The sequence below is a fragment of the Chiloscyllium plagiosum genome, unplaced genomic scaffold (genome assembly GCF_037043375.1).
Source record: "Chiloscyllium plagiosum isolate Xiang-an unplaced genomic scaffold, Cpla_swu_hap1 HiC_scaffold_12, whole genome shotgun sequence".
Taxonomy (NCBI): Eukaryota; Metazoa; Chordata; class Chondrichthyes; order Orectolobiformes; family Hemiscylliidae; genus Chiloscyllium; species Chiloscyllium plagiosum.
In genome coordinates, this window is record NW_028270150.1 from 108,292,669 (window position 1) to 108,364,757 (window position 72,089).

Below are 72,089 nucleotides of genomic sequence, written 5' to 3' on the forward strand. Positions count from 1 at the left end.
GATTCGAGCAAGGTGTTTAATAGGTTCCCCATGGGAGGCTCATTCAGAAAGTAAGGAGGAATTGAATACAGGGAATTTGACTGTCTTGATACAGAATTGGCTGGCCCATAGAAGACAGAGAGTGAAAGTAGATGGAAAGTATTCAGTGTGGAGCTTAGTGACCAGTGGCGTTCCACTGGAATCTGTCTAGGAACTCTGCTTTTTGTGATTTTTATAAATGTCTTGGTTGAGGAAGTGGAAAGGTGGGTTAGTAAGTTTGCTGATGACATGAAGATTGGTGGAGTTGTGGCTAGTGTGGAGGGCTGTTGCAAGTTGCAACGGGACATTAACAGGATGCAGAAATGGACTAAGAAATGGCAGGTGGAGTTCAACCTGGAAAAGTGCAAAGTGATTCATTTTGGAAGGTCAAATTTGAATGCAGAATACAGGGCTAAAGGCAGGATTCTTGGCAGTGTGGAGGAACAGAGGGATCTTGGGGTCCACAAGTCCCTCAAAGTTGCCACCCAAGTTGATAGGGTTGTTAAAATGGCATATAATGTATTGGTTTTCATTAGCAGGGGGATTGAGTTTAAGAGCCATGAGGTTATGCTGCAGCTCTATAAAACCCTACTTAGACCACTCTTGGAATATTGTGTTCAGTTCTGGTTGCCTGATTATAGGAAGGATGTAGATGTTTTAGAGAGGGTGGAGAGGAGGGTTACCAACATACTGCCTGGATTGGAGGGATTGTCTTATGAAGAGAGGTTGTGGGAGCTCAAGCTTTTCTCATTGGAGCGAAGAAGGATGAGAGGTGATTTGATAGAGATGTACAAGATGTTGAGAGGCTTACATAGAGTGGATAGCCAGAGACTTTTTCCCAGGGCAGAAATGGCTATCACAAGTGGGCATAATTTTAAGGTGATTGGAGGAAGGTTCTTTACACAGAGAGCGGTGGGTGTGTGGAATGCACTGCCAGTGATGGTAGTAGAGTCAGAGACATTAGGGACATTTAACCAACTCTTGGATAGGCACATGGAAGATAATACAACGAGGGGCATGTAGGTTAGTTTGATCTTAAGTAGGATAAAAGGTCAGCACAACATCGAAGGCCGAAGGGCCTGAACTGTGCTGTACTGTTCTATGTTCTATAATGCTTCAGAAATTCCGTTGTTCTATCAACATTTGTGGACATAAAAGATTCGATCTGCTCTTCATTTTGTGGACATCCTCTATCGTGCTCCCACATGTGTGGAGAGTTTGTGTCTTGTTTACTTTGCACTTAACAGAGAGCACAAAAGTCTCCCTTTCACATCCTAATTAACACCATGTTTTACATGTTATTTGTTGCTTTAACCTTCTTTAACAGGTGTGGGGAGTTGGAGATGGGGGAAACAAAGATATCTTTCCTCCAGCAGACAAGAGTTAGAAGCATTTGGCATGTACATGTGCTCCTCACTGGCAAGGAAACAGAGAGAGGGAGAGAGAGAAAATTAGACCGAAACAGAAACAGAGATCAGGACATAGACAGAAGCCATTTCATAGAGACAGAGAGAGGTGCAGACAGAGATAGAGTGACCACTTTAATAAATGAACCTGTGCAGACAAACCCTAAATGTTTCCAGCATTAATGCTGGAGATTTGGGAATAGGTACAATCTTGTTACAGGACAATGAGTGGGAGACAGTGGAACATTTCTCAAAGACACTGAACCAGTGTCATTCATTCAGATAGTGGCTGCTGATGCCTCTTCCTGGCCCCTTTTACTTTCCTCATGATTCTGGTCCTCCAAGCGTCACCTCTTTGTAAATCCAACCATGCACACGGTGGTCATCTTGGAGTGATGTCAACACATGTGTACCATTCGACCTCTGAACATTTCTTTGACTCAACAGCGGCATTTGCTGTTACCATGGAGCATGCTCACCATGTGACGCCTTAAAACATGTACGCACGGACTTCAGGGGAACACAGCAGGGTGGGGGTTGATCAGGTCAAGGTCCAAAGAGACTGGGAGGTGTGGAGAAGTAAGGAAGAGATCAGGACGAGGGATAGAGAGACTGGACCAGCAGGGAGAACAGAGAGATCAGGACAAGGGCAAAGAGACTTGGACTAGGTAGGGGTGAGCGAAGAGGTCAGTGGAGTGATCCTGAATGGGGAGGAAGAAATTGTGACAGGAGAAGAGGTCAGGACTGGGGAGCAATAGATCAGAATTTGGAAGCACGAGATAGGAACAGAAACAGAAATTGCTGGAAAAGCTCAATATGTGTGGCAGCAACTGTGATAATAAATCAGAGTTAACTTTTCGGGTCCAGTGGGCCCTTCTTCAGAACTGATGGTAGTTCGGATAAAGTTAGTTTTTATGCAGAAGATAGGCCGGGGTAGGAGGTAAGCAGTAAATGATAGGTGGAGACAAAGCCCAAAAAGAGGAGCAGTTAGATAGTTATTAACAATCACCTTGGGAGAAAGAATGGCTGCTGATTAGATTAGATTACCTACAGTCTGGAAACAGTCCTTCGGCCCAACAAGACACAGCAACCCCCTGAAGAGTAACCCACCCAGACCCATTTCCCTCTGACTAATGTACCTAACACTATGGACTATTTAGCATGGCCAATTCACCTGACCTGCACATCTATAGACGGAAACCAACACAGACATGGGGAGAATGTACAAACTCCACACAGACAGTCACCTGAGGCTGGAATCAAACCTGGGACCCTGGTGCTGTGAGGCAGCAGTGTTAACCACTGAGCCACCATACCAATCTATTAATGGCTACCAATGGGTTGTGTGTAATCACAGAACATATGACCATAAAGCCTGATGTCTGGGAGTTTGGGGAAGGCGCCTCAAGGCCTGAAATTGTTGAACTTGGTATTGAGTCTAGAAGGCTGTCGAGCTCGCAAGCAGAAAATAAGGTACTGTCCATCCAGCTGAGCTTCACTGGAACACAGCTGTAAGCCTGAGACAGAGATGTTGACCAGGAAACAAGGGGATATGTTGACGTGGAAGCCAAGAGGAAGCTCAGGGCCATTTTTATGGACAGAATAAGACCACAAAACCATAAGACATAGGAACAGAAATTAGGCCATTCACCCCATCGGGTCTGCTCCAATAAGTTTCTCAACCCCATTCTCCTGTTCTCTCCCTGTAACCCTTGATCCCCTTGATACTCAAAAACCTATCTCAGTCTTATACTCACTGACCTGGCCTCCACAGCCTTCTGTGGTAATGAATTCCACAGATGCACCACTCTCTGGCTGAAGACGTTTCACCTTATCTCCATTCTAAAATCTTTCCTTGATTCTAAGACTATGCCCTCAGGTCTTAATCTCTCTTACCAATGGAAACATTTTCCCAACACCCACTCTGTCCAGACCATTCAATATTCCGTATGTTTCAATTAGATTCCCCTCCCACCCCTCCCCACCCCCCCGGATCTTTCTAAACACCATCTATTATAAACCCAGAGACTTCAAACACTCCTCATATGTTAAGTTTTTCATTCCTGAGACCATTCTCATGAACCTCCTCTGAACACACTCCACGGCCAGTACATCCTTCCTGAAATATGGGGCCCAAAACTGCACACAATACTCCTAATATGGTCTGACCAGAGTTATAGAGCGTCAGAAGTATGTCCCTGCTTTTATATTCAAGTCCTCTCATAAGAAATGCCATAATTGCGTTTGCCTTCCTAACTACTGACTCAACCTGCAAGTTTACCTTGAGAGAATCCTGGACTAAAACTCCCAAGTCTCTTTGCACTTCAGGCTTCTGAATTTTCTCCTCCTTTAGAAAACAGTCCATGTCCCTATTCTTCCTACCAAAGTGCATGACCTCACACTTTCCCATGTTGTACTCCATCTGCCACTTCTATGCCCACTCTCCTAAATTGTCCAAATCCTTCTGCAGCCTCCATGTCTCCTCAATGCTACCTGTCCCTCTACCTATCTCTATGTTGCCTGTAAGCTTAGCCAGAATCCCCTCAGTTCCTTCATCTAGATCATTAATGTATAACGTAAAAGGTTGTGGTCTCAACACTGAGCCTTGAGGAACACCACTTGTCACCAGCTGCCATCCTGAGAAGGACCATTTTATCCCCACTCTCTGCTTCCTGCCAGACAGCCAGGCTTCTATCCATGCGGGCACCTTGCCTCTGACACCACGGGCCCTTTTATCTTATTCAGTAGCCTCCGATGTGGCACCTTGTTAAAGGACTTCTTGAAGTCCAGGCAGACAACATCCATTGGCTCTCCTTGGTCTAACCTGTTTGCTACCTCTGCAAAGAATTCTAGCAGATTTGTTGGACTGGACCTCCCCTTGACTAAACCATGCTGCACCTAGAAGGTGTGTTTGGACCATTGGATACTAAAGAGGGAGGAGGTAAACAGTCAGGTGTTATACCTTCTGCAACTGCAAAAGTGCCATGGGGCTGTGAGTGTTTGGGGGTTGGGGTGGTGCAGAGGGTTGGGGAGCTAAGAGGAAGTGTCTTAGAGGGAATGGTTCCTGAAGAAGTCTGATAGGAGACGGAAGGGAAATATGTGTCTGATGGTGGCATCCCATTGGATGTGACAGAAATGGCAGCTAATGATCATCTGGGTGTGGATGCTGGTGGGATGATAGGTGAGGACAAGGGGGACCCTATCGCCATTGTGGGAAGTAAGAGAGGTCTGAAGTGTAGGAGATGGGTCAGACCCTGTTGAGGGCTTTGACACAATGGTTTTGGGGAATCTTCAGTTAAGGATGAAGTGGACTTTTTGGAGGCCCCCTTGTTGAAGCTGGCATCATCAGAACAGATGTGACCAAGATGGAGGAACTGGAAGAATATGTTTCTTTCCAGGAAGCAGGGTGTGAAGATGTATTGTCAAGGTAATTGTGGGAGTCAGTGGGTTTATACTGGTGGCCAGCCTATCCTCAGAAATGGAAACAGAGATGTCGAGGAAGGGAAGGGCAGAGTCAGAGATGGACCACGTGAATGTGAGAAATTGGAAGTTAAATTGACAAGAGGGACAAGTAACACCGAAGGTATCATCGATATATATCGGAGAAAGAAGCAGGACAGAGGGAGAGAACTCAACAGAGTGACTCGGCAACAGCACTTCTGATCAAACTCATTGGGTCCTAAAGGACATACTTGGATTGAGATGGCTGTGGGTGGTAAGGGAAATGGGAAAAACATACTTGACCTCATGCTCACCAACCTGCCAACTGCAAATGCATCTGCCGATAGCAGTATCAGTAAGAGTGTCCACTACGCAGTTCTTAGAACAGTACCGCACAGGAACATGCTCACCATGTTATGCTGAACATGAAACCAAATTAAACTAATCCCTTCTGTGTGCCCTTGGCCCATATCCCTCCATTTCCTGCATATTCATGTGCTCATCTAAAAGCCCCTTAAATGATTCTCTCATAATTGGCTCCATCACTGCCAATTAATTGGACTTTTGCCTATCTCTTGAGGACCTTTTAAATTCTTTATTAACCTCATTGCAGGAAATACAAAAGAATATTGATTTTTTGCAAGTTGGTACAATGTTAGTTCCAACAAAGTTATGTGGTTACACTTAATGTTAGAATTCTTTAACTGACAAGTTGTGAGCAGTTTCTTTCTTGCCTTATTAATAAACAGCCCTATCTTTACCATTGGGTGTGTTATAATGTTTTCATTCAACCCACATTCCAATGTCTGCCAGTTTCTGTATCTGTGATTCAGTTCTCCCTGTAATAACATGGGGCCGCTTTTCCTGTCTGAGACTGATTTGCTTGCATAATTTTATTTGAATCCTTTCTCCTAATGCTTTTAGTGATTTTTGTTTTGTATGTAGGTAATTCTATAATTATTCCAGAATCTATATCTATGAATATTTGGAGGGTGTTAACTTTCATTAGTATTGTGACAGATTGATTAAATAACTGAAGTCAGATTCACTAATTAACTGTAGAGCGAAATGTTTTTATCTATGCCTTATGCATAAACAATTGCAGCTACATATTCTATCTCAGTTCTGTTACCTTGGGCCCACAGAGCTATTTCTGTTCTACTAGTGAATACAACATGAAGCATATATTTTTCCCAAATCTATAGCTATTGTCAGCCATGTTCTGCTGGTATTAGCCATGAGCGGCTGTCGGGAATTTTGAGCTAAGATTAGAGTGGTGCTGGAAAAGCACAGCAGGGTCAGGCAGCATCCGAGGAGCAGGAAAATCAATACTTCGGGCAGGAGCCCTTTATCAGGAATCTTGAGCATTTTGAGCTGCTCAGTAATGAGCATCCCTAACATACCTCATACCCTATAATACCTTATCCTGGTAAGTCTCGTCTGCACCCTCTTTACAGCCTCCGTCTCTTTCACCTGGAGGCCCACTGAAGATGTTACCTAGTAGGGTGATGAAACATCTGGAAATGAACCTTCCAGCTCAGCGAGCAAACCTACATCCAGAATCTCTTTCTTGTAATGTAGCAACCAGAACTGAATGCAATAACCTTAGTGCAGCTTAGCCAAATTCTTATGAAGCTGCAACATGACATCCTGATTCTTGTACTCAATGCCCTGACCATCAAAGGCAAGCATACCATACACCTTCTTCATCACACTATCTACATGTGTGGCCACTTTCAGGGAGAAATGGACTTGAACCCCAAAATCCCTCTGTATATCACTGTTGTTCAGGGTCCTGCCATTAACTGTATACTTTTCCTTAACTTTTCATCTCCCAAAGTGCAGCACCTCACATTTGCCGAGATTAAATACCATCTGCCATTTCTCCTCCCGTATCTGCAACTGGATCCTTTGACAACCTTCTACACTGTCCACAACTCCACTGATCTTTATGTCAACTGCAAACTTACTCACCCACTCATCTATGTTTTCATTTAAGTCATTTATAAACAGCAGAGGTCCCAGTACAGATCCCCGTGGAACACTTCTCATCACCAACCTCCAGCCAGAAAAACACCCTGACACCTCAACTCTCTGCCTTCTATGGGCGAGCCAATTCTGAATCCACTTGGCCAAGTCACGAGGATCTCACGATGAGCCTGCCATGAGGCACCTTGTTGACAGCCTGACTAATTTCCATGTAGACAACATCCACTGCTCTGTCCTCATTGATCACCTCCAAATATAATCAAGTTCGAAAGACAATGACCTGCCCTGTACAAAGTCACACTGACTGTCCCTAATTGGGCCTTGCTTTTCCAAAGGTACATAAATCCTAATCCAAACAATTCTCTCCAATAGCTTCCCAACTATCAATGTCAGACTTACCAGTCTATCGTTTCCTGGATAATCCCTAATTCACTTCTTGAACAGAGGAACACTGTTGGATATTTGCCAGTTCTCCCAGCCCTTTATCAGGAATCTTGAGCATTTTGAGCTTGGATACAATGATAGAACATAGAACACAGAACATTACGGCATAGTACAGGCCCTTAGGCCTTCAACATGCACCATCCTGTGAAACCCAATCTGAAGTCCATCTAACCTACACTATTCCAATCTCGTCCATATGCCTATCCAAAGACCAGTTAAATGCCCTTAGAGTTGGCGAGTCTACAAATGTTGCAGGCAGTGCGTTCCATGCCCCGACTACTCTCTGAGTAAAGAAACTACCTCTGACCCCTGTCCTTTATCTATCACCCCTCAATTTAAAGTTATGCCCCCTTGTACTAGCCAGCACCATCCGAGGAAAAAGGCTCTCGCTGTCCACCCGATCGAAACCTCGAATTACCTTATATGTCTCAATTAAGTCACCTCTCAACCTTCTTCTCTCTAACAAAAATAGTCACAAGCCCTCAACTTTTCCTCGTAAGACCTTCCCTCCATACCAGAAAACATCCTAGTAAATCTCCTCTGAACCCTTTCCAAAGCTTCCACATCCTTCCTATAATGCGGTGACCAGAATGGCACACAATACTCCAAGTGCGGCTGCACCAGAGCTTTGTCCAGTGTCCAGAACTGTACGCAATATTACGAGTGTGGCCACTCCAGAGTTTTGTACAGCTGCAGCATGACCTAATGGCTCCAAAACTCAATCCCTGTACTAATAAAAGCTAACACACCGGATGCCTTCTTAACAACCCTGTCAACGTGGGTGGCAACGTTCAGGGATCTATGTACCTGGACACCGAGATCTCTCTGCTAATCGACACTACCAAGAATCTTACCATTCGCCCAATACTTGGCATTCCTGTTACTCCTTCCAAAGTGAATCACCTCACACTTTTCCACATTAAACTCCATTTGCCACTTCTCAGCCAAGTTCTGCAGCTTATCTATGTCCCTCTGTAACCCACAACATCCTTCGGCACTATCCACAACTTGACCGACCTTAGTGTCATCTGCAAAGTTACTAACCCATCCTTCTACAACCATCCAGGTCATTTATAAAAATGACAAACAGCCGTGGACCCAAAATAGATCCTTGCAGTACACCACTAGTAACTGAACACCAGAATAAACATTTCCCATCAACCGCCACCCTCTGTCTTCTTTCAGTTAGCCAATTTCTGATCCAAACAGCTAACTCACCCTCAATTCCATGCCTCTGTATTTTGTGCAATAGCCTACCATGGGGAAAGTTATCAAACACCTTACTGAAATCCATATACACCACATCAACCTCTTTACCTTCATCTACCTGTTTGGTCACCTTCTCAAAGAACTCAATCAGGTTTGTGAGGCATGACCTCCCTTCACAAAACCGTGTTGACTATCCCTAACCAACTTATTCCTATTGAGATGATTATAAATTCTATCTCTTATAACCCTTTTCAACACTTTATCCACAACTGAAGTAAGGCTCCCTGGTTTATAATTTCCAAGGTTGTCTCTACTCCCCTTTTTGAACAAGGGAACAACCTCCAGTCTTCTGGCACTATTCCTGTCAACAATGATGACATAGAGATCAAAGTCAAAGGCTCTGCAATCTCCTCCCTGGCTTCCCAGAGAATCCTAGGATAAATCCCATACAGTCCAGTGGACTTATCTATTTTTACACTTTCCAGAATTGCTAACACCTCCTCCTGCACCTCAATCCCATCTAGTCTTGTAGCCTGCACTTTAGTATCCTCCACGATAACATTGTTTTTTTCCAGTGTGAATACTGATGAAAAATGGGCATTTAGCACTTCCCCTATCTCCTCTGACTCCACACACAACTTCCCACTACTGTCCTTGATTGTCCCTAATCTTACTCTAGTTATTCTTTTGTTCCTGATATACCTATAGAAAGCTTTAGGGTTTTCCCTGATCCTACCCACCAATGACTTCTCATGTCCCCTCCTGGCTCTTCTTAGCTCTCTCTTTAGGTCTTTCCTGGCTAATATGTAACTCTCACTCACCCTAACTGAGCCATCACATTTCATCCTGACGTAAACCTTCTTCTTCCTCTTGACCAGAGATTCAACTTCCTTCATAAACCAGGGCTCCAGCGCTCAACAACATCCTCCCTGCCTGACAGGTACATACTTATCTAGGACACACAGGAGCTGTTCCCTAAATAAGTTCACATTTCTAATCGCATCATAATTGCCTTTCCCCCAGCTATAACTCTTGCCCTGCAGTATATACCTATCCCTTTCCATCGCTAAGGTAAACATAACGGAATTGTGGTCACTATCACAAAAATGCTAACCTACCTCCAAATCTAACACCTGGCTGGGTTCGTTACCCAATATCGAATCCAATGTGGCCTCGCCCCTTGTTGACCTGTCTACATACTGTGTCCTGCACACATTGAACAAAAACTGACCCATCCAAGCTATAGTATTCCCAGTCAATATTTGGGAACTTAAAGTCCCCATAACAACTACCCTGTTACTCTCGCTCCTATCGAGAATCATCTTTGCTATCCTTTCCTCTACATCTCTGGATCTATTTGGAAGCCTACAGCAAACTCTCAACGGGGTAACCTCTCCTTTCCTGTTTCTAACCTCAGCCCATACTACCTCAGTAGATGAGTCCTCATCAAATGCCCTTTCTGCCACTGTAATACTGTCCTTGACTAACAATGCCACACCTTCCCCTCTTTTATCATCTTCTCTGTTCTTCCTGAAACATCTAAATCCCAGAACCTGCAATAATCATTCCTATCCCTGGTCTATCCATGTCTCTGAAATGGTCACTGCATTGAAATCCCAGGTACCAACCCATGCTGCAAATTCACCCACCTTATTCTGGATGCTCCAGGCATTGAAATAGACACACTTCAAACAAATTCTTTGCTTGCCAGTACCCTCTTGTGACCCTGAAACCTTATTTCGGACCTCACTACTCTCAATTTCCGTATACTTGAACTATAATTTCAGTTACCATCCTTTTGCTGAATTAGTTTAAATCCCCCCGAAGAGCATTAGCAAATGTCCCCCCCAGGATATTGGTACCCCTCTGGTTCAGGTGAAGACCATCCTGTTTGTACAGGTCCCACCCACCCAGAATGAGCCCCAATTATCCAGGAAACCAAACCCTTCCTCCTGTACCATCCCTGTAGCCATGTGTTCAACTCCTCTCTCTTTCTATTCCTCACCTTACTAGCACATGGCACAGGCAACAAACCAGAGCTAACAACTTTGTCTGTTCTAGCTCTAAGCTTCCATCCTAGCTCCCTGAATTTCTGCCTTAAATCCCCATCTCTCTTCCTACCTATGTCATTGGTGCCTATGTGGACCACGACTTGGGGCTGCTCCTCCTCCCCCTTAAGGATCCCAAAAACATGATCAGAGACATCATGAACCCTGGCACCTGGGAGGCAACACACCAACCGTGAGTCTCTCTCATTCCCACAGAACCTCCTATCTGTCCCCCTCACTATGGAGTTCCCAATGACTACTGCTCTGCTCCTCTTCCCCTTCCCTTCTGAGCAACAGGGACAGACTCTGAGCCAGAGCCCTGTGCCACATTGCTTACCCCTGGCAAGTCGCTCCCTCCCAAAAGTATCCAAAACGGTATGCTTGTTATTGAGGGGAACGGCCACAGGGGATCCCTGCACTGCCTGCCAGTTCCCTTTCCGTCCCCTGACTGTAAGCCATCTGCATTTTTCTTGTACCTGAAGTGTGACTACCTCCCTGTAAGTCCTCTCAATAACCCCCTCCGCCTCCTGAATGATCCAAAGTTCATCCAGCTCCAGCTCCAGTTCCCTAACACGGTTTTCGAGGAGCTGGAGTTGGGTGCACTTCTCGCAGATGTAGTCAGCAGGGACACTGGTGGTGACCCTTACTTCCCACGTTCTGCAGGAGGAACATTCAACTGCCCCAATCTCCATCCCCATTGTTCTAAACTCCCGAGACGACTGAAAACTGAATAAAAAGAAACCAGTCACCTTATCAATTGATGCACAGAACCTTTATTTTTGGTTAGAGGAGGAGGTTGGGTGGGAGACACTACCCAAGGAGTATTTTAGGTAAAGCAACTGCCCAATTAAAAAGCCTCACTTACTCAGCAGTCAAGTGTCTGCTCCGGCTCGTGTGTGCTCTGCCCATACATGAAGTAAGTTTCTAAACTTTACTCCCACCTTCCCATCGGCCCTCTGGTCCTCGCTGTCACTCTTTCTACTGCAACTGATCTTGGTAAAGGCCACAGCAATCTTTTCTCTTCCCTCTTTCAATAACCTGGGGTAGATACCATTGGGACCTGGGGACTCATTCACCTTAATATCCTTCTGAAAACTCAGACTCATCTTCACAGAGAGAATATTCTCTATTGCATTGTGTGGCACCACCACAGTGCGAGACGGGACAGAATTCGAAAAGATATAGACAAAAAAACAGCAGATGCTGGATTTCAACCTAGTCAAGCAGGAAGTTGGAACAACACAGCAAGGCAGGCAGCACCAGGAGGGTGGAACAACACAGTAAGGCGGGCAGCACCAGGAGGGTGGAACAACACAGCAAGGCAGGCAGCACCAGGAGGGTGGAACAACACAGTAAGGCAGGCAGCAACAGGAGGGTGGAACAACACAGTAAGGCAGGCAGCATCAAAAGGCTGGAACAACACAGCCAGGCAGGCAGCAACAGGAGGGTGGAGAAATCAACGTTTTGCGTCTAGCCCTTCTTTAATCCTTATGATTCTGAGCGTCCACCATCGGATAATCTGCCCCACTCCGGCTACATTCCCCTTTTGGCAGGAATCCTGACCTGTTGCTTTGATCTTTGGATCAAAAAGGAGGCATTGTGGAAGCTGTTTTTTCAAGCCTGCCTGTTTGCAACCATTTTAGTCAGACATGATATTGCTCTCACTGGGCTTGGCCCCTTGCCCTGGGTGACCCCTAGCATACTAGAGCATTCTGCATCAACCACATAACTTCCACTCTTCCCACATAACTTCTGCTTTTTATCTGCAGCCACCTGCTCAGCAAAAGCGCAGCCCTGCCAGAGTTTATCAATGGGCAAATCTAGCCTCTGGAATGTGCATTGACTCAATGTCTGAGAACAATAGCTTGTTATGTACAGTCTAACACAAGGCCGATCTCATAATCTGCCTGGTGTATTGTCATATAGGCCCTCTAGTGCCTGTCCTGTAGTTGGTGTCTGATTGAGCAACTGGCAGCTAGTTCTCTATTGTACTATATAAATCCACAGTGATCTGGAATGCTTTGAAGTAATACCGGAGTGTACTAAGAAAAGGTGAGCTCCCTAAGGTCTGAGTCCGGAGAATTTCTTCAACAACTCAAAACATTGATTTCTCCACCTCTTAATGCTGTCTGGCATGCTGTGTTCTTCCAGCCTCCTGCTTGTCTACCTTGGAATAGACATGGCCACTCAAGACTGGGCACCCATGAGGCACTGTGGACCATCAACAGCAGTTGATTTCTACTCCAAAACAATCTACAACCTCATGGCTTGACATATCCCACACTCAACTCCTTCCCATCACACAGGACTTTAAGCCTGTTTCAATGAAGATTGCAGCTGAAAAATGTGTTGCTGGAAAAGTGCAGCAGGTCAGGCAGCATCCAAGGAGCAGGAGAATCGATGTTTCGGGCATACGCCCTACTTCAGAAATGAGGAGGGTGTACCAAGCAGGCTAAGATAAAAGGTAGGGAGGAGGGGCTTGGGGGAGGGGTGTTGGGAATGCGATAGGTGGAAGGAGGTTAAGGTGAGGGTGATAGGCCAGAGAGGGGGTGGGGGGCAAAGAGGCCTCTTACCCACCCTCGATCTCTTCATAACTGCCTCTTACCTGCCCCCGATCTCTTCATAGCCAACTGCCGCTGCGACATTAATCACCTCAACCTGTCCACCCCTCTTACCCACTCCAACCTCTCACCCTCACAACATGCAGCCCTCCACTCCCTCCGCTCCAACCCCAACCTCTCTATCAAACCGGCAGACAAGGGAGGTGCGGTGGTAGTTTGGCGCACTGATCTTTGCATTGCTGATTCTAAATGCCAGCTCGCGGACACCTCCTCCTACTGCCCCCTTGACCATCTCCCACCTCCCACCACCAAACCATCATCTCCCAGACCATCCATAACCTCATCACCTCAGGGGATCTCCCATCTACCGCCTCCAACCTCATCATCCCACAATCCCGCACCGCCCGCTTCTACCTCCTGCCCAAAATCCACAAACCTGACTGCCCCGGCCGACCCATTGTCTCCGCCTGCTCCTGCCCCACCGAACTCATCTCTGCATACCTTGACACGGTCCTGTCCCCCTTAGTCCAAGAACTCCCCACCTACGTTCGGGTCACCACCCATGCCCTCCACTTCCTCCATGATTTTCGCTTCCCCGGCCCCCACCTTCACCATGGACATCCAATCCCTATACACCTCCATCCCCCATCACGAAGGCCTCAAAGCCCTCCGCTTCTTCCTTTCCTACTGACCCAACCAGTACCCTTTCCACTGACACCCTCCTTTGACTGACCGAATTGGTCCTCACTCTGAACAACTTCTCCTTCCAATCCTCCCACTTCCTCCAAACCAAAGGAGTAGCCATGGGCCCCAGCTATGCCTGCCTCTTCGTCGGATATGTGGAACAGTCCATCTTCCGCAGCTATACTGGCATCATCCCCGATACATCAATGACTGTATCGGCGCACCTCATGCTCCCATGAGGAGATAACACCTTCCACACCGACCTCAAATTTACCTGGACCGTCTCAGAGTCCTCCCTCCCCTTCCTAGACCTCTCCATTTCTATCCCGGGCGACCGACTCAACACGGACATGTACTATAAACCGACCGACTCCACAGCTACCTAGATTACACCTCCTCCCACCCTGCCCTCTGTAAAAACGCCATCCCATATTCCCAATTCCTTCGCCTCCGCCGCATCTGCTCCCAGGAGGACCGATTCCAATACCGAACAACCCAGATGGCCTCCTTCTTCAAAGACCGCAATTTCCCCTCAGACGTGGTTGACGATGCTCTCCACTGCATCTCCTCCACTTCCCGCTCCTCCGCCCTTGAACCCCGCCCCTCCAACCACCACCAGGACAGAACGCACTGGTCCTCACCTACCACCCCACCAACCTCCAGATACATCGTATCATCCTTCGTCATTTCCGCTACCTCCAAACAGACCCCACCACCAAAGATATATTTCCCTCCACTCCGCTATCAGCGTTCCGGAAAGACCACTCCCTCCGCGACCCCCTCGTCAGGTCCACACATCCCACCAACCCAACCTCCACTCCCGGCAACTTCCCCTGCAACCGCAAGAAATGCAAAACTTGTGCCCATACCTCCCCCTTCACTTCCCTCCAAGGCCCCAAGGGATCCTTCCATATCCGTCACAAATTCACCTGCACCTCCACACACATCACTTACTGCATCCGCTGCACCCAATGTGGCCTCCTATATATTGGGGATACAGGCCGCCTACTTGCGGAATGTTTCAGAGAACACCTCTGGTACACCTGCACCAATCAACCCAACTGCCCCGTGGCTGAATACTTTAACTCCCCCTCCCAATCCACCAAGGACATACAGGTCCTTGGCCTCCTCCATTGCCAGACCATGGCAACACGACGCCTGGAGAGCGTCTCATCTTTCACCTGGGAACCCTCCAACCACAAGGGATGAATGCAGATTTCTCCAGCTTTCTCATTTCCTCTCCCCCCACCTTTTCTCAGTCCCAACCCTTGGACTCAGCACCGCCTTCTTGACCTGCAATCTTCTTCCTGACCTCTCCGTCCCCACCCCCTCTCCAGCCTATCACCCTCACCTTAACCTCCTTCCACCTATCGCATTCCCAACGCCCCTCCCCCAAGTCCCTCCTCCCTACCTTTTATCTTGGCCTGCTTGGCACACCCTCCTCATTCCTGAAGAAGGGCTTATGCCCGAAACGTCAATTCTCCTGCTCCTTGGATGCTGCCTGACCTGCTGTGCTTTTCCAGCAACACATTTTTCAGCTCTGATCTCCAGCATCTGCAGTCCTCACTTTCTCCTCAATGAAGATTGCAGCAGACCATGTCAGAATCAGGCCAAACTTGATAACTCCCCTTCCACTCCACCAAGGACGTGTAGGTCCTGGGCATCCTCCACTACCAAACCCTAACCACCCGACGCCTGGAAGGAGAATGCCTCATCCTTGAGGGTAGGGACCTTCTAACCACATGGGAGCAATGTGGATTGCGCCAGTTTCCTCATTTCCCCTCCCCCCACCTTATCCCAGATCCAAACTTCCAACTCGGCATTTCCCTCTTGACCTGTCCTACCTGTCCATCTTCCTTCCCACCTATCCGCTCCACCCTCTTCTCCAACCTATCACCTTCACCCCCTGCTCAGTAACGTTCTGTCCACCCCATCCCAGCCACATACCCCCTCCTATTTAACTCTCAGCCCCCTTATGCCACAACCCTCACTCCTGATGAAGAGCCTATGCTCGAAATGTAGACTCTCCTGCTCCTCGGATGCTGCCTGACCGGCTGTGCTTTTCCAGCACCACACTCTTCGACTCTGAATTCCAGCATCTGCAGTCCTCACTTTCTCCTAAGTGATAGACAGAGTTAAGTGATCCCACAATCACTCAAATCTAGGCTTTGCAATCCTGCCAGGTCTTGTGAATGGCATTGGGCAATGAAACAACTCACTGGAGGAGGTGGAGGTTTCACAAATATCCTCATTTCAATGTTGGAAAGGTCAGTGCAAAAGGTAAGTCTGAAACATTCACAGCAATCTTCAGTGAGCAGTGCTGAGAGAATGATCTATCTTGGCCTCATCTAGTGATCTAGGAGAAAGTGAGGACTGCATTTACTGTCTCAAAGGTGTTCTCTGAAGCGTTCCGCAAGTAGGCGGTCTGTCTCCCCAATGTGGCCTCCTCTATATGATCCTTCCATATCCACCACAAATTCACCTGCACCTCCACACACATCATTTACTGCATCCGCTGCACCCGATGTGGCCTCCTCTATACGAGAACACCTCTGGGACACCCGGACCAACACTTCAACTCCCCCTCCCACTCCACCAAGGACATGCAGGTCCTTGGACTCCTCCAGACCATAGCAACACGACGGCTGGAGGAAGAGCACCTCATCTTCCGCCTAGGAACCCTCCAATTACAAGGGATGAACTCAGATTTCTCCAGTTTCCTCATTTCCCCTCCCCCCACCTTGTCTCAGTCCCAACCCTCGAACTCAGCACCACCTTCCTAACCTGCAATCTTCTTCCTGACCTCTCCGCACCCACCCCCACTCCGGTCTATCACTCTCACCTTAACCTCTTTCCACCTATCGCATTTCCAACGTCCCTCCCCCAAGTCCCTCCTCCCTACCTTTTATCTTAGCCTGCTGGGCACACTCTCCTCATTCCTGAAGAAGGGCTCATGCCCGAAACGTCGATTCTCCTGCTCCTTGGATGCTGCCTGACCTGCTGCGCTTTTCCAGCAACACATTTTCATCTCATATAGTGATCCCCAGAATAACATGCACAAGTGTTCTGGCAGTAGAGTTCACTCTATGTGACATCAAGAAATGGTTGAAGGCACTGGATAGTGCTTAGGCTATGAGCCCTGACAACATTACAGCAATGGGGGGTGGTGGCATGGTGGTTAGCACTGCTGCCTCACAGCACCAGGGACCTGGGTTCAATTCCTGCCTATCTGTGTGGAGTCTGCACATTCTCCCCGTGCCTGCGTGGGTTTCCTCCAGGTGCCCCGGTTTCCTCCCACAGTCCAAAGATGTGCAGATCAGGTGAATTGGCCATGCTAAATTGCCCACAGTGTTAGGTGCATTAGTCAGGGGTAAATATAGGGTAGGGGAATGGATTTGGGTGGGTTTGATCTTGAGAGGGGCAGTGTGGACTTGTTGGCCGAAGGACCTGTTTCCACACTGTAGAGAATCTAATCTAATCTAATAGTGAAGAGCTGTGCTCCAGAACTTGCAGCTCCATTGGCTAAACTCATCCAGTGCCATTGCAACACTGTATCAACCCAACTAAGTGGAAAACTGTGCATCTATGTCCCGAATGCAAAAAATCAAGACAAATCTAACCCAGGCAATTACTGCACCATTAGTCTACTCTTGATTATCAGTAAAATGATGGAAAACACCAGTCAATATTTCCATCAAGCAGCACCTGCTTTTATTGTGCAGTGACACCCAGTTAGAGTTCAGTCAGGGCCACTCAGCTTCCGATCTCATTGTTTCAAAAATGACAGTGTTCTGTGTGAGACATGGTTTGGAGATGCCAGTGTTGGACTGGGGTGTACAAAGTTAAAAATCAAACACCAGGTTATAGTCCAACAGGTTTAATTGGAAGCACACCAGCTTTCGCAGCGTGCTTCCAATTAAAGCTGTTGGACTATAACCTGGTGTTGTGTGATTTTTAACCGTGTGAGACAAGCTGTGTGCCAATTCTTGATTGCGCGTTTGTGCTTCTGTGCAAGGGAGTGAGTTTGTAAGCATGTGTGCTTTTTTGATTGTTCAACTCCGTGCATGTGTTTAGATTAGATTCCCTACAGTGTGGAAACAGGCTATTTGGCCCAACACGTCCACACCGACCCTCTGAAGAGTAACCCAACCTCCTCTGACAACCTCACCTAACACTATGGTCAATTTAGCATGGCCAATTAACCTGACCGACACATCTTTGGATTGTGGGAGGAAACCAGAACAAACCCACGCAGACACGGGGAGAATGTGCAAACTCCACACAGACAGTTGCCCGAGGCTGGAATCGAACCTGGTGCGCTGGTGCTGTGAGGCAGCAGTGTCAACCACATGTGAGCACATGAGTGCGTGTGTAAGTGTGAGCGCAAGCATGAATTTGTGTGTATACATGTGCGTTTGCTTGAGCATGAATGAGTACGTGTGAGTATTATTGTCTGTGAGTGTCTGAGTGTGTGTGACAGAGTCTGGGTGTGTGTGACTCTGTGAGTGTGGGGGAGTTTGCACGTTTGTGTCTGTTTAGTTGTTTGAGTGTGGAGAAACGGAGTTAATAGTCGGATTTGTTGAAGTATTTGTTGAAGATTTGTTGGGTTGGCATGGTGGCACAGTGGTTAGCACTGCTGCCTCACAGCGCCAGAGACTCAGGTTCAATCCCAGTGTCAGGTGACTCTGCGTGTGGCGTTTGCACATTATCCCTGTGTCTGTGTGGGTTTGCTCCGGTTTCCTCCCACAGCCTTAAAAACATGTGCAGGTCAGGTGAATTAACTGTGCTAAATTGCCTGTGGTGATGGGCTAAATGTAGGGGGGTGGGTCATGCTTCAGCGGGTCGGTGTGGACTTGTTGGGCCGAAGAGCCTGTTTCCACACTGTAAGTAATCTAGTTTTTCCACAAATCCGGACGACACAAGTTTCCATACAAAGAGAGATGCTTTATTATCAGACATGAGTTGAAACTTTATTGCTGGAACAGCACAGCAGGTCAGGCAGCATCCAGGGAACAGGAGATTCGACGTTTCGGGCACAGGCCCTTCTTCAGGAATGAGCAAAGAGTGTTCAGCAGGAGAAGATAAAAGGTAGGGAGGAGGGACTTGGAGGAGGGGCGTTGGAAATGTGATAGGTGGAAAGAGGTCAAGGTGAGGGTGATAGGTCGGAGTAGGATGGAGGCGGAGAGGTCAAGAAGAAGACTGCAGGTCAGGAAGGCGGTGCCGGGCTGGAGGGATTCGGCTGAGACAAGGTGGGGGGAGGGGGGATGAAGAAACTGGTGAAGTCCAAGTTCATCCCCTGTGGTTGGAGGGTTCCCAGTCGGAAGATAAGACGCTCCTCCTCCGACCGTCGCGTTGTTGTGGTTTGGCGGTGGAGGAGTCCAATGACCTGCACATCCTCGGTGGAGTGGGATATCCACCGAGGATATGCAGGTCATTGGACTCATCCACCGCCAAACCACAACAACGCGACGGTCGGAGGAGGAGCGTCTTATCTTCCGACTGGGAACCCTCCAACCACAGGGGATGAACTTGGACTTCACCAGTTTCTTCATCCCCCCTCCCCCCACCTTGTCTCAGCCGAATCCCTCCAGCCCGGCACCGCCTTCCTGACCTGCAGTCTTCTTCTTGACCTCTCCGCCTCCATCCTACTCCGACCTATCACCCTCACCTTGACCTCTTTCCACCTATCACATTTCCAACGCCCCTCCTCCAAGTCCCTCCTCCCTACCTTTTATCTTCTCCTGCTGAACACTCTCTGCTCATTCCGAAGAAGGGCCTGTGCCCGAAACGTCGAATCTCCTGTTCCCTGGATGCTGCCTGACCTGCTGTGCTGTTCCAGCAATAAAGTTTCAACTTTGATCTCCAGCATCTGCAGACCTCACTTTCTCCTTTATTATCAGACAGACAGTGAGAGATTCTCAGTGACACAAAAGAAGTCGTGTAGCTACTTGTGGTGGTACTTTGCAACGAATCTCTGCTCCACACACGGAGGCAGGATATTTTATAGGAATAATACAGGGGTCGACAAGTCACATGGTTGATTGCCGTTACATTGTTTAAGACAGGTAATTAGGTCATGATTGTCATTCTGATGCAAAGTATGTGTTTAGTATCTCCCCATCTCCTGCAGCTCCACACAAAGGCTGCCTTGCTGATCTTTAAGGGACCCTATTCTCTCCCTAGTTACCCTTTTGCCCTTAATGTATTTGTAGAATCCCTTTGGATTCTCCTTAACCCTATTTGCCAAAACTATCCCGTGTCCCTTTTTTTGCCCTCCTGACTTCCCTCTTAAGTACACTCCTACTGCCTTTATACCCTTCTAGGGATTCATTGGATTTCTCCTGTCATATGCTTCCTTCTTTTTCTAAACTAAAACCTCAATCCAGTGTTCCTGACACATGCCAACCTTGCCTTTCACTCTAACAGGTACATACTGTCTCTGGACTATCATTATCTCATTTTTGAAGGCTTCCCATTTTCCAGCCATCCCTCTACCAACAAACATCTGCCCCTAATCAACTTTTGAAAGTTCTTGCCTCATACCAACAAAATTGGCCTTCCTCCAATTTAGAATTTTAACTTTCAGATCTGGTCTATCCTTTTCTATCATGACTTTAAGACTGATGAGGAGGTGCCGGTGTTGGACTAGGGTAGACAATGTTTAAAAATCACAGAACACCAGGTTATAGTCCAACAAGTTTATTTGGAGGCACTAGCTTTCGGAGCACCGCTCCATCTTCAGGTAGATAGTGGGGCAGGATCATTAGACTTAGAATTTATAGCAAAAGGTCATCGTATCATGCAACTGATACGACATATTGAACAAACCTAGATTGCTGTTAAATTTTTCATCTTGCAGATTTCGGTTCATTAATATGTAAATTTGGTTTAGGGGTGACTTGATTGAGGTGTACAAGATGATTAGGGGGTTAGATAGGGTCGACAGTATGAACCTTTTCCCGCGTATTGAGTCGGGTATTACAAGGGGGCATAGCTTTAAATTAAGGGGGGGTAGATATAGGACTGATGTTAGGGGTAGGTTCTTCACTCAGCGAGTCGTTAGTTCATGGAATGCCCTGCCAGTAACAGTGGTAGACTCTCCCTCTTTATGGGCATTTAAGAGGGCATTGGATAGGTATATGGAGGATAGTGGGTTAGTGTAGTTTAGGTGGGCTTGGATCGGCGCAACATCGAGGGCCCAAGGGCCTGTACTGCGCTGTATTCTTCTATGTTCTATGTTCTATGTTCTAAATCCCAGAACTTCATTTAAGTCACATTCCCAAGATGACTTAAGGTTTTATTTAAAAAAGGTGATATCTCAGCTCAGATAATGCATTAAAGGTGTGACGTTAGAGTCTGTCTGTATCCCAATCTTGAGTCAGACTGATTCTATTTTCAAAGTAGGAATTTGTAAAATGTCAGATGGATTGACTGCCTGCAGACTGTGTGCTTTTTGAGCATGAAAGAGAATGTCTTTCCAAATACAATTTTACAAATGCAAATTCACACCAGAGACTTATATGTGTGTGTGCGAGCAGGTGAGGGAAAGAGAGAGAGAGACAGAGAGAGAGTGAATGAGACAGAGCGCATGTATGAGAGAGGATCTTTGTGAGTGTGTGAGTATGTAAGTGTGTGTGTTTGTGTAAGATTTTATAGCGCACTGGGGTCACCTGCAGTGTGACATGAACCCCAGGTCCTAGTTGAGGCCATCCCCATGGGTACCCAACTTGGCTATCAGCCTTGGCTCGTCTGCTCTATGTTGTCGCAGCAAACAGGGAGTCAGAATATTTGGTAAGTAATCAAACTGGAAGGTTGTGGCTAGTGATGTCCCATAGGGATCTGTGCTGGGGCCCTCAATTATTCGCCATTTCATTAACACTTTGGTAATGGTACCAAAAATCAAATATCCAAGGTTGCTGAAGACACAAAATTGGGCAAAATTGGAGCAAGTGTAATCAAATTGCAGCATAATATTAATAGATTAGGTGAATGGGCAAAGCTGAGACTGATGGATTTCAATGCAAACAAATGAGAAATTACCCATTTGGTTCGAACAAGGATAGATTAGGATTATTTTCAGAAGGCAATTTGTTTAATACAGTGAACGTCCAACAAGATTTTGAGGTTCAGTTTCAGAAAATAATCAAGGCAGCTAATGGAACGCTGGCCTTCAAATCTAAAAGGCTGGAGTAAGGGGATGCTTATGGTATGGAAAATCCTAGTTAGATCCCACTTAGAGTACTGTGAGCAGAGCTGGACATCATACATTAGGAAGACTGTTTTAGCTCTGGTGGGAGTTCAACATAGGTTTACAAGGCTGATACCTGGGTTTCAGGGGTCAAGATATGCAATCAATTTAATCAAATTAGGCCTTTATTCTCCAGAATTTAGACGGTTCAGGAGTGAGTTAATTGAGCTCTTCAGCAAATTAACAGGGAAAGACAGAGTTGATAGATTGTGCGAAGATTTGTAGCTCGGGTGCTCGTTGCTGTGGTTCTGTTCGCCGAGCTGGAAGTTTTTGTTGCAAACGTTTCATCCCCTGGCTAGGCGACATTATCAGTGCTTGGGAGCCTCCTGCGAAGCGCTTCTTTGATGTTTCCTCCGGTGTTTATAGTGGTCTGTCCCTGCCGCTTCCGGTTGTCAGTTTCAGCTGTCCGCTGTAGTGGTTGGTATATTGGGTCCAGGTCGATGTGTTTGTTGATGGAGTTTGTGGATGAATGCCATGCCTCTAGGAATTCCCTGGCTGTTCTCTGTCTGGCTTTCCCTATGATAGTAGTGTTGTCCCAGTCGAATTCATGTTGCTTGTTGTCTGCGTGTGTGGCTACCAAGGATAGCTGGTCTTGTCGTTTCGTGGCTAGTTGATGTTCATGTATGCGGATTGTTAGCTGTCTTCCTGTTTGTCCTATATAGTGTTCAGTGCAGTCCTTGCATGGTATTTTGTACACTACATTCGTCTTGCTCATGTTGGGTATCGGGTCCTTCGTTCTGGTGAGTTGTTGTCTGAGCGTGGCTGTTGGTTTGTGTGCCATTATGAGTCCTAGGGGTCGCAGTAGTCTGGCTGTCAGTTCCGAGATGCTCCTGATGTATGTATATATCACCAGAACGAAGGACCCAATACCCAACATGAGCAAGACGAATGTAGTGTACAAAATACCATGCAAGGACTGCACTGAACACTATATAGGACAAACAGAAAGACAGCTAACAATCCGCATACATGAACATCAACTAGCCACGAAACGACATGACCAGCTATCCTTGGTCTGCCACACACACAGACAACAAGCAACATGAATTCGACTGGGACAACACTACTATCATAGGGAAAGCCAGACAGAGAACAGCCAGGGAATTCCTAGAGGCATGGCATTCATCCACAAACTCCATCAACAAACACATCGACCTGGACCCAATATACCAACCACTACAGCGGACAGCTGAAACTGACAACCGGAAGCGGCAGGGACAGACCACTATAAACACCGGAGGAAACATCAAAGAAGCGCTTCGCAGGAGGCTCCCAAGCACTGATGATGTTGCCTAGCCAGGGGACGAAACGTTTGCAACAAAAACTTCCAGCTCGGCGAACAGAACCACAGCAGAGTTGATAGAGATAACTTTTTCCACTGGTTAAAGATTCGAGAAACAGGGGCATCGTGTAAGAATTAGGGCCAGGCCATTCAAGAGGGACGGTGGTAAGTACTTAGTCACACAAGACTTCAGGAGGATTGAACTCTCTTCCTCAAATGGGTGGTTGTTCCTCATTCAATTGTTAAATTAAAATCTGAGATAAACATTTTTAAAAGCAAGGGTATCAAGGAATATAGGCCCAAGGCAAATGGAGTTAGGCCATGGATCTGGCTTTTGAATGATGGAACATGCTCCAGGGGCAAAACAGCCTGTCCTTGTTCCTCTGTTTCGAAACCAACTTTCCAATCATGCAAACATGAGTCCATCATTACCTTTCACTTTGGTGTCATTATCAATCTAACCTGTTACTTTACCTTGCTACCACACTGTTACATGGGGTCATGGAACTAGAGACAGTTTATAGCAAAGAAAGAAGCATTGTCATTGTGTCAGTAAAACCAACTCTTGTCCAACACCAGGTTTGAACCAGGTCAGATCTTCAGGCTAACGTTCTCACAACTGAGCTATTTCAGCCAAGAACATATGCCACTATTCCTGTGATCCGTTTGACTTACATCACAAATGCTATCTCAATTAATAATCTTGTTCCTTCAAAGATAATCAGTTAAGTTCATCAGTCACGATCTTCTCTTAACGAGTCCATGCTGACTCTCCTGGATTAAACTTTCACACTCCATTTGATCATTTCTATTGTATCTCAGAGATTTTCCAATCATTTTCTCACCACAGGAAATATAATAGCAGCTGGTCTCCCCTCATTATTTCTAACTTGAACCGTCCGATACAAGGAGAACAAACCAGGGTGGGCTGTCCTTGAGATGGCCGGAAGGTGTGTCAGGGTAGACTGAGAGCTGGAAGGGGCATGAGGTGGACCGAGAGCTGGAAGGGGCATAGGGGCAGGCTGCCTTAGAGTGGCCGGAAGGTGGGAGGGACTGGTGGGTTGCTTGTGGTCTATATTGTATACATTTTTTAAAATGTAATTGGACTGTCTTATATGTACAAATATCATTGTTCGTGCTTTGTAATGATTGAAAGTGGGATTTGAGGCTTGTCCTCATTTCCCTGAAAACTGGTTGAACTGTAGGGTTGGGGCCTGGCTTTGCCATTCCTTTCCCTCGTAAAATTGCTGTTTCTCTGTGTACATCTGTTAATGTTATTTGTTTTGCAAACTGCGTATTGTTTAATAAAATAAAAAAAACATAGACTGTAGGGAAATAGATGGTGACATCTTGCAAAATGTCTAGATTACAGAAGAGGAAGTGCTGGATGTCTTGAAACAGTTAAAGGTAGATAAATCCCTAGGACCTGATCCGGTGTACCCTAGAACTCTGTGGGAAGCTAGAGAATGATTGCTGGGCCTCTTGCTGAGATATTTGCATCATCGATAGTCACAGGTAAGGTGCCGGAAGACTGGAGGTTGGCAAACGTGGTGTCACTGTTGAAGAAGGGCAGTAAAGACAAGCCAGGGAACCTGACCTCAGTGGTGGGCAAGTTGTTGGAGGAAATCCTGAGGGACAGGATGTACATGTATTTGGAAAGGCAAGGACTGATTAGGGATAGTCAACAAGGCTTTGTGTGTGAGAAATCAAGTCTAGCAAACTTGATTGAGTTTTTTTGAAGCAGTAACAAAGAGGATTGATGAGGACAGAGTGGTAGATGTGATCTATATGGACTTCAGTAAGGCATTTGACAAGGTTCCCCATGGGAGACTGGTTAGCAACTTTAGATCACATGGAATACAGGGACAACTAGCCATTTGGATACAGAACTGGCTCAAGGGTAGATAACAGAGGGTGGCGGTGGGTGGTTGTTTTTCAGACTGGAGGCCTGTGACCAGTGGAGTGCCACAAGGATTGGTGCTGGGTCCTCTACTTTTTGTCATTTACATAAATGATTTGGATGCGAGCATAAGAGGTGCAGTTAGTAAGCTTGCGGATGACACCAAAATTGGAGGTGTAGTAGACAGCGAAAAGGGTTACCTCAGATTACAACAGGATCTGGACCAGATGGGCCAATGGACTGAGAAGTGGCAGATGGAGTTTAATTCAGATAAATGTGAGGTGCTGCATTTTCAGAAAGCAAATCTTAGCAGGACTAATACACTTAATGGTAAGGTCCTAGGGAGTGTTGTTGAACAAAGAGACCTTGGAGTGCAGGTTCATAGCTCCTTGAAAGTGGAGTCGCAGGTAGATAGGAAAGCAAAGAAGGCGTTTGGTATGCTTTCCTTTATTGGTCAGAGTATTGAGTACAGGAGTTGAGAGGTCATGTTGCGGCTGTTGGAATATTGCGTGCAATTCTGGTCTCCTTCCTATCGGAAAGATTTTGTGAAACTTGAAAGCGTTCAGAAAAGATTTATAAGGATGTTGCCAGGGTTGGAGGATCTGAGCTACAGGGGCTGTTTTCCCTGGAGCGTCGGAGGCTGAGGGTTGAGCTTATAGAGGCTTATAAAATTATGAGGGGCATGGATAGGATAGGATATGGTGGAGACTGGTACAATTGCAACATTTAAGAGGCATTTGGATGGGTATATGTATAGAAAGGGTTTGGAGGGATATGGGGCGGGTGCTGGCAAGTGGGACTAGATTGGGTTGGGATATCTGGACATGTTGGACCGAAGGGTCTGTTTCCATGCTGTACATCTCTATGACTCTAACTTAAACATCACACAACACCAGGTTATAGTCCAACAGATTTAATTGGAAGCTCTAGATTTTGGACAACCACCTGATGAAAGAGCAGCGCTCCGAAAGCTAGTGCTTCCAATTAAACCTGTTGGACTATAACCTGGTGTTGTGTGATGTTTAACTTTGTATACCCCAGTCCAACACTGGCATCTCCAAATCATGCCGTCCCGTGAAAACCCCTTACTGCTGACTGACACCTCCCCCTCTTCTACAAAGTCAAAGAGAAAACTGCAAATCGATCAACGGGATCGAACTCCCAATTAATCCATATTCCTCGAGAGGGTTCTGCTTCCGGAACTGTTACCCGGAATTCCCTCCTCTCCACAATTACTGCAGCATGGCCTCAGTCTAACGGATCCTTTTTTTTTGCCCTTATGTCTTCCAAAAACCCTTCCCAAGTTTTAAAACCCGAAAGAACTGCGAATGCAGTAAGTCCGAACCCAAACCCGAAGTCGGTGGTAAAGCTGTATGAAGAGAAATCAGAGTTCACGGTCCGGTCAGGTGAGCCTTTCTGAGAACTTCACAAGTTTTAATTGTGTGATCGTTCCAGGGTTGCCCTGGGATTTTCGCGATATTTTTGTTATTGATTGATTTCAGAATGAGGAGAAATCCGAAATACTGCTTTGTGTGTATTAAAAAGTGAGGCGGGGCATCATGAGACCTACCCACTCAGTAAATCTCAGTCTTTTATGACTTCTCAATTCTAATATTTCACTGCAAAATTTCCAACAAAACATCAACGACATTTAGAATCAAGAACTATTATTGCACATCAGCTGATTTCTCGGGTACTTTTGGATATAGTGATGGTGGTATAGTGGTGAGCGTTGTTGCCTTCCAAGCAGTTGACCCGGGCTCGATTCCCGGCCATCGCAATCTGTGACTTTTAAAACACTCAACATCAAAAAGACCATTTCCAGCAGTGGGAATGAAACACTTACATCTGCACATCACCTTGAGTCAGCCACATTAACGGGGCCAAAACTCTCGAGTGCGGCCACCACTTTGAAGTTGAGGATGTGCCCTGGAAGATTAAGGAGTCAGGTGAATAATTTTTTTTATTTCAAAAATATACTTTATTCATAAAATACTTTGATAATCTGTACAACTGGACATGCCATACATATGTAAACATTCCATTTGTTTGCATACCGAAAACAGAGTAATCATTCCTATTTACAGGTCTGTACGATTACATTTTTAGCTGAGGCATCAGCAGGGCCCAACTGACTGCATGGGCCCCCTGTTCTTCTTTAGGCAGGCAGATGTTACACGGTGGTCTTTCCCCACCGCGCCTTTGCGGCAGCTGCCCCAAGCTTCAGCGCGTCCCTCAACGCGTAGTCCTGGACCCTGGAATGTGCCAGTCTGCAACACTCAGTCGGGGTCAACTCCTTCAGCTGGAACATCAACAGGTTTCAGACCGCCCAGAGAGCGTCCTTCACTGAGTTGATGATCCTCCAGGCACAGTTGATGTTCGTCTCGGTGTGCGTCCTGGGGAACAGGCCATAGAGCACGGAGTCCCGCGTGACGGCGCTGCTCGGGACGAATCTCGACAAACACCACTGCATTCCTCTCCAGACTTCCTCTGCATAGGCACATTCTAGAAGGAGGTGTGTGACAGTCTCGTCCCCCCCTCAGCCGCTTCGAGGACAGTGTGCGGTGCGGCTGAGAGTCCTGGCGTGCATAAAGGATCTCACAGGCAGAGCCCTTCTCACCACCAGCCAAGCTGTGTCTTGGTGCTTGTTGGAAAGTTCTGGCGATGAGGCATTCTGCCAAATGGCTTTGACAGTCTGCTCAGGGAACCGCTCGATAGGATCCGCCCTCTCCTTTTCCCGAAGGGTCTCAAGGACACTACGTGCTGACTACTTCATGATGGACTTGTGGTCAAAGGTGTTTTTCTTCATAAACTTCTCCACGAAGAACAGGTGATACGGAATGGTCCAACTACTCGGAGCGTTCCGCGGCAGCGAGGCCAGGCCCATCCTTCGCAACACCGGGGACAGGTAGAACCTCAGTACGTAGTGACACTTGGTGTTTGCATACCGGGGATCCACGCACAGCTTGATGCAGCCACACACAAAGGTGGCCATCAGGGTGAAGGTGGCATTGGGTGTATTTTTTCCCCCGTTGCCCAGATCTTTGTACAGCGAGTCCCTTCGGACCCGGTCCATCTTTGACCTCCATATAAACTGGAAGATGACTGCAGTGGCACAGGTTCTGGGAATAGGCCAGACCTGTGCCATGTATAATAGCAATGACAGTGCCTCACACCTGATGACCAAGTTTTTTCCCGCGATGGAGAGCGACCGTAGCTTCCATCTGCCCAGTTTCTGCCTCACTTTGCTGATACGCTCCTCCCAAGACTTGGCGCACGCTCCAGCCCCCCCGAACCAAATACCCAGCACCTTCAGGTGGTCAGTCCTGACAGTGAAGGGGATGGAGGATTGGTCGGCCCAGTTCCCGAAGAGCATGGCCTCGCTCTTGCCTCGGTTTACCTTGGCCCCCGAGGCCCGTTCGAACTGGTCACAAATGCACATGAGTCTGCGCACGGACAGTGGATCTGAGCAGAAAATGGCGACGTCATCCATGTACAGGGAGGCCTGAACCTGCAGGCCCCCGCTGTCAGGATTAGTCACCGCTCTCAGGCTCGCATCCTTCCTGATGGACTCAGCAGATGGCTCTATGCAGCACACAAATAAGGCAGGAGAGAGAGGGCAGTCCTGCCTGACTCCAGATCTGACTGGGAAGCTATCTGATTCTCACTCAGTGATTGAGACTGCACTGACAATGTTAGTGTAGAGCAGTCTGATCCAATTGCAGATTCCCTCCCCAAAGCCCATTTTGGAGAGAACATCTCTCATATACCTGTGTGATATCCTGTCAAAGGCTTTCTCCTGGTCCAGGCTGATCAGGCAGGTGTCCAACCCTCTGTCCTGCACGTAGGCGATCGTATCCCTGAGGAGTGCGAGACTCTCAGCAATCTTCCTGCCCGGCACAGCACAGGTTTGGTCAGGGTGAATCACCAACCCCAGAGCAGACCTGACCCGGTTGACGATTACCTTTGACAGAATTATACAGAATTATACAGCTTTGGAAACTGTTGGGGGGGACAGCGTTGCAGGTGTAGGCTGCAGTGAAGGGGTCTGTGGCTCTGAGACTCAGAAGGGAAAGGGGGAGAGGAGGAGAGCGCTAGTTATAGGGGACTCTCTAGTTAGAGGGACAGACAGGCGGTTCTGTGGACATGGGCGAGACTCACGGATGGTTTGTTGCCTCCCGGGTGCTAGGGTCCGAGACGTCTCAGACCGTGTCTTCAGAATCCTTAAGGGGGAGGGTGTGCAGCCAGAAGTCATGGTACACATTGGCACCAACGACATAGGTAGGAAGAGGGGTGGGGAGGTCATTCAAGAGCTCAAGGAGTTAGGCTGGAAGCTAAAAGCTAGGACAGACAGAGTCGTCATCTCTGGGTTGTTGCCGGTGCCACGTGACAGTGAGGCAAAGAATAGGGAGAGAGTGCAGTTGAACACGTGGCTGCAAGGCTGGTGTAGGAGGGAGGGCTTCAGATATTTGGACAATTGGACTGCATTCTGGGGAAGGTGGGACCTGTACAAACAGGACGGGTTGCACCTGAACCAGAAGGGCACCAATATCCTGGGGGGTAGGTTTGCTAGCACTCTTCGGGGGGGTTTAAACTAATTTGGCAGGGGGATGGGATCCGGACTTGTAGTCCAGCAAGTAAGCTAGCTGTGTGTCAGGATGCCCAAGACTGTAGGGAGGCTGTGGAGAAGGTAGCACTGACAGGGACTACTTGCGGACACAGAGATGGGCTCAAGTGCGTATACTTCAACGCAAGGAGTATCAGAAATAAGGTGGGTGAACTTAAGGCGTGGATCGGTACCTGGGACTACGATGTTGTGGCCATCACGGAAACGTGGATAGATGAGGGACAGGAATGGCTGTTGGAGGTTCCTGGTTACAGGTGTTTCAGTAAGATTAGGGAGGGTGGGAAAAAAGGAGGGGGGGGTGGCATTGCTAATTAGAAATGGTATAACGGCTGCAGAAAGGAAGTTTGAGGGGGATCTGCCTCTGGAGGTAGTATGGGCTGAAGTCAGAAATAGGAAAGGTGCAGTCACCTTGTTGGGTGTTTACTATAGGTCCCCCAATAGCAGCAGAGATGTGGAGAAACAGATTGGGAAACAGATTTTGGAAAGGTGCAGAAGCCCACAGGGTCGTAGTCATGGGCGACTTCAACTTCCCAAATATTGATTGGAAGCTCTTTAGATCAAGTAGATTGGATGGGGCGGTGTTTGTGCAGTGTGTCCAGGAAGCTTTTCTAACGCAGTATGTAGATTGTCCAACCAGAGGGGAGGCCATATTGGATTTGGTACTCGGTAATGAACCGGGACAAGTGGTGGGCTTGTTAGTGGGTGAACATTTTGGTGATGGTGACCACAATTCTGTGACTTTCCCCTTGGTTATGGAGAGAGATAGGTGCGCACAACAAGGTAGATTTTATAATTGGGGGAAGGGAAATTATGATGCTGTAAGGCAGGATTTGAGGAGCATATGTTGGGAGCATAGGCTGTCAGGGAAGGATGTGGTGGAAAGGTGGAACTTTTTCAAAGAGCAGATACGACGTGTCCATGATATGTATGTACCTATCAGGCAGGAAAGAAATGGTCGTGTGAGGGAGCCTTGGTTGACGAGAGAGGTTGAATGTCTGGTAAAGAGGAAGAAGGAGGCTTACATAAGGTTGAGGAAACAGGATTCAGACAGAGCAGTGGAGGGATACAGGATAGCCAGAAGGGACCTGAACAAAGGGATTAGGAGAGCTAGGAGAGGGCATGAAAAATCGTTGGCGGATAGGATCAAGGATAACCCCAAGGCATTTTATGCGTATGTGAGAAACCTGAGAATGACGAGAACGAGGGTAGGTCCGATCAAGGACAGTAGTGGGAGACTGTGTATGAGTCGAAAGAGATAGGAGAAGTCTTGAACAAGTACTTCTCTTCAGTATTTACGAACGAGAGGGACCGTATTGTAGAAGAGGAGAGTGTGAAATGGACTGGTAAGCTAGAAGAGATACCTGTTAGAAAGGAAGATGTGTTGGACATTTTGAACAACTTGAGGATAGACAAGTCCCCCGGGCCTGACGGGATATATCCTAGGATTATGTGGGAAGCAAGAGAGGAAATTGCAGTACCGTTGGCAATGATCTTCTCGTCTTCACTGGCAACGGGGGTGGTACCAGGGGACTGGAGAGTAGCGAATGTTGTGCCCCTGTTCAAAAAAGGGAATAGGGATAACCCCGGGAATTACAAGCCTGTTAGTCTTACTTCTGTGGTAGGCAAAGTAATGGAAAGGGTACTGAGGGATAGGATTTATGAGTATCTGGAAAGACACTGCTTGATTAGGGTCAGCCAGCACGGATTTGTGAAGGGGAGGTCTTGCCTTACAAGTCTTATTGAATTCTTCGAGGAGGTGACCAAGCATGTGGATGAGGGTAGAGCAGTGGATGTAGTGTACATGGATTTTAGTAAGGCATTTGATAAGGTTCCCCATGGTAGGCTTATGCGGAAAGTCAGGAGGCATGGGATAGAGGGAAATTTGGCCAATTGGATAGAAAACTGTCTAACCGGTCGAAGGCAGAGAGTGCTGGTAGATGGTAAATATTCAGCCTGGAGCCCAGTTACAAGTGGAGTTCCGCTGGGATCAGTTCTGGGTCCTCTGCTGTTTGTAATTTTTATTAATGACTTAGATGAGGGAGTCGAAGGGTGGGTCAGTAAATTTGCAGATGATACAAAGATAGGTGGAGTTGTGGATAGTGAGGAGGGCTGTTGTCGGCTGCAGAGGGACTTAGATATGATGCAGAGCTGGGCTGAGGAGTGGCAGATGGAGTTCAACCCTGCCAAGTGTGAGGTTGTCCATTTTGGAAGAACAAATAAGAATGCGGAATACAGGGTTAATGGTAGGGTTCTTAGTCAGGTGGAGGAACAGAGGGATCTTGGGGTCTATGTAGATAGATCTTTGAAGGTTGCCACTCAGGTGGATAGAGTTTGTAAGAAGGCCTATGGAGTATTATCGTTCATTAGCAGAGGGATTGAATTCAAGAGTCGTGAAGTGATGTTGCAGCTGTACAGGACTTTGGTTAGGCCACAGTTGGAGTACTGTGTGCAGTTCTGGTCGCCTCACTTTAGGAAAGATGTGAAAGCTTTGGAGAGGGTGCAGAGAAGATTTACCAGGATGTTGCCAGGAATGGAGAGGAAGTCGTACGAGGATAGGTTGAGAGTTCTCGGCCTTTTCTCGTTGGAACGGCGAAGGATGAGGGGTGACTTGATAGAGGTTTATAAGATGATCAGAGGAATAGATAGAGTAGACAGTCAGAAACTTTTTCCCCGGGTACAACAGAGTGTTACAAGGGGACATAAATTTAAGGTGAAGGGTGGAAGGTATAGGGGAGATGTCAGGGGTGGGTTCTTTACCCAGAGAGTGGTGGGGGCATGGAATGCGCTGCCTGTGGGAGTGGTAGAGTCGGAATCATTGGCGACCTTTAAGCGGCATTTGGATAGGTACATGGATGGGTACTTAATCTAGGTTAGAAGTTCGGCACAACATCGTGGGCCGAAGGGCCTGTTCTGTGCTGTATTGTTCTATGTTCTATGTTCGATGTTCTAATTTTGTAATCCGCATTCAACATGAGATTGGTCTCCAATTTTTGAGTTCCTCCCTCGCCCCCTTCTGCTTGTAGATGAGGGTGATGATGCCTTTCCTCATGGATTCTCTCATGGTACCTGCCTGAAGCATACTGACATACACCTCCAGCAGGCCCTGGCCAATCAAGTCCCACAGAGCAGAATAGAGCTCGACCGGTAAGCCGTCGCTTCCGGGAGTTTTATTCTTTTCGAAGGACTTGAGGGCCTTGGTCAGCTCATCCAGAGATAGCGGCTGATCCAGCCTCTCCCGTGTTCTGTCGTCTAAGACCTCCGTGATAGAGGACAGGAACGACTGGGGAGGCCGAGCTGTCGGTTAGCTTCGCGTCATACAGACTGGCGTAGAAGGATTTACTGATCCTCATGATGTCAGCCTGAGATGATGTTATCGAGCCATCTTCTTCCTTCAGGCTGCTCAGATCGGAGCTCTCTTTGTGCACCTTCTGGAAGAAGAAACGTGAGCACGCCTTGTCATACTCCACTGAGCGGACCCTGGACCGGAAGATTATTTTGGAGGCCTCTGAGGCAATGAGCGAGGCTTGCTGGTCCTTTAACACCTCGAGGTCCTCCGTGACTTCGACCCCCATCGTCTGCAGCAGGTACAGGTTCTGCATACTTTCCTGGAGCTGGGACCAGGGCACCAGGGCAACCCAAGGACTTGGGACCGCTGATAACTAAATTATGACAGCAGTCTCAGCACTCTACACGCCTTGACCTTGGAAAGCCCATCTTGGTTCAGGTTACCTATCTAGGGCAGGGAGGCTTTTGCGTGCACTGCGTTCCCACATCAGTGGAAGCGACCTTCACTAAACAGCTGCGCATGACTACCCCCCTCCTGTGAAGTTAAACATCACACAACACCAGGTTATAGTCCAACAGATTTAATTGGAAGCTCTAGATTTCGGACAACCACCTGATGAAGGAGCAGCGCTCCGAAAGCTAGTGCTTCCAATTAAACCTGTTGGACTATAACCTGGTGTTGTGTGATTTTTAACTTTGTATACCCCAGTCCAACACTGGCATCTCCAAATCATGCCGTCCCGTGAAAACCCCTTACTGCTGACTGACACCTCCCCCTCTTCTACAAAGTCAAAGAGAAAACTGCAAATCGATCAACGGGATCGAACTTCCAATTAATCCATATTCCTCGAGAGGGTTCTGCTTCCGGAACTGTTTCCCGGAATTCCCTCCTCTCCACAATTACTGCAGCATGGCCTCAGTCTAACGGATCCTTTTTTTTGCCCTTTTGTATTCCAAAAACCCTTCCCAAGTTTTAAAACCCGAAAGAACTGCGGATGCAGTAAGTCCGAACCCAAACCCGAAGTCGGTGGTAAAGCTGTATGAAGAGAAATCAGAGTTCACATTCCGGTCAGGTGACCCTTTCTGAGAACTTCACAAGTTTTAATTGTGTGATCGTTCCAGGGTTGCCCTGGGATTTTCCTGCTATTTTTGTTATTGATTGATTTCAGATGATGAGAAATCCGAAATGTGTGTATTAGAAAGTGAGGCGGGGCATAATGAGACCTACCCACTCAGTAAATCTCAGTATTTTATGACTTCTCAATTCTAATGTTTCACTGCAAAATTTCCAACAAAACATCACCGACATTTAGAGTCAAGAACTATTATTGCACATCAGCTGATTTCTAGGCGGATGCGTGCTGTAGCGATGGTGGTATAGTGGTGAGCATAGCTGCCTTCCAAGCAGTTGACCCGGGTTCGATTCCTGGCCATCGCAAGCTGTGAATTTTAAAACCACTCCCCAACCAAAAGAGCCGATACCTTCAGTGGTAATTAAACACTAACATCTGCACATCACACTGAGTCAGCCACACCAACGTTGCCAGATCTCCGGAGTGCAGACACAACTTTGAAGTTGAGGATGCGCCCAGGAGGATTAAGGAGTCAAGTCGATCACGGTTCAAATAAACTGGAGTCATGGCAGAATTCCTTGGTTTTCCATCTTATTTCAAAAGAAATGTTTCCGGATTTCACTCATTTCAACATTACTCTCAGTTTTGTTTTGTGAAACACAGCCTAATATCAAATGAAATGAGGGTGGGCAGTTCACAAATATCCAAACAACGTTATTTCTCATATCGAATCGGTCATGTTATTTTTTTAGGTGCAGGTCAGAAATAGGAGGAATGGAGACCAGCTGCTTTTATATTTCCAGTGTGAGAAAAAGACTCGATAAAACTCTGAGAGATGATAGAAATGACCACACAGTGAGTGAAAGTTTAATCCAGGATAAAGTTAAAAATCACACAACACCAGGTTACAGTCCAACAGCTTTATTTGGAAGCACTAGTTTTAGGAGTGCTCCGAAAGCTAGTTGGACTATAACCTGGTATTGTGTGATTTTTAACTTTGTCCACCCCAGTCCAACACCGCCTCCTTCATGTCATCATCCGAGATAGTCATCATGGATTTGTTAAGGGAAGGTAGTGTCTGATGAACGTGACTGATTTTCTTTGAAGGATAAAGAATGGATGGAGTGTTTGCGATGTAGATCAACCTGATGATAAGAAGGACCATAAGACACAGTATTTATAGCAAAAGGATTACAGTATCATGCAGCTGAAATGATATATTAAACACATTTAGGTTAAACCTTTCATCTTTTATAATGGGTTTGCTAGTTTCCGTTCTTTAATATGAGAATCTCAGAACCTTTTTAAAGTTACGTTCTCGAGATAACTTCAGATTTTCTAACAAGAGGTGCCATCTCAGCTCAGACAATGCATTAAAGGTGTGAGGTTAAAGTCTGTCTGTGTCCCAATCTTGAGTCAGACTGGTTCTAACCTCCCAGTCGGAGAACACTTCAGCGGTCTGGGACTTTCAGTCTCGGACCCCTGGGTGACCATCCTCCAAGGCAGACTATGGGACAGGCAACAATGCAAAGTGGCCAAGCAGAGGCTGATAGTCAAGTTCGGTAGCCATGGGGATGGCTTTAACTGGGACCTTGGGTTCATGTTACACGACACGTGACAACATTGCACTGTATACTATTTCACGTACAAGCACAAGCACACACACACACACACAAAAGTACACTCCTACCGACCCACACACTCATGCATTCTCTCTCTCAAACACAAGCTCTCTCTCATAAACTCACTCATACACTCCCACATTCACAGCCACTCACGCACCCTCTCACATACTAATACCCCAGTACACTCACACACATGCACCTACACACACTCTCACAGACCCGCACATTCCTACATGCACACATGCACCCACACACACAGGCACACACACACAGCCACACCCACACACACAAATGCACCCACACACACACAAACACACCAACACACACATGCACCCACACCCACACAAACACACCCACACACACACAGGCACACACACAAAGACCCACATACACACAGGCACCCACACACACCCACACACACACATACACACCCACACACAGACACACACACACCCACACACCCACAACCACACCCACACACACATGCACCCTCACACACCCACACACACAAACACACCCACACACACACAGGCACCCACACACACCCACACACACACAAACACACCCACACACACACAGGCACCCACACACACCCACACACCACACACACCCACACACCCACAGCCACATCAACACACACATGCACCCACACACACACAAACACACCGACACACACACAGGCACACACACAAAGACCCCCCCCCCCCACACAGACACACAGCCACAACCACACACAGCCACACCCACACCCACACAGACACACCCACACACACACAGACACACACACACACACACACACACACAGGCACATACACAGTGATTCCGGGTTCTCATGACTCTAAGCTGGAGACTATCATTGCCTGCAGACCCGACCTTCCTCTCCCTACCACACCATGAACGTTAACACTTGGTCATGCCCTTACACCGCCGTCTGTGCCCTCCCTTGACCCCGTCCTTTCCATCTTGCCCACCGCCCCTCCATGCCCCTCTACCTCCTTCCGCTGGGTTGCTCTGACAATGTCAATTTCACTTCCTCTGTCAATTTCACCGCACTGCGTTTTCTTTTTCCCCTCACGAACCGGGGTCACCCTACTCTGAGCTTGTTGACCCCACCCCCTCGCTTTGCCCCCCCGGCGAGCGCTTTGTGTTTCGTGGGACCCGCGGGAGGAGCTGTGGACGTTCTGCTTAAACTTGATAACACTGGACTGCTCGGAGACAGGGAGGTCTGCAGATGCTGGAGCCCGAAACATCGATTTCCCTGCTGCCTGACCTGCTGTGCTTTTCCAGCAACACACTCTCAACACTGTTCTGCCACGACCCTGTCTTGGTTCCACACAATCCCATTTATCATTAAGGCGCCACGGCATCCCAAGGACTTGGGACCGCTGGTAACTAAATTATAACAGCGGCCTCAGCACTCTGCACCCCTTGACCTTGGAAAGCCCATCTTGGTTCTGGTTGCCGATCTGGGGCAGGGAGGCTTTTGCGTGCACTGCGTTCCCACATCAGTGGAAGCGACCTTCACTAAACAGCTGCCCATGACTACCCCCTCCTGTGAAGTTAAACATCACACAACACCAGGTTATAGTCCAACAGATTTAATCGGAAGCTCTAGATTTCGGACAACCACCTGATGAAGGAGCAGCGCTCCGAAAGCTAGTGCTTCCAATTAAACCTATTGGACTATATTCTGGATCAGTGGTGCTGGAGGAGCACAGCCGTTCAGGCAGCATCCGTCGAGCAGCGAAATCGACGTTTCGGGCAAAGCCCTTCATCAGGAATAAAGGCAGAGAGCCTGAAGCGTGGAGAGATAAGCTAGGGGAGAGTGGGGGTGGGGAGAAAGTAGCATAGAGTATAATGGGTGAGTGGGGGAGGGGATGAAGGTGATAGGTCAGGGAGGAGAGGGTGGAGTGGATAGGTGGAAAAGCTGCGAGGTAGATCGGACAAGTCCAGACAGGTCAAGGGGACAGTGCGGAGCTGGACGTTTGAAACTAGGATGAGGTGGGGGAAGGGGAAATGAGCTGGAAATGTGTTGCTGGAAAAGCGCATCAGGTCAGGCAGCAGCCAGGGAACAGGAGAATCGACGTTTCGGGCATAAGCCCTTCTTCAGGAATGAGGAAAGTTTGTCCAGCAGGCTAAGATAAAAGGTAGGGAGGAGGGACTTGGGGGAGGGGCGTCGGAAATGTGATAGGTGGAAAGAGGTCAAGGTGAGGGTGATAGGTCAGACTGGGGTGGGGGCGGAGAGGTCGGGAAGAAGATTGCAGGTTAGGAAGGCGGTGCTGAATTCGAGACAGGGTGGGGGGAGGGGAAATGAGGAAACTGGTAAAATCCGAGTTCATCCCTTGTGGTTGGAGGGTTCCTAGGCGGAAGATGAGGCGTTCTTCCTCCAACCGTCGTTTTGTTGTGGTCTGACGATGGAGGAGTCCAAAGACCTGCATATCCTTGGTGGAGTGGGAGGGGGAATTCAAATGTTGAGCTACAGGGTGGTTGGGTTGGTTGGTCCATGTGTCCCAGAGGTGTTCTCTGAAACGCTCTGCAAGTAGGCGGCCTGTCTCCCCAATATAGAGGAGGCCACATCGGGTGCAGAGGATGCAATAGATGATGTGTGTGGAGGTGCAGGTGAATCTGTGGCGGATATGGAAGTTTTCTTTGGGGCCTTGGAAGGAGGTGAGGGGGGAGGTGTGGGCGCAAGTCTTGCACCTCCTGCGGTTGCAGGGGAAGGTGCCGGGAGGGGAAATGAGGAAGCTGTTGAAGTCCACATTGATGCCCTGGGGTTGAAGTGTTCTGAGGCGGAAGATGAGGCATTCTTCCTCCAGGCGACTGGTGGTGAGGGAGCGGCGGTGAAGGAGGCCCAGGACCTCCATATCCTCGGCAGAGTGGGAGGGGGAGTTGAAATGTTGGGCCATGGGGCGGTTTAGTTGATTGGTGCGGGTATTTCGGAGATGTTCCCTAAAGTGCTCTGCTAGGAGGCGCCCAGTCTCCCCAATGTAGAGGAGACCGCATCAGGAGCGACGGATACAATAAATGATATTAGTGGATGTGCAGGTAAAACTTTGATGGATGTGGAAGGCTCCTTTAGGGCCTTGGATAGAGGTGAGGGAGGAGGTGTGGGCACAGGTTTTACAGTTCCTGCGGTGGCAGAGGAAAGTGCCAGGATGGGAGGATGGGTCATAGGGGGGCGTGGACCTGACCAGGTAGTCACGGAGGGAACGGTCTTTGTGGAAGGCGGATGGGGTGGGGAGGGAAATATATTCCTGGTGGTGGGGTCTTTTTGGAGGTGGTGGAAATGTCGGCGGATGATTTGGTTCATGCGGAGGTTTGTAGGGTGGAAGGTGAGCACCAGGGGCATTCTGTCCTTGTTAGGGTTGGAGGGGTGGGGTCTGAGGGCGGAGGTGCGGGATGTGGACGAGATGCATTCGAGGGCATCTTTAACCATGTGGGAAGGGAAATTACGGTCTCTAAAGAAGGAGGCCATCTGGTGTTTTCTATGGTGGAACTGGTCCTCCTGGGAGCAGATCCGGCGGAGGCGGAGGAATTGGGAATACGGGATGGCATTTTTGCAAGAGGTAGGGTGGGAAGAGGTGTAATCCAGGTAGCTGTGGGAGTCGGTGGGTTTCTAAAAAATGTCAGTGTCAAGTCGGTCGTCACTAATGGAGATGGAAAGGTCCAGGAAGGGGAGGGAGGTGTCAGACATGGTCCAGGTAAATTTAAGGTCATGGTGGAATGTGTTGGTGAAGTTGATGAATTGCTCAACCTCCTCGCGGGAGCAGGAGGTGGCGCTAATGCAGTTATCAATGTAGCGGAGGAAGAGGTGGGGAGTGGTGCCGGTGTAATTACGGAAGATCAACTGCTCTACGTAGCCAACAAAGGTGTGTGATGTTTAACTTTGTATACCCCAGTCCAACACTGGCAACTCCAAATCATGCCCTCCCGTGAAAACCCCTTCCTGCTGACTGACACCTCCCCCTCTTCTACAAAGTCAAAGAGAAAACTGCAAATCGATCAATGGGATCGAACTCCCAATTAATCCATATTCCTCGAGAGGGTTCTGCTTCCGGAACTGTTTCCCGGAATTCCCTCCTCTCCACAATTACTGCAGCATGGACTCAGTCTAACAGTTCCTTTTGTTTTTGCCCTTTTGTCTTCCAAAAACCCTTCCCAAGTTTTAAAACCCGAAAGAACTGCGGATGCAGTAAGTCCGAAACCAAACCCGAAGTCGGTGGTAAAGCTGTATGAAGAGAAATCAGAGTTCACGGTCCGGTCAGGTGACCCTTTCTGAGAACTTCACAAGTTTTAATTGTGTGATCGTTCCAGGGTTGCCCTGGGATTTTCGTGCTATTTTTGTTATTGATTGATTTCAGATGATGAGAAATCCGAAATACTGCTTTGTGTGTATTAGAAAGTGAGGTGGGGCATAATGAGACCTACCCACTCAACAAATCTCAGTCTTTTATGACTTGTCAATTCTAATGTTTCACTGCAAAATTTCCAACAAAACATCAACGACATTTAGAGTCAAGAACTATTATTGCACATCAGCTGATTTCTAGGCGACTGCGTGCTGTAGCGATGGTGGTATAGTGGTGAGCATAGCTGCCTTCCAAGCAGTTGACCCGGGTTCGATTCCCGGCCATCGCAAGCTGTGAATTTTAAAACCACTCCCCAACCAAAAGAGCCGAAACCTTCAGTCGTAATTCAGCATTTACATCTGCACATCACACTGAGTCAGCCACACCAACGTTGCCAGACCTCCGGAGTGCAGACACGACATTGAAGTTGAGGACGCGCCCAGGAGGATTAAGGAGTCATGTCGATCACGGTTCAAATAAACTGGAGTCATGGCAGAATTCCTTGGTTTTCCATCTTATTTCAAAAGGAATGTTTCCGGATTTCACTCATTACAACATTACTCTCAGTGTTTTTTGTGAAACACGGCCTATTATCAAATGAAATGTGGGTGGGCAGTTCACAAATATCCAAACAACGTTATTTCTCATATCGAATCGGTCATGTTATTTTTTTAGGTGCAGGTCAGAAATAGGAGGAATGGAGACCAGCTGCTTTTATATTTCCAGTGTGAGAAAAAGACTCGATGAAACACTGAGAGATGATAGAAATGACCACACAGTGAGTGAAAGTTTAATCCAGGATAAAGTTAAAAATCACACAACACCAGGTTACAGTCCAACAGCTTTATTTGGAAGCACTAGTTTTAGGAGTGCTCCGAAAGCTAGTTGGACTATAACCTGGTATTGTGTGATTTTGAACTTTGTCCACCCCAGTCCAACACCGGCTCCTCCACGTCATCATCCGAGATAGTCATCATGGATTTGTTAAGGGAAGGTAGTGTCTGATGAACGTGACTGATTTTCTTTGAAGGATAAAGAATGGATGGAGTGTTTGCGATGTAGATCAACCTGATGATAAGAAGGACCATAAGACACAGTATTTATAGCAAAAGGATTACAGTATCATGCAGCTGAAATGATATATTAAACACATTTAGTTTAAGCCTTTCATCTTTTATAATGGGTTTGCTAGTTTCCGTTCTTTAATATGAGAATCTCAGAACCTTTTTAAAGTTACCTTCTCGAGATAACTTCAGATTTTCTAACAAGAGGTGCCATCTCAGCTCAGACAATGCATTAAAGGTGTGAGGTTAAAGTCTGTCTGTGTCCCAATCTTGAGTCAGACTGGTTCTAGCCTCCCAGTCGGAGAACACTTTAGCGGTCTGGGACTTTCTGTCTCGGACCCCTGGGTGACCATCCTCCAAGGCAGACTATGGGACAGGCAACAATGCAAAGTGGCCAAGCAGAGGCTGATAGTCAAGTTGGAGATGGCTTTAACTGGGACCTTGGGTTCATGTCACACGACACGTGACAACACTGCACTGGATACTATTTCACGTACAAGCACAAGCACACACACACGCACACACACACAAAAGTACACTCCTACCGACCCACAAGCTCATGCATTCTCTCTCTCAAACACAAGCTCTCTCTCATAAACTCACTCATACACTCCCACATTCACAGCCACTCACGCACCCTCTCACATACTAATACCCCAGTACACTCACACACATGCACCTACACACACTCTCACAGACCCGCACACACACCCACACATGCATCCACACACACAGACACACATACACACAGACACACACACAGCCACACACACCAAACACACAGCCACACACACCCACACATGCATCCACACACACAGACACACACACACATACACACAGACACACACACAGCCACACACACCAAACACACAGCCACACACACCCACACATGCACCCACACACACAGGCACACACACACACACACACACACAGTGATTCCGGGTTCTCATGACTCTGAGCTGGAGACTATCATTGCCTGCAGACCCGACCTTCCTCCCCCTACCACACCATGAACGCTAACACTTGGTCATGCCCTTACACAGCCGTCTGTGCCCTCCCTTGACCCCGTCCTTTCCATCTTGCCCACCTCCCCTCTATGCCCCTCTACCTCCTTCCGCTGGGTTGCTCTGACAATGTCAATTTCACTTCCTCTGTCAATTTCACCGCACTGCGTTTTCTTTTTCCCCTCACGAACCGGGATCACCCTACTCTGTGCTTGTTGACCCCACCCCCTCGCTTTGCCCTCCCGGCGAGCGCTTTGTGTTTCGTTGGACCCGCGGGAGAAGCTGCCCGAAGCCCCCGTCAATACCTGAGCGGATGACACTGTTCTGCTCGGAGACAGGGAGGTCTGCAGATGCTAGAGCTCGAAACATCGATTTCCCTGCTGACTGACCTGCTGTGCTTTTCCAGCAACACACTCTCAACACTGTTCTGCCAAGTTTCTGAGAACATCACAAGGTTTAATTGTGTGATCGTTCCAGAGTGGCCCTGAGATTTTCTTGGTATTATTGTTCTTGATTGATTTCAGATCATGAGAAATCCGAAATGCTGCTTTGTGTGTTTATTAAAGCGTGAGGCGGGGCATAATGAGACCTACCCACTCAGTAAAACTTAATTTTACTACTTCGCTGCAAAATTTCCCAAAAACAACAACGAAATTTAGACTCAAGAACTATTATTGCACATCAGCTGATTTGTAGGGGGCAGCCTACTGTTGCGATGGTGGTATCGTGGTGAACATAGCTACTGTCCAAGCAGTTGACCCGGGGTTGATTCCCGGCCATCGCAAGCTGTGAACATTAAACCACTCAACAATAAAAAACAAAAAGAGCCGTTATATTCAGTGGTAATTAAACACTTCCATCTGCACATCACATTGAGTCTGCCAGACCTCTGCAGTGCAACCACAACTTTGAAGTTGTGGATGCGCCCAGGCGGTTTAAGGAGTCAAGCGATACCCGGTTCAAATAAACTGGAGTCAGGGCAGCATTCCTTGGTTTTTCACTTTATTTCAAAAGAAATGTTTCCGGATTTCACTCCTTTCGACATTACTCTCAGTTTTTTTGTGGGCGGGCAGTTCACAAATATCCAAAGAACGTTATTAATTATATCGAATCGGTAATTTTATTTTTAAAATTGAAATGTACAGCAATCTGATTGTGTCGAGCACAGACAGAATCTGTTTGCTCACTTCATTCACCCTGACAGACTCTTGAGTATTTCTGTAGGTTGGTTGCAATTCCCACTTGTGGCCAGTAGTGGTCTCTAACTTGTGGAACAATGAAGTTCCCAGTTCAGAGAGAAGGAGAGAACAGACAATAATTGTTGCCCTTGTGTTGGACGGTGCAGGTCAGAAACAAAAGACTACACCATGTTCTTCGCAGACTGCAACACATTATTGATGAGGATGCGCATTTCACCAAGACCTTCCCTCTACCTCCGCTGCTCACCTTTAGATAGCCACCAAACCTTAAACAGATCATTGTTCACAGCAAACTGCCCAGCCTTCAGGACCACATTGACCATGACACCATATAACCCTGTCAGGGCAGCTGCTGCAAGATGTGTCAGAGTGTCAACACAGATACCACCATTGCACGTGGGGACACACCCACCCTGTATGCGGCAGGTACTTGGCCAACATTGTCTATCTCATAAGCTGCAGGCAAGGATACCCTGAGGCATGGGACATTAGTGAGACCGAGCAGATGCTACAACACTGCACAACAATCACCGCACAACAATGGCAGGTGTTTTCCCTCCCATTCGGAGAACACTTCAGCGGTCCAGGACATTCGGTTTCGGACATTTGGGTGACCATTCTCCCATTGTTGGGGCAGGCAACAATGGAAAGCTGAACAGAGGCTGATAGTCACATTTGGCACCCATGGGAATGGCGTCAACTGGGACTTTGGGTTCAAGTCACACTACAGGTGATGCCACTGCACTTTCAACTCTCTCACATATACGCACAAACACACATGCACAAAACCACACTCCTACAGACCCACACACTCCTATAAGATCCACACACTCCTATGAGACCCACACATTGCTACAGGCCCACACACTCCTATAAGACCCACACACGCATGCAGACCCTCTGTCATGCACAAGCTGCCTCTCATAAGCTCACATACGCCCCTCATACTCACACCCACTCACACAGTCACTCACACACATGCATCTACACACTCTCTCACAGACACTCACATCCTTACATACACACACTTACACACATAGGTTTGTGGGGTGAATTTGTACTTGCAGAATTATATTTATTTTGCTCAAAAACTGTATAAATCCATGCAAGATTCTGTACATTGGGACACAGTCAGACTTTAACCTCACACCTTCGTGTATTATCTGAGTTGGGATGGCACCTATTGTTAAAGATATCTTAAGAATGTAATTCTAAAAATGTTCTGAAAGAATTGAAACTAGCATCATCATATGAAAGAATTGAAACTAGCATCATCATTCTAAAAGATTGAAGATTAATTTAAATTTGTTTAATATTACGTTCCATGACACTGCAATCCTGTTGCTATGAATTCTGTGTTTTATAATTCTGCTCCACAACCACCTGGTTTAAAGCAGAGCTTTGAAAACTAGTGCCTCCGAATCAACCTGTTGGACTATACCCCGGTGTCGCGTGATTTTTAACGTTGTCCCCGCAGTCCAACATTGCCACCTCTAAATCATGGTTTCGAGGGATATGTCCAAATGCTGGCAAATGGGAAATGTTCAAGCACATGCAGGTGGTTCAAGTTGAGTCAGGCAGCATCCTAGTAAATCTCCTTTGCACCCTCTCTAAAGCACACCCTTCCTATAATGAGATGACCAGAACTAAACACAATGTTCCAAGTGTGGTCTAACCAGGGCTTTATGGAACTGCTCTTAACCTCAATCCCCCTGCTCATGAAAGTCAACACCCCATACACCTTCTTAACAACCCTATTAACTTGGGTGGCAACTTTGAAGGATCTGTGGATGTGAACCCCAAATCGCTCTGTTCCTTCACACTGCCTTTAACCCTGTAATCTGCATTCCAATTCGACCTTCCAAACTGAATCACTTCACACTTTTCCAGGTTGAACTTCATCTGCCATTTCCCAGCCCAGTTCTGCATCCTGTCAATGTCCCATTGCAATCTACAACAACCATTATCCACGCTCCACCAACCTTCATGTCATCAGCAAACTTACTAACCCACCCTTCCACTGCCTCACCCAAGTCACTTAGAAAAATCACAAACAGCAGAACGGATCCCTGCAGAACAATACTGGTCACTGAGCTTCAGGCTGAATATCTTCCATCTACGATCACTCTCTGTTTTCTATGGGCCTTCCAGTTCTGAATCCAGACAGCCAAATGTCCCTGTATCCCATACCTCCTTACTTTCTGAATGAGCATCCCATGGGGAATATTTTCAAATGCTCTGTTAAAATCACACATCCACTGCTCTTCCTTCATCAATTTGTCTTAATATCATAAGACATGTAGACATAGGAGTGGAAGTAAGGCTATTCGGCCCATTGAGTCCACGCCACCATCCAATCATTATTGATGGACATTTTAACTCCACTTACCCGCAATCTCCCTGTAGCCCTTAATTCCTTGCGAGATCAAGAATATATCAGTCTCTGCCTTGAAGACATTTAACGTTCCGGCCTGCACTGTGCTCCTTGGCAATGAATTCCACAGGCCCACCACTCTCTGGCTGAAGAAATACTCCTCATTTCTATTCTAAATTGCCCCCCTCTAATTCTAAGGATGTGCCCATGAGTCCTAATCTCCCCGCCTAACGGAAACAAATTCCCAGTGTCCACTGTTTCTAAGCCATGCATCATCTTATAACCCTCTCACAGGCTTATACCCCATCACACTCACACACGTACTTTCCCAAGCTCACACACGTGCATGCACACACTCTCTCTCACATGCACTCACACCCACACGCACACACTCATACACACGCACTCACTCTCTCTCTCCTGCACATCTAAGTTTAAAGGGTGAATTTGTAATTTTCTCTTTTACTTTGTAAAAGAGATGGAGGGTCGGAGTCACAGCTGGGTAATTTCCAATGTTTTAGAATTATAATATCATACAGCATGGAAACAGATCTTTGGGTCCAACCAGACCACACTGACCATGTTCCCAAACTCAAATTGAACCACCCGCATGTGCTTGAACATTTCCCATTTGCCAGCATTTGGTCATATCCCTCTAAACCTTTCCAACTCATGATTCAGAGGTGGCGGTGTTGGACTGGGGTGGACAACGTTAAATATCACACTGTTGGGTATAGTCCAACAGGTTTTCAAAGTTCTGCTTCTACATCAGGTGGTTGTGGAGCAGAATTATAAAACACAGGATTCATTGCAACAGGATTGCAGTGTCATGGAATGTAATATTTATCAATTTAGATTAATCTTTCATCGTTTAGAATGATGATGTTCATTTCAATTCTTTCATATATAAATCCCAGAACATTTTTAAAATTACATTCTCAAGATATCTTTAAAAATAGGTGCCATCCCAACTCAGATAATACATGAAGGTGTGAGGTTAAAGTCTGACTGTGTCCCAATGTACAGAATCTTACATGGATTTATACAGTTTTTGAACAAAATAAAACTTAATTCTGCAAGTACAATTTCACCCCACAAACTTATGTATGTGTGTGTGTGTGTGTGCAAGGGAGACACTGTGCATGTGCATGTATATGAGTGTCTGTGAGAGAGTGTGTGTAGATGCATGAGTGTGAGTGACTGGGCATAAGTGTGTAAGAGGGTGCGTGAGTGGGTGGGAGTGTGAGGGGTGTATGTGTGAGCTTATGAGAGGCAGCTTGTGTATGACAGAGGGTCTGCATGAGTGTGTGGGTCTTATAGGAGTGTGTGGGTCTTAAAGGAGTGTATGGGTCTGTAGGAGTGTGTTTTTGTGCGTGTGTGTTTGTGCGTATATGTGAGAGGGTGGAAAGTGCAGTGGCGTCACCTGTAGTGTGACTTGAACCCAAAGTCCCAGTTGAGACCATTCCCATGGGTGTCAAATGTGACTATCAGCCTCTGTTCAGCTTTCCCTTGTTGATTGCCCCAACAATGGGAGAATGGTCACCCAAATGTCCGAAACCGAATGTCCTGCACCGCTGAAGTGTTCTCCGAATGGGAGGGAAAACCCCTGCCATTGTTGTGCGGTGATTGTTGTGCGGTGTCGTAGCATCTGCTCGGTCTCACTAATGTCCCATGGCTCAGGGTATCCTTGCCTGCAGCTTATGAGATAGACAATGTTGGCCAAGTACCTGCCACATACAGGGTGGGTGTTTCCCCACGTGCAATGGTGGTATCTGTGTTGACACTCTGACACATCTTGCAGCAGCTGCCCTGACAGGGTTATATAGTGTCATGGTCAATGTGATCCTGAAGGCTGGGCAGTTTGCTGTGAACAATGATCTGTTTAAGGTTTGGTGGCTATCTAAAGGTGAGCAGTGGAGGCAGAGGGAAGGTCTTGGTGAAATGCGCATCCTCATCGATAATGTGTTGCCGTCTGCGAAGAACATGGTGTAGTCTTTTGTTTCTGACCTGCACCGTCCAACACAAGGGCAACAATTATTGTCTGTTCTCTCCTTCTCTCTGATCTGGGAACTTCATTGTTCCGCAAGTTAGTGACCACTACTGGCCACAAGTGGGAATTGCAACCAACCCGCAGAAATACTCAAGAGTCTGTCAGGGTGAATGAAGTGAGCAAACAGATTCTGTCTGTGCTCGACACAATCAGATTGCTGTACATTTCAATTTAAAAAATAAAATTACCGATTCGATATAATTAATAACGTTGTTTGGATATTTGTGAACCGCCCGCCCACAAAAAAAAACTGAGAGTAATGTCGAAAGGAGTGAAATCCGGAAACATTTCTTTTGAAATAAAGTGAAAAACCAAGGGATGCTGCCCTGACTCCAGTTTATTTGAACCGGGTATCGCTTAACTCCTTAATCCGCCTGGGCGCATCCTCAACTTCAAAGTTGTGGTTGCACTGCAGAGGTCTGGCAGACTCAATGTGATGTGCAGATGGAAGTGTTTAATTACCACTGAATATAACGGCTCTTCTTGGTTTTTATTGTTGAGTGGTTTAATGTTCACAGCTTGCGATGGCCGGGAATCAACCCCGGGTCAACTGCTTGGACAGTAGCTATGTTCACCACGATACCACCATCGCAACAGTAGGCTGCCCCCTACAAATCAGCTGATGTGCAATAATAGTTCTTGAGTCTAAATTTCGTTGTTGTTTTTGGGAAATTTTGCAGCGAAGTAGTAAAATTAAGTTTTACTGAGTGGGTAGGTCTCATTATGCCCCGCCTCACGCTTTAATAAACACACAAAGCAGCATTTCGGATTTCTCATGATCTGAAATCAATCAAGAACAATAATACCAAGAAAATCTCAGGGCCACTCTGGAACGATCACACAATTAAACCTTGTGATGTTCTCAGAAACTTGGCAGAACAGTTTTGAGAGTGTGTTGCTGGAAAAGCACAGCAGGTCAGTCAGCAGGGAAATCGATGTTTCGAGCTCTAGCATCTGCAGACCTCCCTGTCTCCGAGCAGAACAGTGTTATCCGCTTAGGTATTGAGGGGGACTTCAGCAGCTAGTCCCGCGGGTCCAACGAAACACAAAGCGCTAGCCGGGAGGGCAAAGCGAGGGGTTGGGGTCAACAAGCTCAGAGTAGGGTGATCCCGGTTCGTGAGGGGAAAAAGAAAAAGCAGTGCTTTGAAATTGACATAGGAAGTGAAATTGACATTGTCAGAGCAACCCAGCGGAAGGAGGTAGAGGGGTATAGAGGGGTGGTGGGCAAGATGGAAAGAACGGGGTCAAGGGAGGGGACAGACGGCGGTGTAAGGGCATGACCAAGTGTTAACGTTCATGGTGTGGTAGGGGGAGGAAGGTCGGGTCTGCAGGCAATGATAGTCTCCAGCTCAGAGCCATGAGAACCCGGAATCACTGTGTGTGTGTGTGCACGTAGGGATGTGCAGGTCTGTGAGAGTGTGTGTAGGTGCATGTGTGTGAGTGTACTGGGGTATTAGTCTGTGAGAGGGTGCGTGAGTGGCTGTGAATGTGGGAGTGTATGAGTGAGTTTATGAGAGAGAGCTTGTGTTTTGAGAGAGGGTATGCATGAGTGTGTGTGTCGGTAGGAGTGTGCTTTTGTGTGTGTGCGTGTGTGCTTGTGCTTGTACGTGAAATAGTATACAGTGCAGTGTTGTCACGTGTCGTGTGACATGAACCCAAGGTCCCAGTTAAAGACAACCCCATGGCTACCGAACTTGACTATCAGCCTCTGCTTGGCCACTTTGCATTGTTGCCTGTCCCATAGTCTGCCTTGGAGGATGGTCACTCAGGGGTCCGAGACAGAAAGTCCCAGACCGCTGAAGTGTTCTCCGACTGGGAGGCTAGAACCAGTCTGACTCAAGATTGGGACACAGACAGACTTTAACCTCACACCTTTAATGCATTGTCTGAGCTGAGATGGCACCTCTTGTTAGAAAACCTGAAATTATCTCGAGAAGGTAACTTTAAAAAGGTTCTGAGATTCTCATATTAAAGAACGGAAACTAGCAAACCCATTATAAAAGATGAAAGGTTTAAACTAAATGTGTTTAATATATCATTTCAGCTGCATGATACGGTAATCCTTTTGCTATAAATACTGTGTCTTATGGTCCTTCTTATCATCAGGTTGATCTACATCGCAAACACTCCATCCATTCTTTATCCTTCAAAGCAAATCAGTCACGTTCATCAGACACTACCTTCCCTTAACAAATCCATGATGACTATCTCGGATGATGACGTGAAGGAGGCGGTGTTGGACTGGGGTGGACAAAGTTAAAAATAACACAATACCAGGTTATAGTCCGACTAGCTTTCGGAGCACTCCTAAAACTAGTGCTTCCAAATAAAGCTGTTGGACTGTAACCTGGTGTTGTGTGATTTTTAACTTTATCCTGGATTAAACTTTCACTCACTGTGTGGTCATTTCTATCATCTCTCAGAGTTTTATCGAGTCTTTTTCTCACACTGGAAATATAAAAGCAGCTGGTCTCCACTCCTTCTATTTCTGACCTGCACCTAAAAAAAACATGATCGATTCGATATGAGAAATAACGTTGTTTGGATATTTGTGAACTGCCCACCCACTTTTCATTTGACATTAGGCTGTATTTCACCAAAAAAACTGAGAGTAATGTTGAAATGAGTGAAATCCGGTAACATTCCTTTTGAAATAAGATGGAAAACCAAGGAATTCTGCCATGACTCCAGTTTATGTGAATCGTGGTCGACTTGACTCCTTAATCCTCCTGGGCGCATCCTCAACTTCAAAGTTGTGTCTGCACTCCAGAGGTCTGGCAACGTTGGTGTGGCTGACTCAGTGTGATGTGCAAATGTTAGTGTTTAATTACCACTGAAGTTTTCGGCTCTTTTGGTTGGGGAGTGGTTTTAAAATTCACAGTTTGCGATGGCCGGGAATCGAACCCGGGTCAACTGCTCACCACTATACCACCATCGCTGCAGCTCAGAGCCGCCTCGAAATCAGCTGATGTGCAATAATAGTTCTTGACTCTAAATGTCGTCGTTGTTTGGTTGGAAATTTTGCAGTGAAATATTAGAATTGAGAAGTCATAAAAGACTGAGATTTACTGAGTGGGTAGGTCTCATGATGCCCCGCCTCACTTTTTAATACACACAAAGCAGCATTTCGGATTTCTCATCATCTGAAATCAATCAACAACAAAAATAGCAGGAAAATCCCAGGGCAACCCTGGAACGATCACACAATTAAAACTTGTGAAGTTCTCAGAAAGGCTCACCTGACCGGACCGTGAACTCTGATTTCTCTTCATACAGCTTTACCACCGACTTCGGGTTTGGGTTCGGACTTACTGCATCCGCAGTTCTTTCGGGTTTTAAAACTTGGAAAGGGTTTTTGGAAGACAAAAGGGCAAAAAAAAAGGATCCGTTAGACTGAGGCCATGCTGCAGTAATTGTGGAGAGGAGGGAATTCCGGGAAACAGTTCCGGAAGCAGAACCCTCTCGAGGAATATTTGGGAGTTCGATCCCGTTGATCGGTTTGCCGTTTTCTCTTTGACTTTGTAGAAGAGGGGGAGGTGTCAGTCAGCAGGAAGGGGTTTTGATGGGAGGGCATGATTTGGAGATGCCAGTGTTGGACTGGGGTATACAAAGTTAAACATCACACAACACCAGGTTATAGTCCAACAGGTTTAATTGGAAGCACTAGCTTTCGGAGCGCTGCTCCTTCATCAGGTGGTTGTCCAAAATCTAGAGCTTAACAGGGAAGGAAAAAGGGGGGAAGGGGGTAAGGAAGAGGGGAGGAGAGAGGGGTGAAGGAGAGAGGGTAGAACGAGAGAGGGGGGAAGGAAAGTGGGATGAAGGAGAGAGGGGAAGGAAGGGGACAGGGGAGAGGGGAGAAGGAGGAAGGGAATGGAGGGGGGAGGAGAGAGGGAAGGAAAGGGGGAAGGACAGAGGGAAGAAGGAGAGAGGGGAAGGAAGGGGAAGGAGAGAGGGGAGATGGAGAGATAGGAAGGAAGGGGGAAGGAGAGAGGGGAGAAGGAGAAAGGGGGGAAGTAGAGAGGGACAGAAGGGGGAAGGAGAGAGGCAGAAGGAGCAAGGGGAAGGAAGGGGAACGTGAGAGTGGAGAAGGAGAGAGGGGGAAGGAGAAAGGGGAAGGAAGTGGAAGGAGAGTGGGGTGAAGGAGAGAGGGGAAAGAAGGGGAGGAAGAGAAGGAGAGGGCGGAAGTGGAGAGGAAAGGATCGGTGAAGGAGAGAGGGGGGAAGGAAGGGGGAAGGAGAGAGGAGAGGAGAGAGGGGGGAAATAGAGAGGGAAGGAAGGTGAAAGGAGAGAGGGGAGAAGGAGAGAGGGGAAGGAAGGGGGAAGCAGAGAGGGAAGGAGAGAGGGGGGAAATAGAGAGGGAAGGAAGGTGGAAGGAGATAGGGGAGAAGGAGAAAGGGGAAGGAAGGTGAAAGGAGAGAGGGGAGAAGGAGAGAGGGAAGACTGAGAGGGGGAAAGGATGGGGTGAAGGAAAGAGGGAGAAGGAGGGAGGGGAAGGAGAAGGGAAAGGCGAGAGGGGAGAAGGAGAGATGGGAAGGAAGGTGTAGGAGAGAGGGGGAAGTAGAGAGGGAAGGAGATAGGGGAGAAGGAGAGATGGGAAGGAAGGCACTGATTAAGAAATAGGAAACTACAATGTATTTGGAAATGGAGTCATCTAGTTCCAAGGATGCGAATTGAAAAACAGTTTATTGGATGGATGTCCTGTTCATCCTGACAATATTGACGGTTCCATTCCTCTTCACAGGTGGGTGTTAATATCTCGTCTGAAGTAGTGAGGTGTTTCCATTGTCCTGTTCCTGGAGGGTGTCCTTGCTGGTGCCTCTCTGTCTGACCCGCTCCTTGTGTGGCTTTAGTATTGCTGGGTTGTGAAACTGCCCTTAGGGCTTTGAGATAATTGTGGTGCTCTGTCATTGTCCGTGGGAGCAGAAAGCCTAATCCCTTGTATGCGTGCTGTCTGATTCGGCTTGTGAGCTGCTCGGGAATTCTGGGTGTTCTGGTACAGTTTGGCCAATTTTGCTTTTGTGAGCCTATCCTGGGTTAGCAAATCTTTTTCTGAAAATGTGTTGCTGGAAAAGCGCAGCAGGTCAGGCAGCATCCAAGGAACAGGAGAATCAACGTTTCGGGCATTATCCCTTCTTCAGGAATGAGGAAAGTGTGTCCAGAGGCTAAGATAAAAGGTAGGGAGGAGGGACTTGTGGGAGGGGCGTTGGAAATGCGATAGGTGGAAGGAGGTTAAGGTGAGGGTGATAGGCCGGAGTTGGGTGGGGGCGGAGAGGTCAGGAAGAAGATTGCAGGTTCGGAAGGCAGTGCTGAGTTCGAGGGCTTTGACTGAGACAAGGTGTGGGGAGGGGAAATGAGGAAACTGGAGAAATCTGAGTTCATCTAGGGTTACTGATTTGTACTGACCCCAAATTAGTCTCAGTTTTGGTGGTTACTGATTTCTACTGACCCGAACCTTTTCTAAGTGTGGATGGTGACTGATTTGCACTGTCCCAAATTTCTTTGAAATGTCTGTGCTCACCGATTTGTACTGACCCATCATTTCTCTAACTGTTGATGATTACTGATTTGTGCTCACCCAATATTTTTCGAAGTGTCAGTGCTTACTGATTTGAACTGACTCTAAATTTTTCCACCTGTCGGTGGTCACTGATTTTTACTGACGAGAAATGGTTTGAAGTGTTAGTGCTTACTGATTTGAACAGAACCAAATTTTTCCAACTGTCGGTGGTTATTGATTTCTACTGACCTGAAATTATTCTCTGTGTCGGTGGTTACTGACTTCTACTGACCCGGACATTTTCTAAGTGTGGATGGGTACTGATTTGCACTGACCCAAAGTCTTTTGAAATGTCAGTGCTCACCACTTTTGGGTGATTACTGAATTGTAGTCACCCAATATTTTTCGAAGTGTCAGTGCTTACTGATTTGAACTGGCCCTTAATTTTACCAACTGTCAGTGTTTCCTGATTTGCACCGACCAGAATTTTTATTCCATGTAACAGTGGTTACTAATTTGTACTGACCCCAAATTAATCTCTGTGTCAGTGGTTACTGATTTCTACTGACCCGAACATTTTCTAAGTGTGGATGGTGACTGATTTGCATTGTCCCAAATTCTTTTGAAATGTCAGTGCTCACCGATTCGTACTGACCCGTAATTTCTCTAAATGTTGGTGGTTACTGCTTCGTACTCACCCAATATTTTTCAAAGTGTCAGTTATTACTGATTTGAACTGACCATAATTTTTTTCAAACTGTCGATGGTTACTGATTTTCACTGACTAGAAATTTTTCAAAGTGTCAGTGCTTATTGATTTGCACTGCCCTGAAGTTTGTCGAAGTGTCATAGTTTTCTGATTTGCACAGACCAGAATTTTTTTTCCATGTACCAGTGATTAATGATTTGTACTGATCCCAAATTATTCTCTGTGTCGGTGGTTACTGATTTTCACTGACCCTAATTTTTTCCAACTGTCAGCGATTACTGATTTTCACTGACTAGAAATTGTTTGAAGTGTCAGTTTTCACTGACCCTAAATTTTTCCAACTGTCAGTGTTTCCTGATTTGCACCGACCAGAATTTTTATTCCATGTATCAGTGGTGACTGATGTGTACTGACCCCAAATTAATCTCTGTGTCAGTGGTTATTGATTTCTACTGATCCAAACATTATCTAAGTGTGGATGGTGACTGATTTGCATTGTCCCAAATTCTTTTCAAATGTCAGTGTTCACCGATTTGTACTGAGTGTAATTTCTCTAACTGTTGGTGGTTACTGATTTGTACTCACCCAATATTTTTCATTGTATCAGTGCTTACCGATTTGTACTGACCCGCAATCTTTCCAACCCTCTGTGGTTACTGATTTGCACTGACCCTAAATTTTTTCCAATTGTCAGTGATTACTGATTTCCACTGCCCTGAAGTTTGTCAAAGTGTCAGTGTTTCGTGATTTGCACCGACCAGAATGTTTTTCCAGGTACCAGTGTTTGCTGATTTGCACTGACCCGAACATTTTCTCAGTGTCGGTGGTTACTGATTTGTACTGACCCCAAATTATTCTCAGTTTTGGTGGTTACTGATTTTTACTGACCCGAACCTTTTCTAAGTGTGGATGGTTACGGATTTGCACTGTCCTAAATTCTTTTGAATTGTCAGTGCTCACCGATTTGCACTGACTCGAACATGTTCTTCGTGTCGGTGGTTACTGGTTTGTACTCATCCAATATTTTTTGAAGGATTAGTGCTGACTGATTTGAACTGACCCTAAATATTTCCATCTGTTGGTGGTTACTGATTCGTAACTGACTCTCAGTTTGTTGAAGTGTGGATGGTTACTGATTTGTACTGACCCGAAATCATTTGAAATGAAAGTGCTCACCAATTTGAACTGACCCGTAACTTCTCTAACCGTCGGTAGTTCCTAATTCTCACTTACTAGAAATTTTTCAAAGTGTCCATGGTTACTGATTTGTATTGACTCGAAATTCATCCAACTGTCGGTAGTTACTGATTTGCACTGCCCCAAAACTTTTCCAAATGTCTGCGATTACTGATTTGTACTGAACCCAAATTTTTCTTTGTATGGATGGTTACTGATTTGCACTGATCTGAAATTTGTCTTACTGTCACTGGTTCCTGATTTGTACTGACTTGAAATTTTTCAAACTGTCAGTGGTTACTGATTTGCACTGCCCCAAAGATTTTCGAAGAGTCAGTGTTTCGACCAGAATTTATTTTCCATATATCAGTGGTTACTGATTTGAACTGACCACAAATTATTCTCAGTTTTGGTGGTTACTGATTTCTACTGACCCAAACCTTTTCTAAGTGTGGATGGTTACTCAGTTGCACTGACCCAAATTCTGTTGAAATGTCAGTGCTACTGCCCCGAAATGTTTCTTATTGTCACTGGTTCCTGATTCGTACTGACTTGAATTTTTTTCAAACTGTCAGTGATTACTGAGTTGCACTGCCCCAAAGTTTGTCAAAGTGTCAGTGTTTCGTGATTTGCACCGACCAGAATGTTTTTTCCATGTACCAGTGATTACTGACTTGCACTGACCCGAACATTTTCTCAGTGTCAGTGGTTACTGATTTTCACTGACCCTAATTTTTTCCAACTGTCATTGGTTCCTGATTTTCACTGACTAGAAATTGTTTGAAGTGTCAGTACTTACTGATTTGAATTGACCCTAAACCTTTCCAACTGTCAGTGTTTCCTGATTTGCACCGACCAGAATTTTTTCCATGTATCAGTGGTTACTGATCTGTACTGACCCCAAATTATTCTCAGTTTTGGTGGTTACTGATTTCTACTGACCCGAACCTTTTCTCAGTGTCAGTAGTGACTGATTTTTACTGAGCACAAATGTTGCTAAGCGTGGATGGTTACTGATTTGCACTGTCCCAAAGTTTTTCCAAGAGTCAGTGTTTCGACCAGAATTTTTTTCCATGAATCACTGGTTACTGATTTGTACTGACCACAAATTTTTCTAAGTGTGGATGGTTACTGATTTAAACTGTCCCAAAATGTTTTGAAATGTCAGTGCTCACCGATTTGTACTGACTCGAAATTCAACCAACTGTCAGTGGTTACTGATTTAGAGTCGTAGAGTCATAGAGATGTACAGCATGGAAACAAACCCTTCGGTCCAACATGTCCATGCTGAACAGATATCCCAACCCAATCTAGTCCCACCTGCCAGCACCCGGCCCATATCCCTCCAAACCCTTCCTATTCATATACCCATCCAAATGCCTTTTAAATGTTGCAATTGTACCAGCCTCCACCACTTCCTCTGGCAGCTCATTCCATACATGTACCACCATCTGTGTGAAATCTTTGCCCCTTAGGTCTCTTTTATATCTTTCCCCACGCACCCTAAACCTTTGCCCGCGAGTTCTGGACTGCCCGACCCCAGGGAAAAGACTTTGTCTATTTATCCTATCCATGCCCCTCATAATTTTGTAAACCTCTATCAGGTGACCCCTCAGCCTCTGACAGTCCAGGGAAAGCAGCCCCAGCCCTGTTCAGCCTCTCCCTATAGCTTAAAACTTCTAAGCCTGGCAACATCCTTGTGAATCTTTTCTAAAGCTTTCAAGTTTCACAACATCTTTCCAATAGGAAGGAGACCAGAAATGCATGCAATATTCCAACAGTGGCCTAACCAATGTCCTATTTATCCATAACTTGACCTCCCAACTCCTGTACTCAATATTATGACCAATAAAGGAAAGCATACCAAAAGCCTTCATCACTATCCTATCTACCTGCGACTCCACTTTCAAGGAGCCATGAACCTGCACTCCAAGGTCTCTTTCTTCAGCAACACTCCCTAGGACCTTATCATTAAGTGGATAAGCCCTGCTAAGATTTGCTTTCTCAAAATGCAGCACCTCGCATTTATCTGAGTTAAACTCCATCTGCCACTTCTCAGCCCATTGGCGTATCTGTTTAAGATCCTGTTGTAATCTGAGGTAACCCTCTTCGCTGTCCACTACATCTCCAATTTTGGTGTCATTTGCAAACTTACTAACTGTACCTCTTATGCTCGCATCTAAATCATTTATGTAAATAACAAAAAGTAGAGGGCCCATCACCGATCCTTGTGGCACTCCACTGGTCACAGGCCTCCAGTCTGAAAAACAACCCTCCACCACCACCCTCTGTCTTCTACCTTTGAGCCAGTTCTGTATCCAAATGGCTAGTTCTCCCTGTATTCCATGAGATCTAACCTTGCTAACCAGTATCCCATGGGGAACCTTGTCGAATGCCTTACTGAAGTCGATTTAGATCACATCTACTGCTCTGCCCTCATCAATCCTCTTTGTTACTTCTTCAAAAAACTCAATCAAGTTTGTGAGACATGATTTCCCACACACAAAGCCATGTTGACTATCCCTAATCAGTCCTTGCCTTTCCAAATACATGTACATCCTGTCCATCAGGATTCCCTCCAACAACTTGCCCACCACTGACGTCAGGCTCACCGGTCTATAGTTCCCTGGCTTGTCTTTACCACCCTTCTTAAACAGTGGCACCACGTTTGCCAACCTCCAGTCTTCCAGCACCCCACCTGTGACTATCGATGATACAAATATCTCAGCAAAAGGCCCAGCAATCACTTCTCTAGCTTCCCACAGAGTTCTAGGGTACACCAGATCAGGTTCTGGGGATTTATCCACCTTTATGCGTTTCGATGCATCCAACACTTCCTCCTCTGTAATATGGACATTTTGCAAGGTGTCACCATCTATTTCCCTACATTCTATATCTTCCATATCCTTTTCCACAGTAAATACTGATGCAGAACATACGTTTAGTATCGCCCCGATTTTCTGTGGCTCCACACAAAGGCTGCCTTGTTGGTCTTTGAGAGGCCCTGTTCTCTCCGGAGTTACCCTTTTGTCCTTAAAGTATTTGTAAAAATCTTTTGGATTCTCCTTAATTCTATTTGCCAAAGCTATCTCATGTCCCCTTTTTGCCCTCCTGATTTCCCTCTTAAGTATACTCCTACAGCCTTTATACTCTTCTAAGGATTCACTCGACCTATCCTGTCTATACCCTACATATGCTTCCTTCTTTTTCTTAACCAAACCCTCAATTTCTTTAGTCATCCAGCATTCCCTATACCTACCAGCCTTCCCTTTCACCCTAACAGAAATATACTTTCTCTGGACTCTCGTTATCTTACTTCTGAAGGCTTCCCATTTTCTCGCCGTTCCTTTACCTGTGAACATCTGCCCCCAGTCAGCTTTTGAAAATTCTTGTCTAATACCGTCAAAATTGGCCTTTCTCCAATTTAGAACTTTAACTTTTAGATGTGGTCTACCCTTTTCCATCACTATTTTAAATCTAATAGAATTATGGTCGCTGGTCCCAAAGTGTTCCCCCACTGTCACCTCAGTCACCTGCCCTGCCTTATTTCCCAAGAGTAGGTCAAGATTTGCACCTTCTCTGGGAGGCACATCCACATACTGAATCAGAAAATTTTCTTGTACACACTTAACAAATTCCTCTCCATCTAAACCCTTAACACTATGGCAGTCCCAGTCGATGTTTGGAAAGTTAAAATCCCTGACCATAACCACACTATTATTCTTACAGATAGCTGAGATCCCCTAACAAATTTGTTTCTCAGTTTCCCTCTGACTATTAGGGGGTCTATAATACAATCCCAATAAGGTGATCATCCCTTTCTTATTTCTCAGTTCCACCCAACTAACGTCCCTGGGTGTATTTCCAGGAATATCCTCCCTCAGCACAGCTGTAATGCTATCCCTTATCAGAAACACCACTCCCCCTCCTCTCTTGCCTCCCTTTCTATCATTCCTGTAGCATTTGTATCCTGGAACATTAAGCTGCCAGTCCTGCCCATCTCTGAGCCATATTTCCATAATTGCTATGGTATCTCCCAAATGTGAGGTGATGCATTCAGGCAAGACTAATTCAAGAGCGAATTATACAATGAACAGAGGACCCTTGGGAAAAGTTGATGGGCAGAGAGATCTGGGAGTGCAGGTCCATTGTACCCTGAAGGTTGCTGCACAGGTGGATAGCGTGGTCAAGAAGACATATAGTATGCTTGCCTTCATTGGACAGGGTGTTGAGTGGTTCAGCCGCATTTAGAATACTGTGTACAGTTCTGGTCGCCACATTCCCAAAAGGATGTGGATGCTTTGGAGAGGGTGCAGAGAAGGTTTACGAGGATGTTGCCTGGTATGGAAGGTGCTAGCTATGAAGAGAGGTTGAGTAGGTTAGGTTTATTTTCATTAGAAAAAAGGAGATTGAGGGGGGCCGTGATTGAGGTTTACAAAATCATGAAGGGTATAGACAGGGTAGATAGAGATAAGCATTTTCCCAGGGTGAAGGATTCGATAACGAGAGGTCACACTTTCAAGGTGAGAGGTGGAAAGTTTAAGGGGGATACACGCGGCAAGTACTTCACACAGAGGGCGGTGGGTGTTTGGAACATGTTGCCAGCAGAGGTGGTAGAGGCAGGCATGGTAGATTCATTTAAGATGTGTCTGGACAGATGTATGAGTAGGTGGGGAGCAGAGGGACACAGATGCTTAGGAATTGGGTGACAGGTTTAGACAGTAGATTTGGATTGGCTCAGGCTTGGAGGGCAGAATAGCCAGTTCCTGAGCTGTCTTTCTTTAACACAGTCCCATGTTCCTAACCGTGCCCTGAGGTCATCTGCCTTCCATGTTCGGCCCCTTGCATTGAAATAAATGCAGTTTTATTTATTAGTCCTACCTTGTCCCTGCCTGCCCTGACTGTTTGACTCAGTTCTGTACGTAACTGTCCCAGTCTCAGTCTCTCTTTCCTCACTATCTCCCTGGGTCCCATCCCCCAACTTACTAGTTTAAATCCTCCCAAGCAGCTCTAGCAAATCTCCCTGCCAGTATATTAGACCCCTTCCAATTTAGGTGCAATCCATCCTTCTTGTACAGGTCATTTCTACCCCGAAAGAGATTCCAATGATCCAAAAAAGTGAATACACCAGTCCCACAACAGGAGAGAGGAGGAAAGGAGGGTGGGGGTGGTGAGGGTTAAGGGGAAATGGAGGGGGGGATGGAGGGGGGAAATGAGAGGTGGGGAAGCAGGGGACAGGAAGGAGATGTGGGAAGGGAAGGGAGAGGGGTGGAAGGAGAAGGGGTAGGAGGGGGGTAGGAGGGGTGGAAGAGTGGGGCAATGAGGGAGGGGGAGGGAGTGGGGGAAGGAGATATGGGGAGGGAGGGGGGAAGGAGAGGGTGGAAGGAGGAGGAGAGGGGTGAAGGAGAGGGGGTGAATGAGTGGGGAAATGAGGGGGAGGCGAGTGGTGAGGAGAGGGTGGGGAGGAGAGGGGAGAGGAGAGGGAGAAAGGAGAGGATGGAAGGAGAGGGGGGAATGAGGTAGGTAAGGGGAAAGGTGAGGTGGGGAAGTGGGGAACGGGAAGGAGATGTGGGAAGGTAGGGGAAGGAGAGAGGTGGAAGGAGAAGGTGGTAGGAGGGGGGAAGGAGGTAGGAAAAGGAGGGGTGGAGGAGAGGGGGAAATGAGGGAGGGGGAGGAAGGAGAGGAGGGGTGTATGTGGGGGAAGGAGAGAGGGAAGGAGGGGGAAGGAGAGGAGGAGATGGGGAGGGGGAAGTAGAAGGGAAAGGAGGGGGAATGTAGAGGGGGAAGAAGAGGGTGAAGGGGGAATGAGAGGGGAAAATGGCGAAAAGCGAGGTGGGGGAAGGAGAGTGGGAGGATGGGTAGAAGGAGAGGGGCGAAGGGGGAATGAGAGGGGGAAAGGAGGAAGGAGAAGGGTGGAAGAGGTGAAGGAGAGGTGGGTAAGGAGAGGGGACAAGGAGCGGGGAGAAGGAGAGTGGTGGGAAGGGGGGAATAGAGTTGGAAGGAGAATAGGGAGGGGGGGAAAGGGAGAAGGATGAGGGGTTGAAGGAGAGGGGGGAGGAGAGGGTGGGAGAGGGGGAGGGGAGGAGGGGGAGCAGTGGGTCAAGGAGGGCGGAAGAATTGGGGTGGAAGGAAAGGGGGAAGGGGGTGAATGAGAGGGGGAGGAGAGGGTGGGAGGAGTGGGCAGAGTAGGGGGGATGGCGATTGGCAGGGAAGGAGAGGGGGAAAGTAAGGGGGAATGGAGGGGAGAAGCAGAGAGAGAGAGAAGAGTGGGGGGATGGAGCGGGGTGGGGAGGAGAGGAGAGGGGAGGAAGGAGAGGGATGGAAGGGGGGACGGAGAGGCTGGAAGGAGGGGAGGGGAGGGGAATGAAGTGGGGAGGGAGAGGGGGAAGGAGAGGAGGATGAAGAAGGGGAAGGGAAGGAGAGGGTGGAAGGGGCAGAGGTGGGGGGAAGAAGAGGGGGAGGAATGAGAGTGGGGAGGAGAGGATGAGAGGAGGGGGCGGAAGAGAGGGTGGGAGGAGGGGGCGGAGGAGAGGGGGAAGGAGAGGGGGTGAAGGGGGAGGGAGAGTGGTGAGGGGGAGGAGGGGAAGAATTGGAGCGGAAGGAGAGGGGAAAGGGGGTGATTGAGAGGCTGAAAGGGGGTGAAGGAGAGGGAGGTTTGAGAGGGGGAGGAGAGGGTGGGAGAAGACAATTGGCAGGGAAGGGGAGGGGGAAAGGTGAGGAGGGGAGAAGCAGAGAGACAGAAGAGTGGGGGGATGGAGGGGGGAGGATAGGAGAGGGGAGGAGAGGAGGGGGGAGGGGAGGAGGGGGAGAGGAGGAAGGAGAGGGATGGAAGGGGGTGACGGAGAGGCTGGAAGGAGGGGAGGGGAATGAAGTGGGGAAGGAGAGGGGGAAGGAGGGGGGAAGGGAAGGAGAGGGTGGAGGGGGCAAAGGAGGGGAGGAGAGGGGGGAAGGAGAGGGGGAATGGAGGAATCGGGGAAGGAGAAGGGTGATAGGGGAAAGAGAGGGGGAGGGGCAAGTAGAGGGGAAGGCGAGTGCTAGGGAAGGAGAGGGGGTAGGGAAGGAAAGGGGGAAGGCAAGGGTGATGGAGGGGAAAACAGAGAGAAGACTGGGAGGAAGGAATGGGGAGGAGAAGAGGAGGGGCAGGTGAGAAAGAAGAGAGGGAGAGAAGACAGGTAGAAAAGAGTGAGAGAGACATAGAAACACGCCTCCGTCCTCCCTCCCTCCCTCCACCATCCTCCCTCCCCCTCGGTCCTGCCTACCCCTTCGTCCTGTCTCCACACCCACCCCTTTGTGGTGTGGGGACACAGTGAGCTCGTGCAGACACTCATTGACCTTTTCAGGGACTGTCTCACTGCATAGCAAGAGCCCAGGCACCCACCCCCTCCCACCCCCCGAGACAAGGATTTACGTAAACCTCCCCCCAATCAAGTTTTCACCCCCTGAATGTTGTTGCCCCCCCCCCCCCCATTATATTCCTGACCACAATTCCCAATACCCCCATGATCAGTCTCTCCCCCCACCCCCTCTTTGGGGCGGAGTTGATTTCCAGCCCATCCCCATTTATTTCCTTTCCAATCCACACCCCCACCAGATATTGGCCCTTCCCCAATTTTCTCTTCCCCCCCTACGTTTACTGCCAAACTCCCCTACGTTTGGCTAATTTGTGACCCCACCCACAATTTCCCACCCCTCCTAGAATATTACAGCCCCACCCACTTTCCCCTCCTTCCCCAATCTAATTGCCCTTCTCCCCCTGTGCACCTTCATTTACCCCCTCACCCCAAACTGTCCCCTCTATCCATACTCCCCCATCTCTGTATAAAAGCCCCCACTGTGTCTCCATTGTGTACAATTCTCCCACCCTCCCTCACCTGGGGCTGGAAGGGGTAGGGGGCATGGACAGTGTATGCAGAGACTGACCGGCCATTCAACTGTGTATGTCTTCATGCACAGCAAGACCCCAGTCCCCAGGCTTCCCCCTGCCCCACCCCACCCCTCACTGAGAAAGGAGCTTTATTTCCCATCACCCCACAGTTTGGACAACAACAGGAGACCCAGGGCACAGCAAGATCCCACTGTGTTAATGACATGTGCAGCCCCCCCCCCCCCTCCCCCACATGGTACTGAGTCCAATTCTCCCTCAGGGACAGGTTGACAGGGAGGGAGAGGGGTGTAGAATTCCCCAGTTTCCTCATTCCCCCCCCCCCTCACCCCAACTCCAACCTTCCAGCTCAGCCCCGCCCCCATGACCTGTCCCACCTGTCAATCTTCCTTCCCACCAATCCGCTCAACCCTCCTGTGGCTGCTGATTACTCGTCCCAGCCGCCAGAGGGCGCCGCTCTGTCTCTCCTCACGGCCCTGGTCTGAGTCACCTCTTGCCTCCTACCGCTTCCTCCTTGTCAATCCTTCCCCTGTGCGGGCGGACACCCTGGGGTGACGTCACCGCGCAACCCCTTGCGCCTTTGCGTCACTCCGGTGATTGTGACGCAGTGAGTGAGTGAGAGTGCCCTGGGTGTAACCATCTGTAACACAGTCTGTGTCCAATCAGCTCAGTCCCAGCTGTTACACATGGAATGGCCAGGAGACAGTGCAACAGTCGCGGGATGGCCCTCAGACCATTGTCAGGGAACAGGGCAATCTGGTTACAATCTCATGGTCATTGGGACAATTAACAGATCCGTGTAATCACTGGGTGTCCGTCTGGGAAATGGATTGATGATGATGGAGAGGAGTTGTGTTCTCCATAATTAGGTGGAATAAACTTGCAGTGCAGCTTGCTCAGCACCACAGCCACAAACAGCCCCTGTCTCCACCACCGACACTCAGTAGCAGCAGTGTGTACCATAGACAAGATGCACTGGAGAAATTCCCCAAGGTTCCTTCCAGAGCAGCTTCCAGACCCACGGCACTATCATGTGGAATGCTGAGCACAGCAGATACACGGGAACACCACCAGTTGGCAATTCCACATCAAGTCACTCCCCACCCTGGCTTGGAAAAACATCTCAGTCCCACAAGTGCCATTGGTTGGAAATCCTGGAACTCCCTCCCTTACATCATTGTGGGTTTATCTGCACCAAATGAATGGCAGAGGTTCAGGGCACCGTTTCCTTCACCAGAGCAATTATATCTGAGCAATCCGTGGTGACCCAGCGGCAATGACCCAAACACATTAATGAATCACAAAATAAAGCTCAGTATTTGGGACCCGTGTGCTCCAGTGATGAGCTTCTGAATAAATTGGGTCGATATTCTAGAAAATTGAAAGACGATTTCATTTGAATGTATCAGATTGTGACGAGGCGTGAGAGGGGAGATGCTGAGAAATTATCCTGTGGGTCTGGGAATCTGAAACACGATAACACAGTCTCAGGAGTTGCTGGAAAAGCTCAGCAGGTCAGGCAGCATCTGTGCAGAGAAATCAGCGTTAATGTTACAGCATCCGCAGTTCATTCGGGTTTGATTGCCACCCTCTCAGGGTAAGGGGCAGGTTATTTGGGACTGAGATGGTGGGCTACATGATGGGCCGAATGGCTGGTTTCCACACTGCAAGGATTCTATGATTCCATGCTCCTTCCCATCTGCCTCTATGGATGAGGGAGACTATCCCCTGACCCAATATCCCCTTCGGTGGCTCAACGTTTGCTTTGTTTCCAACAAAGAGCTGCAGATGCTGCAGATCTGAGAGACAGCACAGAAATTGCTGGGGAAACTCAGCAGGTCTGGCAGCATCTGTGGGGAGGGAACCTTTCAGATCCAGGGATTGTTCTTCAGAACTGAAGGCTTCTGATTCTGGTGCTGTCAGACCTGCTGAGCTTCCCCAGCAATTTCTTGTTTGGATTTCAGCCCCAATCCAGTTGGTGATGATCACAGCCTTGTTAAGTGTGTTTGGGAATGGGGAAGGAGCTGTTAGCAGGGTGATGGTGGTATAGTGATGAGCATAGCTGCCTTCCAAGCAGTTAACCCGGGTTCGATTCCCGGCCATCGCAGTGTTGTGGTTTGTAACCTGCCTTTTAAAGGAAAAGCACTGGGATAGATCGAGGGAATAAATCTTTCATTCTGTGGTAAAGCGGGTCTGTCAGATTGCTCCTTGCTTTTCCTAGCGATGGTTCCTGTGAATTGCAGTGTGGAACCGGGCAGCGTTGCTTGGCATCTCGGAAGCTTTCCCCTCTGCTGCTTCCCATTTCTTATTGAAATATTGGTTGCAGCACAAGGATGCGTTTGTTTTGTTCGAAAAGTGAGAGACTGCTCCCGTCAGGAACCTGAAATAATTACAGAAGCCGCTGGAAACACTGAACAGTTCCAACAGCTTCTGTAGTGGTGGGGAGGGAGGGTTAATGTGTCAAATCTATACAAGAATAAAATAAACTCCAGCCATAAAACAGTCAGAGTTCCTAAGTTTTACAAACATCCGTATAACATTTTTCTGAACCATCAATTCTCCTCAAACCCTTCCAATGTGGAATAGCATCTTTCTGACTCTCACTTTGAGAGATGTCCCTCAGTCAGCTCCTCCACCATTCTTTCCATTTCACTGGGGACCCACTATCCGCAGTCTCCAATCAAATGACCTCAACTCAGACACACAGAGATCTTCAAGAGTGGCACAATGCAGATAGGAAGTTGATTTCATTTCTGTTTCTGAGTCCAGTCTTCACTCAGTGAGACAGAGTCAGGTATTCAAGGCTCCAACAAGAGCTGGATTCTGCTTCTGGTGATTGTCTTCATTCAGTGAGAAGGAGGGCCGTGGGCCGGAAGGAGCTCATCATTGTGCTTCGGGTTGGCTGCTCAGTCTGCAGCATTGCAGGCCGTGGGAGCAGGGCAGTGGGAAAGGTACCTCGTGTGGACTGCAATAGGACTTTCCACACATTGTTCCAGGCCAGTTACAGAGCTCTGGGAATTGTGAATGAGGATCTGAAAAATGCATTGATTGAAGGAGGAGGATCAGGAAAACAGGATAAAGCTGATGAGATCAGCAGGATTTCTCAGTCTAACTCTGTGCCATACTTTATTTTCTGATTCATAAATCTACAATCCGGAGCTCCACCCACTCAGAGCCATATAAGCTCAGAAACAAATCATTCAGTCCAACACATCCATGCTGAACTGATATCTGATGTAAATCTCATCCTATTTATCAGAATTTGGCCCATGTTCCTTTGAACCCCTTTTAATTCCTACACCTACCCAGATACCTTTTAAATATTGTAATTGTACCACCTCCACTACTTCCTCTGGCAGCTCATGCACACAGTGCCCTCTGCATTAAAAATGTTCCCCTTCGGTCCCTTTTATGTTTCCCCTCTCAACTTTAACTCATGCCATCTGCTTCTGGACTCCCCCACCACCGGGAAATCACCTTGTCTTTTTACCTTATTGAGGCCCTTCATGATTTTGTGAACCTCTATAAGGTTACCCCTCAGCCACTGATGCTCCAGGGCTAATAGCCTCAACCTATACAGTCTTAACATCCAGCACAAACCCTCCAACCTTGGCAACATTCTTGTAAATCTTTTCTAAATACTTTAAAGTTTCGTAACACCCTTCTTATAGGAGGGAGTCCAGAATTGCACATTATATACCAAAAGTGGCCGAACCAATACCGCACCATGATGTCCCAACTCCTTTACACAATTAACTGAGCAATAAAGACAAAAATGCCAAACGCCTTCTTCACTCTCCTATCGATATGTTAGTATATCTTCAAAGATGTATGAAGCTGCACTCCAGGTCTATTTGTTTCGCAACTTCCCTCGTACCTTGCCATTAAGTGTATATATCCTGCTCTCTTTTGCCTTTCCAAAATGCAGCACCTCACATTTATCTAAATTAATCTCCATCTGCCACTCCTCAGCCCAGTGGCCCATCTAATCAAGATCTCGTTGTCCTCTGAGGTAACCATCTTCACTGACCTCCTCACCTCCAGTTTTACTGTCATCTGCAAGCTTACTAACCATTCATCCTATGGTCATATCCAAATCATTTATATGAATGACAAAACAACAGTGGACCCAGCACGGATCCTTGTGCCACACCACTGGTCACAGGCCTCCAGTCTGAAAAGCAACCCTCCCCCACCACCGTCTGTCTTCGACCTTCAATAAAAAGAAATGTTGCAAGCATCAGTTAATTGGAGATTCAGTTCAGCGCATCACTAAATGAAAAAAAATGCAGGGCATCAATAATTGGGGAATTCATGCAGGTGCCATTTAAATTCGAAGTGGGAGAACTGGGGCAGGATAACACTCAATGGGAGAGTTGGTGCAGTTCCAAGATTTGTGCATGATTGGAAAATGGGAGAAATAGCCATAAATAAAGTCATGCAATCACAGAGGTTTCCAACACAGAAACAGATCCTTCGGTCTATCTTGTCCATGCCACAATTTAAGAATTCTGGCAGCGCTCCACTAAATTGGAGAACCATTGCAAGGAACTACTTACTGGGAGAATTGGGCAAGGGCTTATCGAAATGTGAGAAATGTAACAGGGCATCAGATAATGGGAGAATTGGTGCAGTGTAACACTAAATGGGAAAATTCGGGCAGTCAAATGCTTGATGGGCGATTTAGAGTAGGGCACCCAAAAAGCGTTCGAGGGCGTCAGTCAGTATGAGGATTGGTGTCAGGCAGCACTGTGAGGAGAACTGGTTCAGGACATCAGTAATTGGGAGAAATGGTGCTTAGCAACAATGAATTGGAGAATCGGTGTGGGGTAACAGTAAATGAAAGACCTGGTGCAGGGTGCTGATAACTTCGAGAATTCGAGCAAATGAGAGGACACGGGCAGTGAATCAGTAAATAGAGCAAATGTTGCAAAGGATTAGTGGTGGAGATTCAATACAGTGCACCACGAAATGGGAGCATTTGTGCAGATCACCACTAAAGGGAGGATATGTGTAGGATCGGTAATTTGTAGATATGATGCAGGAATTGCAAAGCTTAGAGAATTCTGGCGGCAGACTAGTAAATTGGAGAAGTGTTGGAGAGGAATAAAAAATGGAAGACCTGGTGCACAGTGGAGCTAAAATACAAAATGGGTGCATGGCACCAGTAAATGGGAGAATTAGAGTAGCGCATCTTTAAATGGTAAATTGGGCAAAGGCATCTGTAAATGGAAGAGTTAGTACATGGGGATGAGTAAATGGGTGATTTGGCGAGAATCAATAAAGGGAGATTTGGTGTACAGTGCCATTACTTTGGAAAACTGATGGGAGTGTTAATATCAGGACATTGGAGCACAGCATGTCTAAATTGGGGAATAGGGGCAGGGAATCAATAAAAAGAAATGTTGCAAGCATCGGTAAATTGGAGATTCAGTTCAGTGCAACACTAAATGAAAACAATTTAGCAGGGCACCCGTACGTGGACGATGTGTTTCAGGGAACAACTAAATGGAAGGAATTGATGCAGGGCAACATTAATTGGGGAATTCATGCAGGTGCCTTTATATTGAGCAGGATAATACTCAAAGGGAGAGTTGGTGCAGGTTCAGGATTTGTGCAGGATTGGTAAATGGGAGAAATGGTGCAGAGCAGCGGAGCCATAAATAGAGTCATACAATCATAGAGATGTCCAACATGGAAACAGACACTTCAGTCAAACTTGTGTACTACTCAATTTTAGAATTCTGGACAGCTCCACGAAATTGGAGAAACATTCCAAGGAACTACTAAATGGAAGAATTGGGCAAGGGCTTATCGAAATAAGAGAATTTGGAACGGGGTATCTGAAAATGGCAAATTGGTGCAGTTAGCACCAAATGGGAGAGTTTCAGTTTAGCAGTGAATGGGAGAATTGGGACAGGACAATACTTGATGTGGGAATGAGAGTAGGGCACCCCTAAATTGGGTGAGGGCATCAGTCAATATGAGGATTGGTGTAAGGCAAAACTGAGTGGAGAACTTGTTCAGGACGTCAGTAATTGGGGGAAATGATGCTAAGCAACACTGAATTGGAGAATCGGTGCGGGCCATCAGTAAATGAGAGAGCTGGTGCACAGTGGAGCTAAATTAGAGAATTGGTGCATGGCAATAGTAAATGGGAGAATTAGAGTAGCCACCCTTAAATGGTAGAATTGGGCTCGGGCATCAGTAAATGGAAGGATTAGTACAGGGAAATGAATAAATGGGAGATTTGTTGGAAACAATAAATGGGAGATCTGGTGCACAGTGCCGTTACATTAGAAAATTGGTGGGAGTGCCAATATATTGGAAAATTGGAGCAGAGCGTGTCTAAATTGGGGAATACGGGCCAAGGATTCAATATAAAGAAGAAATGCTGCAAGTATTGGTAAATTGGAGATTCAGTGCACTGCATCACTGAATGAAAACGAAATCAGCAGGGCATCCGTACGTGGAAGATGTGTATCATGGAACAACTAAATGGAAGGAATTGATGCAGGGCAACATTAATTCAAAAATTCATGCAGATGCCATTAAATTCCAAGTGGGAGGACTGGGGCAGGATAATGTCAATGGGTGAGTTGGTGAAATTCCCGACTTAGTGCAGGATTGGTAAATGGGAGAATTGGTGCAGGGAAGCAGAACACGAATTACAGCCTTAGAGATGTATAGCACGAAAACAGACCCTAAACAGTTCAGCTCTAAATGGGTACGTTATGCTGTGTTGCACTAAGTGGGAGAATTGGGGCAAGACATTACCATTTGGAAATTTAGATTAGGACACTCCTAAATTGGGCGAGGGCATCAGTCAGTATGAGGATTGGTATAAGGCAACACTGAGTGGAGAACTTGTTCAGGGCGTCAGTAATTGGGGGAAATGGTGCTAAGCAACAGAGTTGGAGAAATGCTGCGGGCCATCAGTAAATGAGAGAGCTGGTGCACAGTGGAGCTAAATTAGAGAATTGGTGCATGGCAACAGTAAATGGGAGAATTAGAGTAGCGCACCCTTAAATGGTAGAATCGGGCTCGGGCATCAGTACATGGAAGAATTAATACAGGGATATGAGTAAATGGGAGATTTGGTGGAAACAATAAATGAAAGATCAGGTGCACAGTGCCATTACATTAGAAAATTGGTGGGAGTGCCAATATATTGGAAAATTGAAGCAGAGCATGCCTAAAGTGGGGAATACGGGCCAGGGATTCAATATAAAGAAGAAATGCTCCAAGTATTGGTAAATTGGAGATTCAGTGCACTGCATCATTGAATGAAAAACAAATCTGCAGGGCATCCGTACGTTGAAGATGTTTGTCAGGGAAGAACTAAATGGAAGGAATTGATGCAAGGCAACAATAACTGGAGAGTTCATGCAGATGCCATTAAATTCCAAGTGGGAGACCTGGGACAGGATAACACTCAATGGGGGAATTGGTGCAGTTCCCGGATTTGTGCGGGATTGGTAAATGGGAGAGTTGGTGCAGGGAAGCGGAGCCCTAAATAGAGCCTCAGAGATGTACAACTGCTATAACTCCCACAACAGTGACTACACCTCACAAAGACTTCAGTTGCTATGAAGCACATTCAGAAATCCTGAATGTGTGAAAATACATTTATAAATACAAATCAAGCCTTAGCAATGAATAAAAGACCCAAGAACAGGGCAGGAAATGGATATCTGTTGGTCTCATCTCACCGGAGAGAAATCGGAGGAAAAAAACTGTGTTTTTGATGTGATTGATACCTGAACAATTAAACACCAGCTCAATTAAAGAGACAATTCACATCCAATGAAGTAAACTATTGCTGAGCGAATAAACACAGTCCAGTTCTGGATGCAATAACAGCAGAATGCTATCACATGTTCCCCCACTGGAATGTGTGTGTCATCATAGTCTTACCAGACCACAGGGGCTGCTCTCTTCATTACAGAGAGAAGCAACTCATGGTGATTTGACCAGAGGGCCCTCAGACCTCAGGCAAGGGAAGAGTTTGAGAAGGAGAATCCTTCATGGCAACCTCAAACTGGTAATGGGAATTGAACCCACGCTGTTTGCATCACACTGCTCTGTAAAACCAACAATACAGCCAACTCAGCTAAACTGATTCCCCTGAACTAGAGCGTCACATGTGGGGATGAATAATTGAATCCCTTGCTACACACAGTGCAGGTGAACAGCCTCTTCCCACAATGTGTTTGTTCATATTTCATCAAATCATTGCTACTCATAAAGCTCTTCTCACAGTCAGACCATTGACATGTTCTCTCATTGATGTGAACAAAACCATAGCTGCTGAGATTGGAGAACCGAGTGAACGCCTTCCCACACAAGGAGCAGGTAAAAGGTGTGAATGTGCTGGTGCTCAGAGTACAGACTGAGTGAGTCCCTTCCTTCACTCAGTGCACGCGGACAGTCTCTCTCTCTCTCTCTCTCTCTCTGTCTCTCTCTCTCTCTCTCTGTCTCTCTCTCTCTCTCTGTCTCTCTCTCTCTCTCTCTCTCTCTCTTTCTCTCTCTCTTTCTCTCTCTCTCTCTCTCTAGTATGGCCACGCTCGTGTATTTGAAGCTTTGCTGATTTAATAAATCCCTTCTCTCACACAGAGCAGATGATTGGTCTCTCTCCAGTGTCAACTCAACGGTTGACATTAGGCTGAACTGGGAAGTTTATTCCTTCCCAAACAGAGCAGACAACGCTTCTCTCCCAATGATGAAGACGTTTGTGTGACATTAGGCTAGATCCCCAAGTGAATACCTTCCCACAATGGAACAGCTGAATACCTTCTCCCCATAGGAACGGGTTGATGTTAAATTATGACCATTGAATTTAAGACCTTTACACACCTTAAAGATTTTCCCCCCACAGTCAGGGGAAAGCTCTCTTGTCAGTGTGAACCCACTGGTGTTACATGAAGCTGGATGACAGAGTAAAT

The 72,089-nt window shown here is 47.1% G+C and overlaps 2 non-coding genes across 2 annotated transcripts; both read left to right on the plus strand.

The window, feature by feature from the left end:
- The first annotated feature begins 34,508 nt into the window (after positions 1-34,508).
- Positions 34,509-34,580, plus strand: trnag-ucc (transfer RNA glycine (anticodon UCC)). The gene has a single exon. It is a non-coding gene; the product is annotated as a tRNA-Gly (tRNA).
- A 5,826-nt stretch (positions 34,581-40,406) lies between these two features.
- trnag-ucc (transfer RNA glycine (anticodon UCC)) lies at positions 40,407-40,478 on the plus strand. Its single transcript has one exon. It is a non-coding gene; the product is annotated as a tRNA-Gly (tRNA).
- The last annotated feature ends 31,611 nt before the right edge of the window (positions 40,479-72,089 follow it).